The following is a 72,089-nucleotide window of genomic DNA, read 5'->3' on the forward strand; positions in this document are numbered from 1 at the left end:
AAAAAACGCCCCACTACGGGGGGTCTAAGGCTAAAGGGTATGGTGATGGTCCTCCCTTGGAGGATGATCCGCCACGTAAGTGCTACATCATAGTTCTCTCAAGGATGGTCCATCTCACAAAACTAGAGGGTATGGGAGGATGATCCTACCCCACCACTTTTTTTATTTTATTTTTTTTAATTTCTACGCCCTATGTACAAGTATTGAAGCCTAATGTACAAATCAGAAACAAATGGGGCCCACCAGATTCGACCGTCTTGAACGTCCGCAGCTCGACGTCGAAGACGGTGATGGGAGGGGGCGGGATGCCTTGCTGCCGGCGACGATCCAAGACGGGTATGGGGACGGACCCCATACCCACTAGCCTAATAACTTATATTAGATGTTATTTACCATTGGTAGTCTTATCTTTTTTTTTTATTCCTCCTGACAGTTTTACCTTTCAATTATTTTTCTTCCACCGGTCATCAGTTAAAAAAACTTAACGCAGTTAAGTTTTTTTTTTCCGAATTACAAAGTAACGTTTTAGGGCTTTTGATCAGAACGAGGATACGAGTCGAATGATGTAAAACTTACCTTCAAATTGTGCTCTAAACGACGAAAACGGTGCTTCATTTCGGGTGTTTAAACTTCCATTTAACAAAAATCAAGCCGTTTGGAGCACCGTTTCGAGATAAGCTTTTACATCAATAGACTCGTATCCTTATTATGATTAAAAGCCCTAGAACGTCAGTTTGTAATTCGGAAAAAAAAAACTTAACGGAGTTAAGTTTTTTAACTGAGGACCGGTGAAGGAAAAATAGTTGAAAGGTGAGACTGTCAGGGGGAATAAAAAAAATATGGGAATGCCAATGGCCAATGACGTCTAATAAGAATTATTAGAGGCCAATATCCCTTTTATTTTTGGTATTTGATACATAATAGTATTCTTCTTTAATTGTATAGCTATTATATAATAAAGGAAAATTGGTATTTAATAAACCAACTTTTGCCCAGTTGGTAAATAATAATCCAACCTACAGAATTGGTATATAATAATCCTACCTATCAACATATTGGTACTCAATGAACTTCCGTTAGTTTTTTTTAACTGAAGTTAGTTTTTAAGTTTTATTTATTACACAAACAGTCCCTGTAGTTGTAATTTACTAGTTTTAACTATGAGTTAATAGCCAAAATGGTCCCTGAGGTTAATAGCCACAGCACCACCACCACCACCACCACCGAGCTCACTTCGGTCACCGGAGATATTCTCCGGCCGGTGTTTCCGGCGAACCAACCACCCTACCCCGACTCTCCGTCTCCCACCTTCACACTCATAACACCTCCACACTCCTCGTCGTTAAAACTAGTAAATTATAGTTAAAACTCAGGGACCATTTTGGCTATTAACTCATAGTTAAAATTAGTAAATTACAACTACAGGGACTGTTTGTGTAATAAATAAAACTTAAAAACTAACTTCAGTTAAAAAAAACTAACGGAAGTTCATTGAGTACCAACATGTTGATAGGTAGGATTATTATATACCAATTCTGTAGGTTGGATTATTACTTACCAACTGGGCAAAGGTTGGTTTATTAAATACCAATTTTCCTATAATAAAATTCTTTTTATTTATTTTTTGTTTAGGCTTATGAATATAGTTAAGCTCGACATATGAAGCTCAGGTTCAAATTCGTTCATTAGTTGAGCTACTGTAACACTCTAATCCGATTTCTACAATGTTTTAATAAATGCGGATGATTGATCCCGGATCTTTTTTTTTAAACATAGAACTTATACGTTTGGGTTAACTGATAACTCAGACGACCTGACATAACGGACTGTTACACTTAATCACATCTTAAAAGCATTAAAGTTTTAAACTCGAAAACTTTGTTGTGCATGATCATGTATTTAGTAGAATTGGTTTTTCTATTCAAAAGGGGGTGGCGGCGCAACTTGTTGCCCGACTACCTGCCATTGCTTTGTAATTGCCCTTTTTCGTATGGAATGATATTTAATTAAAAAAAGTAATCCTCTCCAAAGAGTTAGCAGTTTAATAGTGTTCGATTCTTCGCGTGCTTGGTCATCCGTCCGGTTCCTGCCTTTGCAAAAGCCTATCATAAACACTAAAAACAATTAGTGTTTAAGTTAAAAAAAACGCCACTTTCCACGCCCAGTCCCACACCCCTCGTTTTTGCACCGAGCCACTTTTCTCACGCGTCCTAACATATCATTCACATGTCGTATAACACCCCATTTCCATATCCCTCCACATGCTAATAACTAGAACCAATATTTACTGATCATCCAACGCACAATACACACAACTAGAACCAATATTTACTGATCATCCAACGCACAATACACACGGAATCCAAATAAAAACTATTAAATAATTATAAATCAAGAATCCAAATAAAAACTATTAAATAATTATAAATCAAATGAATCAACTTTTATTAATTTGAACGTATTTTAATCTAAGCTTTCTATATGTCTTTTCTACTTCTTAATCGTGAACGTTACCTATTTTGTCTGATTCAAAATTAAAAGCTAAAATATATTTTCTACATATTTTAAATGTTTAGTAGTGTGTGTATATATACACACACATAAAGTTGTTCCCACTTTCAGTAATTTGGTTTGAATAGATGGGTTGTGGCTTGTGTATGATTAGGGTAGAAAACCAAAACAAAAGTATCATGCTTCTTGGTTATCTTTTGTGCTTTTTTAATTTCCCTTTTCCACAAAGCTTATTGCTACAAACTTTTCTTTCAAGTGACATAATTTATTTGACTTTGATAATGAACATTTGCTTTTCTTGATATTGAAAAGCTTCTATCTACTTTTTTGTTCTTTACTAACACCAATAGCAATGCAAAATTTGGCCCATAACCTTTTTATCCTTCTTTTTGTATAAAAAGATATATCAATGATTATAATTATATATATATATATATATATATATATATATATAAAAGATGAATCATGAGAAAACTAGTTTAAATGAGAAAACCAAAAAAACTAACTAAAAAGCCTAAAAAACCTAAAAAACATACCAATTTTTTTTTACAATTTTTTATAGAAAAATCGCTACTTTTTATGTATGGAAAAAAATTTTCAAAAAAAAAAAAAATTATTTTTTTGGTTGTACTGCACATGTGCACTAATACGGAAAGCCTAAACCACTTAACCCAACCCCCACCGACACCCCCCAAAAACCTAAACCCCCCACCCCCAAGAAACCTAAATTCACTCTCCCACCAAAAGCCTAACCCCCCCCCCATCCCCCCACCCCCACCCTCCTGAAAACCTAAAACTAAACCCTAAACATAAACTCGAAAAAAACCTACCCCCCCCCCACCCCCACCCCCCAAAAACCTAAACCCCCCTCCCCCCCACACCAAAACCTCCAAAAAAACTAACCCTAAAAGCTAAACTAGACTCAAAAAGCTAATTTTAAGCATGTAATGCACTACTGTAATAATAGGATTGAAAACAAGACGACACCATAAATCTGTTTTTATGTCATAAAAAATATGCTCGAATATACTTGAATGAAAGATAAGAAAATTTGTGATCTTATGGTGCCATTTTTGTTTTAAAATGATAACGTATGGAGAAATGGGAAATGTTTGAAAAGTTATATATTTTTTGTTCCAATTTTACCCCTCCTTCATTAAAAGTCTTCCCCCCTCCTTTTTAGTGGCTTTTAGTTAGTTTTATAGTTTTCTCATATATATGTAGTTTTCTCATGATCCTCTCCCTAGGGGATGAATCATGAGAAAACTAGTTTAAATGAGAAAACCAAAAAACTAACTAAAAAAGCCTAAAAAAACCTAAAAAACATACCAAATTTTTTGTTTTACAATTTTTTATAGAAAAATCGCTACTTTTTATGTATGGAAAAAAAATTTCAAAAAAAAACTTATTTTTTTGGTTGTACTGCACATGTGCACTAATACGAAAAGCCTAAACCACTTAACCCACCCCCCACCGACACCCCCATTAAACTTAAACCCCCCACCCCCACCCTCCCGAAAACCTAAAACTAAACCCTAAACATAAACCCCAAAAAAACCTAAACCCCCCCTCCCACCCCCACCCCCCAAAAACCTAAACCCCCCTCCCCCCACACCCAAAAACCTAATCCTAATCCTAATCCTAAACCTCCAAAAAAACTAACCCTAAAAGCTAAACTAGACTCAAAAGCTAATTTTAAGCATGTAATGCACATTGTAGTACATGTTATATTGCACATGTGCACTACTGTAATAATAGTATTGAAAACAAGACGACACCATAAATCTTTTTTTATGTCATAAAAAATATGCTCGAATATACTTGAATGAGAGATAGGAAAATTTGTGATCTTATGTGCCATTTTTGTTTTAAAATGATAACGTATGGAGAAATGGGAAATGTTTGAAAAGTTATATATTTTTTGTTCCAATTTTACCCCTCCTTCATTAAAACTCCTCCCTCCTTCATTAAAAGTCTCCCCCCTCCTTTTTAGTGGCTTTTAGTTAGTTTTCTAGTTTTCTCATATATATGTAGTTTTCTCATGATCCTCTCCCTATATATATATATAATGCTTTAGTAAATCCTCATTGCTATTTAAAGATAGTGAAGTCAACAAGAATTCTCATTCTTGGTTAAATTCTTGTAGAACAAAGTTTATTAAATATTTATCTTTTTTTAACGGCAAAGAATCTCACATGTAAAGCCATCTTACTCAGGACTATGTCCAACGTCAACTTCTCGACCGCCATCAAACCGTGCCCCTTTATGTGTGGAAACCGATGGAATCCGTAAACCCTTTTCCTCGTTAGGTTCGAACCCAAGAATAAAGCCTCGATTCGTCGCTTCACCCAGATGTCCCTCGAAATGGCCCAAACGGGAATCAAACATGCGTCTCCACTAAAGAGGGCATACCTTTTGCCACTGGACCAACATCTCAGGACAAAATAATTTATTAGTCAAATAATTAATGAATTCCATTTAGCTAGTATACATAAAAACATTTATGAAGTACAATTGTTGCAAAAGAACCGAACGAACACGAACAAAACCTTGTTCGTGTTCGTTTGTTAAGAAATATATGTGTTCGTGAACAGTTTACGAACACTTATCGAACGAGATTTTATGTTCGTGTTCGTTTGTTAAGGAAATGAACTTGTTCATGTTCGTTTGTGTTTGTTTGTTAATTTTAGGCAACAAACAAAAACGAACGTTGATAGCACAAATGAGCACAAGCTAATGTTCATGAACACAAATGGAAACAAACGAACACAAACAATCGTTCATGAACAAAATATATAATACACTGACACTTATATGATATTTAATTTGTCGGAATTTTGAAGTATGTAAATAAATATAAAAACTAAAAACACTAATGAACTATCGAACATAAACGAATACGTTACCGAACGTCCACGAACATAAACGAACGAACACGACCTCTGTTCATGTTTGTTCATTTAACTAAACGAACGAAATTTTGTGTTCGTGTTCGTTTGTTTAATAAACGAACGAACACAAACGAACTTCCCGCTGGCGTTTCACGAACTGTTCACCGAACGTTTAGTTTGTTTGCAGCCCTAAGTACAAATATAACATAGAATTGTACACAAACAAATAACTCAATATTTATTTATACATAAAACAAGACAACTAATATAAGAGTTAATTACGTTTTTCATCCGTATGGTTTGTTAAAAAATAACCATTACAGTCCATTAGTTTAAAAATTACCAAAACAGTCTTTGTGCTTTCCTTTTAGTATAATTGCAGTCCACCTCCGTTAACCCCATCCAACCCACCGTTAAATTTTTATGAAAAGACTAATATACCACTCAATCTCTTCTACACTTCTTACTCTCTGTTGTATTTCAATTTCACAATTCTTTTTTTTTTCTTTATTCAAACACTATTAGATGGAGGCACAACAATTCAGGGTTCCTTGTTTTGGTCTAAAATCATTGGGTGTCAGCCAAGTGGCCACCGACCTCCACCTTAAACCGGCCCAAGGACACTCGAGGTCACGGGTTCGAAACATGTTTCAGCCCCTCGGGTTGGCAGGGGTTTCACCGCCAGGCAGCGTTGTCGGGTCGCTAGCTTGGGAAGGAGGATCCCTTCCGCGGTCAAGGGTACTGTGCATCTACCCTTTTGTTTTGGTCTAAGATTTCAAAAGCCAGGAGAACATATATGCATGCATGTAGCCATAAGATACACAATTTCAACCAAAATTTCAATAAACCAGTAAACGATATACAAGGGATTATCAAATTAAACCCCAACTCACCAAAATTGAGTTCATCGGGAAGGTCCGGATCAAAATGACCCGGTGGTTGAAGTTGTTGGAGATTCTTCAAAAGTTACGAAGTGAAATCACAGAGATTGATTTAGTAATTTTTAAACTAATCGACTGAAATAGTGATTTTTGACAAACCACAAGAACGAAAAACGTAATTAACTCCTAATATAAAATATGACTTTTTCGCATTAAGAAATATTTTTTTGTAAGTATTCAAGCTTCTTATTAACTTATTTTTAAAATACCCTCACTTTTATATAGAAGCTATGTGATTTAATAATTTGTTATTATAAATAATAATAATAATGGCCTTTCTTTTTTTCCAATTATTGTATGTTGACTGGGTCCTCATGGACATGTACTAATCACTGGTGTAGACCACAAGAATGCAAATGGCATGGCCCATGAGCCATGGCCCGTGTATGAAAAACCTGTTAACTTTCGGCAACTCGATTGTGATGTAGTGGCCCATTTAATGGTCCATAAACACATGGACCACTCTCGATCATCTAGGGACCAGATCATGACATTTTGTATTTTCCTAAATAGCAAAAAGCTAGACAAGTAATAATAATAATTAGGTAAAACAAATATTTCGAATCCCTTTGTTTTGAAAACCTTTTTTGTTGTCCTATTATGAACCAGAGTAAAATGCCAAAATGGTCCCTAAGATTAGGCTGCTTTTGTTATTTCGGTTTAAAAATGAAACTTCTTATATCTGTGTTTATGAGGTTTCATTTTTGTTGTAATTTTCATCCAATTATAAAATATTATATGTTTAGCTTTTAAGTTTTTACATTTATTATAAAATTAATTCTATTTTCTTATTACTATTGTAGCGGTTGAATTACAAAATATATTTTCTTTATACTTTCATTTTGCGTTTTGTAGTTCTCCTAAATACTTATCATTTATTCAGCTTTATATACTTTTGGTAAAACAAGTAATAGTATAAAAATAGTTTCTTCAGGAAACCAAACCAATTTATATTTATATATATTAACAATTCAATTAGTCTCTTAGGAAAAGTGAAAACTTTTTATTTATTTATTTATTTTTTTTGTTTTGTATTGAAATTTTTTTCTTCATTTTTATTCTCTCGGTTTTGTATGTTTTACGTTTGCCTCTTCATGTTTTGCCCTTTTATGGTCTTTAGGTTAAAGCTTTCTTGGTATAACTTCGAGTTTGTTTACGTTTTAGGCCAGGTTACGGTATATTTGCATTTGTCTTTGCCTAAGTTTTATACACGTGGCGGTACAAATTTGCGTTTTTATTGCACAGTTTTTCCCAGTTTTGGTCGTCGTTTGCTTACTACTTTGCATCATTTTACGACCTAGCGCCCGCAACGCGGGGTTAACACTAGTTTACTATAATTCGAATTGTTCAATTTAGGCACTCCATTATAAAAGGAGTGGAGTCGAGTTGACTCGTTTGACAATCTACAATCTAAGTTAGAAGCCCAGCTCGTAGATTTCTTTTTTAAAGCGTTAACAAGTTAGGCAAAAGGCTATACAGACAGTGAAAAATTTGAACAAATTAAAACTACATCAACCGGACCACTTTATGGACGAGAATGAAGCTTGTTAAAATATATTGTTATTACGAGCTCTTCACATGAACCATATAGTGGCTTGTAGATGGCTTGATTTTTTCTACATTTTTTATTATTTTGTATGCATAATTTTATAAAAGGCTAGATAACAATTTAGCAATAGTATTAAATTATACAAATCTCAAATAACACACAATGTTAACGAAGAACAACGATGAAAAATCTTATTTGACTGAGGGGTTATTTGTTTCAGCCCTTAATGGACTCTTACCCTTAATGTACTTTTAATGGTTCAGATTTCTTACTGATTCAGCACTTAATGATTTAAGCTGTTTGTTTTGCGAGTAGATGTCTGAATGGTTCTGACATTTGCCTCTGAATGGCTAAGCATTATACTGAGTCTGAATGGTTAAGACCTCTTATCTAAATTGATCAGATATTTGCATATGAATGGTTAAAGCATTATACCAGCTCTTAATGGTTTAGACCTCTTACTAGTTCAGCACTTAATAATTCAAACCTTTTACTGGTTCAGTACTTACCCATTCAGAAGTTGCCAAACAACCTCTGTGACGAACGTTAATTGAAGTGGGCTTAACGTTAATATGTGGCCTCTTTTAAATTTGATTCCGAATCAGTGTTTTTGCATAGAGGTGCACATTTATCGTATTAGTAATAACCGGTTCCGGGAACGAAACCATTTTGGATTTTTTTTTTTATGGTATGGAACAGGGTATTGCCATAACCGGTTCGGTTCTAAATACGGTTTTTGGATAATAAAACCATACCCTATATACCCAGGTTCGGTAGGGTATTGAACCGGTTCTATTAATTTGCATATCAATTTCAATATTAAATGAGGTTTTCATATACAGTTGAACTGAACCGTCGTGGCTTTCGTAAACTTTTGAAGCCAAACAAACCATTCAAACTGAAGCTGGTTAACCGTTGAGATCCAAATCGGTTTGGTTCACAATTCAGTTTTGACGATTTTTATCAGTTCGGTTCGTTTTAAACTTAGAACCAATGTATTATAACCAATTTTATCATTTTAAAAATCCTAATGCAAACTAATATTTTGAGAAAAAAAAGAGTAATTACAAAAATCGTCTATATATGTCACTTATTGCAAACTGTTTGCTTTGTCTTCAATAATTACAGAAAACGTATTTGATGTTTGCAAACCCTTGCAAGTTATGTCCTTTCGCCCTAACTCAGTTATTTTTGTGGTTAAATCTGACCAAATGGACCCCACATAAGGGTATTTTGTGGTTAAATCTAACCAAATGGACCACACATGAGAGTAAAATGGCCAAAATACCCTCATGAGGGGTCCATTTTGTCAGATTTAACCACAAAAAATTAACTGAATTAGGACTAAAAGACATAGCTTGCAAGGGTTTGCAAACATCGAGTACGTTTTTTTGTAATTATTGAAGATAAATGGCACAATTTGCAATAAGTGACATACATAAATGACGATTTTTGTATTTCACTCAAAAAGAAAAGATCGAAACTAGGTTCGAACAGCTAATCCACCAAAAACAAATGTTAAACCGCCGAAGCCCAACCACCCAATTTTCGTCAAAACCGGCCAAACCGGACTCTGAAGATTTCCAAGAAAACACAATACTGACAATCACTCAACATGAAATCATATTAGAAAGAGTACCAGTTTTCTGCTATGACATATTATGCTTTACAGTCAACCAAAAAAAAAGAAACTATCCAAATCTGAGATACAAATGCACTTTAGTCAAAGATTATACCGCAAATAACCCCTGCAAACCACCATTTATTTTAATCAGGAAATTATATGCATGTTGACCAAAGTCAAAGTCAACCTTTATATAATAAATGAAGTTAAAGGTCAAGCACATACCAGTTTATCGATCATTCACACGCAATTTTGGTGTCAAAGCTGCTAAGACAGATAGCAAACGCCTGAAAAGCCGATAACGGGTACTGATAATCCATGGTGAATGCGTCTTTTCCGACTTTTCCAAACTGTATAATCACATTTTCATGTTCTCCGTTTTCCATAGCAGCAACCAACTGAAAGTTTTTCACGGAGGCAACAGTCACCCGTCCGTTGAAATTAAGGCACCAGCATTGCAGCTGTTCGTGCCACCTAGGCGCCTTGTTCTTCAACACCAGCATCGGGTCGTTTTGACCGGTCAACAATGTTCCAGACTGGGAATTATCGATACGTGCGGATTTTGATCTGAAAAAAGCTAGAGATGAAAATGAATCCACATTGCTGACGAGAAATTCAGTCTGAGTTGGAGCCGATCCCCCAGGGTCCATTGCACTTGCGGGAATCGAGTTCATCGCACACTGCATCCTTCTTGGACCCCTGTTAGATTCAATGCATGTTACAGACTGTAAAAATGAAGATATTATATTTAGGGCTGCAAATGAACTGAACGTTCAGCGAACAGTTCGTGAATCGTTCAGCGGGAAGTTCGTTTGTGTTCGTTCGTATAATAAATGAACGAACACAAACAAGAAATTTCGTTCATTTAGTTAAATGAATGATCATGACCAGAGGTCGCGTTCCTTCGTTTGTGTTCGTGAACGTTCGGTAACGTGTTCATGAATCTTTCAGCGGGAAGTTCGTTTGTGTTCGTTCGTATAACAAATGAACGAACACAAACAAGAAATTTCGTTCATTTAGTTAAATGAATGAACATGAACAGAGGTTGCTTTACTTCGTTTATGTTCGTGAATGTTCGGTAATGTGTTTGTTTGGGTTCGATAGTTCATTAGGGTTTTAATTTTTTATATTTTATATTTAAATACTTCAAATTCCCACTAAAAAAATATTTAATAAATATTAGTGTATTATATTTTATTTAAATTATTTAATAAATACGTTAATATTTGTGATGAAAGATACCGATTTTATTGAAAATTCAATACCTGTTCCTTTTTGTTGTGTTCATTTGTGTTTTATGAACGTTTGTTTGTGCTTATTTATGCTCATGAACGTTCGTTTGCGTTCATTACTTAAACTTAACGAACGAACACAAACGAACACGTTCATTTCCTTAATGAACGAACACAAACCGAAAATCTTGTTCAGTAAGTGTTCATGAACACGTAATTTCCTTAACGAACGAACAAGGTCTTGTTCGTGTTCATTCGGTTCGTTTAAAACCCTAATTATATTTAACAAATTAACTTGTTTTGAGTGTGATTATTGATCAAACATTATATTTATACCTGGACCCCAAGACATTAACTTCGTAAGAAATGTTGGAAACCGGGTAGTTTCCAGCGGGAACCCTAGGTGATACTCGTTTCATACTCCCGGGCCTCGAGGAATGGCATTTTGTAGTCAAAGCTCCACCGTTTGGAGGTTGGGCATCGTATACGGTGAATTTCGTTCCAAGGAAGTTTGATCTGTTACAACAGTTCAGTAATAATACAGGTAAGGGTGTAAACGAGCCGAGCTCGACTTGTTTCGAGCTTTATATCCAAAGCTCATGCTCGGGTTGTGAGATACTTTTCAAGCTCCGCATATTTTTCAAACTCGCGCTTGGCTCGTTTCTTATTTATTGAAAATTTTATTCATAAAAATATACAATTATTAATATATGTACAACTATATATTATTATTACTATTTTAGGCTCGTGTACATATATATTTATTAGTTTGTTCTTTTACCTAGAGCAAAATGCCATTTTCGTCCCTGAGGTTTGGCCAGTTTTGCGACTTTCGTCCAAAGGTTTGTTTTTCCGCATCTGGATCCAAAAGGTTTGAAATCTCGCCATTTTCATCCGGCTCGTTAACTCCATTTTTCTCCGTTAAGTTAGGGGTATTTCCGTCTTTTTTGTTAACTTAAAAGGGCAATTCAATCTTTTTCAGGGTATGCGGTCTTTTTACATAAAGTGAAAAAGACCGAATTGCCCTTTAAGTTAACAAAAAAATAGAAATACCATCGACTTAACGGAAAAAAATGGATGGAGTTAATGAGCCGGATGAAAATGGCAAGATTTTAAACCTTTTGGATCCAGATGAGGAAAAACAAACTTTTGGACGAAAGTGGCAAAATGCTCAAACGTCGGGGACGAAAATGGCATTTTACTCTTTTATATAAGAAAATATTATTATATTTATACAAATAACTCATTTAGGCTTGCGAGCTTAGCCAAGCTCGGTATATACAGCTCTGGCTCATGCTCGTTTAAACTCGGTTCGATTCGAGCTTTTAACAAGCCGAACTCAAGCAGCTCAAGAGCGGCTCGGCTCGTTTACGCCCATGAATATAAATAAAAAAGTAAAAAAAACAAAAGCCCATTTATTTGCTAATGGTGAGCTTTACCTTAACTTTCCTATATACGTGCTGCTGCCTTTTGAAACATCTTCTGCATTTAAAGAAATTACATAATCTGTACACGTAGCACGTCTACATTTTTTTGCAGCAAGAAGAAACTTCCCATCATCGTTTGCTGCTGCCAATGAGTCATATTAAAAGATGTTAATTAGATAACTATCAACTAATAAAACGTAATATTATGATTTGAGCACAAATATACAATTATCATGAATATAAGCTACCTTGATTTAAACTGAGGTAGAGATGATATGTTTGAGTGCTTCGGTTCCGCTTTATAAAGCACTGTATTAGAGAGCCCCTTGGACCAGGCTGGAAAGAAGAAAAAACAAATTTTCAGTAAAAGACTCTGTAATGCGTAAGCATGTTTCCTTCGTTCGTTTTTTACCATACAAAAAAATACAAGACTTGCTAGTACTTTCTTTTACAAAACTCTGTAATGCGTAAGTATCTCTTTCTCTCTCCCGCTGTTTAAACAACACCAGTTTTACCAGTTTGGCGGTTTAACAGTTCAGTTTTGGCGGTTTGAACTAATCTTTTTTTTTTCAAAATCATCATATTGTATCAGAACTTTTAATATAATAAACAGAAAAAATTAAAAAAAAAAAACCCGTTCCAGGTTCTAAATTGGATTGAACCATGAACTGAATCATTTGGAACTCAAACCGGACAAGCCAAACCGACTGACCAACTGACCTGCTTTGGATCGGTCAATTTCAACGGTTAATGAACACCCCTAATACACACACACTTTTTTGCAATAAACAAGCAAAAGATGAAATAACTGAATAAATGCAGCTAGTATTTAATGTTTATATTCAACCTCAATCAAATCAAAGGATCAAACATAACAAACCTGCTTCAACGAAATGGGGAAAGTCAAATTGCCAGAAAACTCAGGATTTTTAACAATATCTTTCATGATTTCTCTCCAATTCCTGCAAACACCGGCACAAGAAACCACATTCTTCCGAGGAGGCCAGGTACACTCTGACTCCTCAATCCTCATCAAAACATCGCGCAATAACTCCGGCGGCATGTTCGCCCAACAACTCTGCTTCAACGCATCAACAACGACCGTTGATCTATCCTCCACCACTCTCTGTGACCTAGACCGCAAACCGAATCCTTTTCTAGAAATGCTCCCAAAATCTCCCTTCATATCCTGAAGTATACTCTTAAACGACATCTTCAAGTTTCAACCACTCGATTTTAACACAGAATCACTCACTTACCGCTTATGAAACACGTTTGTTAACTAAATCACCATTATAATACTCTTAAACAGCATCTTCAAGTTTCAACCACTCAATTTTGCACAAAACCACTCAATAACCGCTTTAACTAAATCACCATTATACTCTTACTCAACATCTTCAGGTTTCAACTACTCGATTTCACACAAAATCACTCAATAACCGCTTACGAAACACATTCGTTAACTAATTCACCGTCATACTCCTAAAACACCTATCACTTGATAACCGCTTACGCAACACTATTGTTAACTAAACCACCAATATACTCTTAAAAAACATCTTCAGCCACTCAATTTCACACAAAACCACTCAATAACCGCTGACGAAACACAATCGTTAACTAAACCACCAATATACTCTTAAAAAACATCTTCAACCACATGACTTTACACAAAAATCACTAAATAACCGCTTACGAAACACATTCATTAACTAAATCACCATTATACTCACTCAATTTTACACAAATCACTCAACAACCGCTACGAACACACATTCGTTAACTAAATCACCATTACACTCTTAAACGACATCATCAACATTCAACTACTCGATTTTACACAAATTCACTCAATAACCGGTTACGAAACACATTTGTTTAAGTAAATCAGCAACTCAATTAACCTTACAAAGCATGTCATTATGATCTAATCGAATTATCGAAACCCTAGGTATCAGCAGCACCGCTAAAAGGTGAATCGGAATAACTTACATGAAATTCGGTATCGATTTGAATGGAATTGAATTGGATTGGATTGAATTGGAGGATTGGAATGAAGATACAGAGCGATTGAGAAGATAAGATTAGGGTTTGGATTGAAGAGATAAAAGGTGAGTTTATGTTGGGTTTAGTGTAGTTTGTTAAGTGATGGATCTGAGAGTGGTGGTTTTTGGCCTGCAAACAAAATATGTTTCAAACCCGACCCGTGAGGATTTTGGACCATCCGTTTATACACCATATCCATATCCATGTAGGCATGTAGCACCACCGAACCGGTTTTTCTTTTTACCGGACCGGTTTTCTCATAAGTTTTTTTTGAACGGCTAACAAACTCAATTCCAAGCACTCCCGGGCACCCACTGGACAAATGGAGTACTCCGAGAGTAACCCGAGTCCACCACCAATTCCGAGGAAAACCCGGTAACCCACCCGCCCGTAGGCACGACAGTGAAATTACCAGTAAAACTCGTTTGGCTCAAGGATCCAACCTAGGTTTCCCTGGGTCTTCTATCATTGCCCACCAGTGCCTCACTCTGCACCAAGTGGGAGTCGAACCTGCATCTCTCAAGAGAAATGCAAGCCCCCCACCACTTGATTTAGAGATCATTGGCTTTTCTCATAAGTTTTTAAAACCGGTTTTTTAATTGGTTTTATACAATGGGAACCTAAACTGGCACTAATTGGTTTGGTTCAGGTTAGAACCGGTTTTAAAAACAACCGGGTTTCTTTTCAGGTTTCGATCCTAAAACCGGTTTTTTTGCACGTCTACCTTTGTGTATATTAATTTCAAAATTATACAAATTTACAATTACAATATAATATTATTTAATATATAGTTTTACATCAATCGACCCGTATCCTCGTTCTGATCAAAAGTCCTAAAACATCGGTTTGTAATTCGGAAAAAAACTCAACTCCGTTAAGCTATTTTAACGACGACTATTTTACAAAAAAAAAATCAACCATTTCGAATTATTATCGACTAATAACTGACTTGGAATTATTATCGGTCAAATTAAGAAAGTTGGGATTATTTATTTCTAATTTGCCTTGTATAAACTCTTGATCTTTTAACATTTTTCATGTTTGAAAAGAAATATAAGATTCACAAGAGAGGAAGTGTTAATTGAATATTAAATGTGATAATGGGGTGTAAATCATGTTTGTGAGTTAAATGATCTTACGTTGATGGTTCATATAGGAGAATTTGGACACGATATATATGTATTATCCTTATATTAGTTTTTAAAGTGAATGAACAGTTATTGAGGATGTTTTAGGGATTTTACACTTTGACCCTTTGCCCGTACTTGGCCACCTCGCCCTCCACCACTCCCACTTTAAAAAAAGTCCAGATTAGAGAGATGGATAGAGAGAGAGAGAGCAGCTATAGCACGAGAGAGAGAGAGGAGCGGCGGAGATGGAGGAGCCGGCCATCGTCTCCCGTCGGCCACCCTCTTGGCCTTCGGTCAGACCGGTGGTGGGTTTTAATTGAATATTAAATGTGATAATGGGGTGTAAATCATGTTTGGTGAGTTAAATGATCTTACGTTGATGGTTCATATAGGAGAATTTGGACACGATATATATGTATTTGTGTTAAATCATCAATCTTAACCGTGACATATCTAAAATTGTGTCCTTTTTTTGTTATCAAAGGTGGTCGAGATTATATTATACATTCTCTTCTCCCTTTCATTCTTAAAAAATGTTAGGATCAAGAAAGTTAGCACTTGTGATAGATTTTGGTTGGTTAATCAAAAGTATAGAATCAATAAGAAATAGATAAATATATTTCATATAAAAGGATTGCAAATTATTTGGTCCGGTTAAGGTTTTGAACAAATTAATTATCTTTTGGGGTAACATGACATTTTCCAGTAAACTTTATAAGTTGACATAAATCAAAAGAGGTGAAAGAATTTATGAACTAACTTAAATGTCTTTTAGCTTCTACGATAATTTTCACTAATTTGTAGTGTTCACAGTTGTTTTTCAAATCATTGTGTGCCTAGAAGATGATAGAATATGATGATGCTTTAGACCATGGGGTATGGTGGGGTTTGGGTTGGGGTATTTATTGACACGTGGAATAGGAGCCCCACACCATTCAAACCCACGCCCATAGGGTATGGTGGGGCTTGGGTTGAGGGCTTGGGTTGAGGGCATGAGTTTGGTTTGCCCATTGAGAGCCTGCCATGTCACTTACTAGCCCGCCACACGCCCGGCTTCAAACCCACGCCAATAAGGCCACGCCCCAAACCCACGCCCCAACTCAAACCCCATACCACATGGCCTTACATTGGTAAGGTATAAAAGACGAACTAGTACAAGACTCAATAATACTGCAAGATAATAAAGGTTTATACATCTAAAAATCTCAATAAAAACACCGCCATCTAAGCAAATTTCCTCCAATACCAAAATAGAGCAAGAAAAATATTGGGTCTAAGTTGGTCGGGTCTGGATTTGGATTTTTGTCTAAACCATAAACCAAACTGAAAAATACACTTTGAACATTTATAAGTCAGTTGACCGAAAATTTTACAAGATTTGACCACAATACCAAACAAATTAATTGTTTTGGATGATTTCATTGGTTAATACCAAACCATGACCTTGTCGCTGCTATAAACAACATAGAAACAAATTTTACATTTTCTAATAATAACTAATAAAGAATTATAAGAAAAATAAGTGTGTTACAACACTCTGGTCGTGACCCAAATGGTGCTTGGCGGTGACATCCGACATAGATTTTGTCTTTATTGCTCTTAATTTGGTGCTTAATGTTTGTATGAATTTCGTTAGTGTTTGTTGTTGGTCGTTTTCATCTTTGTTAATAAATAAAACATAGTCTGGTATAGGGCTGGCATAACGGGTTAATCCGATCTATTTAGACACGAACCCGAAACACCTAAACACGAACACGACACGAAATCTTATTGTGTCAGATTTTTGAAAGACGAACACGAACCTATTAATAAACATGTTACACGAAACGACCTGTTAAGACACGAAAAAATTACCAACGTATCATACGACCTGTTAGAGACACGAACACGACCTGTTAAGACAGGAACACAACCTGTTTAAGACACGAACACGACTGAATTGGGGAAGCTGTGAACCGGATAGGGAATGATGGTGTTTGTGAGAGAGATTAATTAGGGATTAGATTGTGGAAAAAGAACCGCGTGTGTTTGTGTATAATTCATCTCAGACAGGGGCACCACGATTGATGACCCTATGTCCACACCCACATATAATATTTTATAATTTTTAATTATTAACATGTACTTAACGGGTCTTAACAGGTTAACGAGTTTTAATCTGTTTAGACACGAAACCTGTTAAGGTCTTATCGTGTCGACCTGTTTAGACACGAAAACAGTTAAGGTCAAACACGAAACATGATAACTTCATGTAAGGAAATGACACTTTTTTTTGAACGGCAAATTTGGATCACTGACGGACTATTGGAGTATCATCGTGCCACCAGCGGAACCACCCGATCATATCCATCTCCACTAGGCATGATGCCTATATACCAATTCAGGAGTATACCCAATAAATGTGGGAAAACCCCTCTTGTGGGAATCTAACCCAGGACCTATTGGTCCTAAAGCCTTATCCCACCCCCAAGATGCCACTAGGCTACAAAACCATGGGCAACATATACTCGGTCAAATAACGAGTAAGAAGTCGATTGATCTATTCAAAGTCTTCATACCCAAACCATATTATTGTTCAGGGTCGTCTTCGAAAATTACAAAAACAAATTTAGCCTTGTACAAGATAAAAAAAATTGAGACCTATGTTACTTTTAGCTAAATTTAGGAATAATGTATTAGTTAAAGAGAAAGATGCAATTGACAAAGTTAAACATTAAATGCCACTAACAAAAAAAAAAATAAAAAAAAAATAAACCAAAAGATTAGAACCCGCGTGCCCTTGTTGTTTAAGAAAGGCCGTGACCACTAGTACAAGGGCCCATTTATATCATCTCTCGAGTCAGTGCATATATATTCTATCTTATACAACGTAAATTCTATATAAAATTAAAATGATTTAGGCCTTCGGAGGATTTGGGCCTAGAGATGGGCATAATCGGGTATTTTTAATACCCGTACTCAGGTACTACCCGTACCCGGGTACTTATACTAGTGAGCGGAACCGGGTACACTGAAGAACCGAGTCCGGGTTGAACCTGGGTAGAAGTCAAAAAAAGTATAACCGATGTAATCGGTTTCGGGTATTGTGGAACCGGGTTCGGGTACTGTTTGGAACCCGTTATGTCGGGTATTTCAAATGAAAAAACTGCAAAATACTGTTTGGAATCGGTTCCAACAGATATAAGACCGTTGGAAACCGATTAAATATTAAAAAAATCGTTTTTTTTTTTTTTTTGTATAAAAACCCCAACTTCTACCCTTCACTTCCATTACTACCCAAATTCTCCATTCCCTTCCATTACTATCACAAAAATTCACCAAACGAAGAGACAATGGCATGCAATGATGAGGTTGTGATGGTTTTGGAAACCAAACGAAACCCATTAATTTGGAAGCATTTCGATCCTAATAGTTCTAGCGGTAATATTTGGCATTTAATGCGTTTTGCAACCCCCACAATCGATCCTAACGGCTAGTAACCGGTTCTAATGGTAACTTATTACCGGGTACAATGAGACTGGGTACTGAAGGAAATTCTAACTTTCCCTAGCTAGTCTAGTGGATCACCATTAGTTTTCTTTTTTTTCCTTTGAACGGCAGGAACACCGTCAGTTGATACTTATAAATGTGATTTCCATTATTCACCGACTTCCCATTATATGAACATGATGTTGAAAATTGGAATCTTTTAGTTGCTATTTTATTAATACAATTTATTTTAATGGTGGAACCTTTTACCATCATTAATTAAATATTAAATATTGATCAAGTGATCAACGTCACTTTGTCGTGTGATATCCACTAGTATTTGGTTTTCATTAGTTAATCTTATACCAATGCGTACGTTAGATGACATTTTCAATATCAAAAAACTTATTTACTGGGTGAATTTTGTTACGGTTATAGTAATTTGAGTGTGCGTGATTTAAAAAATTGATTGTTAATATACCAGAACCATTTAAAAGGTGTAATGTGGTATCCAACTAATTATAGAGAAACGGTAAAATAATAACCGAAATAATATTATTTAAATCTCTATAATTATGCTAACGAGCAATCAGTTTTTTATTTGAATCATTCTTTTGTTTTTAATGTGCTCATATAATTCTAAACAAAGAAAAGTGTTGATATCATTCACATATGTGCTAACATCAATTATCTTGGTTAATATACATGTGCGAATATAATTCAAAAGTGTTATTTTATGTATGTGTTGTTTTGGTATGTGTAGTGTAACTTTTTTAAGTGCTAGGATTTGTTCTCACGATTTTTAGGATAAATGTGGTTTGTACCGTAACCATATCTGTCATCGTATCTTTATTAACACTATAATTATGGCTTTATAATTAATTAACTTGTTAAATTTAGGTTTACAATTTTTTTTTGAGCGACCAACGAATAGTATACAAGCCCAGTCACCCAGGCAAACTCATTAGTGAAAGTTTACCCACACCCAACGAACACAGATAATGTTGGTGACCAGGTCCGCCCACCATTCAAGGGGAACCCACCGCCCGAAGGTCCACTGTGGTAAACCCCTGACCTACCTTGAAAATATTGCAGAAAGTGGGACTCCAACCCACGACTCCGCTAGGGCTGCAAACGAACCGAAAAAAACACAAACAAAGCCTTGTTCGTGTTCGTTTGCTAAGGAAATACATGTGTTCACGAACAGTTCATGAAACGTGATTTTATAGTTCAAGTTCGTTTATTAAGGAAATGGACGTGTTCGTGTTCGCTTGTGTTTGTTTGTTAATTTAGGTACCGAACACAAACGAACGTTCTTGAACGCATACAAATACAAATGAATGTTAATGAACACAATCAAACATTCATGAATTAAAACGAACACAAATGAGCGTTCATAAACACAAACAAACGTTCATGAACTGAAACAAACACAGATGAACATATATTAAATTTCGAATAATAAGGCATCTTTCAACATAAACACTAAGAATATCCATCCAAAATATACTAGTGAACATAGGAATACTCGAATAGGTTTATTTATCTCAGTTACCTCAAATAAAAAAAGTATATAAAAAATAAATATAAAAACTAAAAACCCTAATTAACAAACAGACACAAATGAACATAAACGGGCAAGTTACCGAACGTTCATGAACATAAATGAACTAACACGACATCTGTTCATTTTTGTTCATTTAACTAAACAAACAATTCTTTTTATGTTGGTGTTTGTTCATTTAATAAACGAACGAACACAAATGAACTTCCTGCCGAACAGTTTATGAACTGTTCGTTGAAAGTTCAGTTCATTTGTAGCCCTAATCTCCGCATTGAAAGGCCATGGAATACCTCCTCTCAAACCAATTGATCTAGGACACATTAAATATACAATGTAAAATCCTATATTAACTAGTAGGGTGCCCGCGCGATGCGGCGGGAATATTTTGCATTGTGGTACTTGTCTTTTTCTTATTCGGATAATATTTATTGTAGCATCAACCGGTGGATCTACGTCATAAACATAGCCATTGATTAGCCCATTTCATTATGGTGTGCGTGGTTTAGTTATTATCCTCAACTGGAGCCGAAACCGAAGTCACTGGTTAGTATATTTTATTAACCAATTGGTTTTCAGTTAGTCAGGTTGGCTTGTTCGGTTAGATTGATAGTTTTTTGTTTGGTTCGTTTAATCGCTTAGATTGATGGTTTTTGTTAGTGGAAATTACCCGTGTGTTGGGTGAGGCATTTCGGTTGGTTTACAATACCGTTAATATAAACTTTTAACTTATATAAGTTTTTAATTATTTATACAAAGTAAATTCGAAGTACACATGTAGAAGGGATCTAGAGTAGGGTTGTTCAAAAATCTCACAACCCACTCAAATCTCCGTTGAAAATAGCTCGTCACTTGCTAAGCTCGTTCGAAATCGGCTCGGTGGCTCGCTTGTTTATATCTCTATTTTATATTTCTTATATGATAAATCCAAAAGATCATTGGATTTTACTTCAATCTACAATCAAATCAAATCATATCTTGAATTTAGTTGATCATTGAATGCAATGTTATAGCTTGTTGCAAACCTTTTGAAAGTTTTGTTGGAAATGATCATGCTTCAGAATGCCAAGTCAAAAGGTAATAATATAAAGTTTATATATAGTAGTTGTATTTCAACTGGTTGTTCATTTGTAAAAATATCTCTCAAGAAAACCAAAGTTTACACTGTCCCACATCGATGCCCTTTGCGATATATTTGGCGGTTTAGATATAAATATAAACCCCCTCAAACCAATTAAACTATCTCGTAACCTCCATCCGAAATTCAGAAACACAAAACCACATGTTTTTTACAAAAAAGGACCAGCCTCGACCTCCATTCCACATTTATACCAACTTTTGAGCAACCTGCTTGCACCCCAGATTAGCGATATCTAAATAGCTAGTTGATCATGAAACATCCCTCATCAAACATATGTCCAGATTCGATACTCTCACTTTTAGCCCTCTAGATCCACCATGTTTTAGCACCATGTTTTAGTGCTTTATGGAACTCACTAACGTCCGCAAAACTGATCTAAACACACCTATAGCTTTAAGTAACTGTCACATATTAAAAATATACAATTCTTAACAAAAAGAATGAAAGATTAAAGTCAAAAACACGTTCACATCTTCTTTAAACATGACCTAACATTTCACTATGCTTCGTATTAATTAGGCGCGTTTGAGAAAACACTCATAATGATTCACACATGACATCGAGATATCAAGTACTATTTCGCTTTAAAATTTGAGAAAAACAAGAAGTCATACATCAAATCAAACGATAAACAAATATATAACATAGAACGGAATTTTACATGCACTTACGATTACACATATATACTAAATCAAAATATCTCAATAGGATAAACCAGTACCCTCACCGCTCTTGCAGTTCTTGAATAGCTTTAGTGAAAGGCGCCCATTCTGTTTCTTTTTAAGCTAAAAATTTTACTCAAACTATTTGACCCATATGAGATTGAACACATCCAAATATAGTAATATACCAACTCATAAGTTGCAAGTACAAAAAAATTACCAATGGCATGAGATCTAGAGAAACCAAGTGTTTATCACTCCCTCCAGAGACCAATGTGTACCTTAGCTACAACAAGATTGAGCATGCTTCAAGCAAGTTGCAAGTCCACCAATTGTATGGTTATGTGGACCACCCTATTAAGGTAATTTTTTAAAATAGCATACAAAAGATTAAGGTTAGAAAAAGATCACCTTGTCCCTAGCCATGATCACAAAAGAGTAATTTAGAACTAACCTACAAAAGACCAGCCGACTTTAGCCACCGGTTGTTAGACGACGAAGATGTACTGAATCTTTGACCATGTCTTCCTACTGTATTCCATCACCAATTTTAAAAGGTTCTCCTCCGTATTTTTCTACAACAGAAAATATAATGAGATCATATTAGGATACTCATTAGCAAAGTAAACTTTATGACGTATACTAATCTTCTCAGGTACTTGATACTCCTTTTAACTGCAACTCTCTTATTGAGCCAAGCTCTTGCAATTCTGTTTCAAGCCCATTTTTTTTTTCATTTAAAGCTATAAAATATTGCCAAGTGTAAATGGTACTACAAAAGTAATTAAAAATGTTAATCTAAATTAATCCAAAAACCTTTTATTTTGTTATCATCCCATTTATGTGACCTTGACTCCACTCCACCACATGTACCACCCGTCATGGTGCCAGCCTTAGTCAATAAAATTCCATCAACCGCACAACTACGACAAAGGTTGGAAATCAGATGTGAAGACGAATTTGTTACAAAAGCCGGACCAAGCTTTTTAAGGGACCAAAGCGGACAATAAATTTGGGGCTTTTTTAAAAAATAATTTCTTTTGTTGTCAATCTAATCTATTTATAAATTTTGTAACCAGGAAACAATACTTGTAACATGCTAACAACTTTGAACGGTTTTTACAACAGTTATATAAAGCTAAGATACTTGGAATTGTTGAATGGTTTCCTTAATTTAGTTACATAACATCTAGTAACCAAAATTAGATAAACTAGAATTACGACCCGCCGCAATGCGGCGGGGATTCTTTAGTTATAACTAAGTCGATTTAGGATGGGCACGTTATGTTGAACCTGTCAAACGGGAAAAAATAGACGATGTAAAAACGTTCACCCACACACGCACGTTGCGTCGTGTTAACTCGCGTTAGAACGAAACGTAAAAACGTTAAACCAAAGACGCACGTTGCGATGTGTTAAGTCACAAAATTTCGAATGAACCATAAAGCGAAAAAATTTGAAAAATCCCCAAAGCCAAGGTTACAACAACGGAACAACCATATGAATAACCATTTTTTCTTTGAAAACTCCCCAAAAGCCAAGATTATAACACATAAGTAAAAAAAATCAAAGTGGTTAAATCGCAAAAGATTGAAACTTTTGAATTAGTAGTGAAAAATCAAATTAATTAAAGGGGTTAAATTACCAAAGATTAAACTTTAAACTTAAATTGTCAAAGATTAAAACTCTAGGGTTAAAAAGGAAGCAAAGATTAAAACTTTAAGCTTAAATTGTCAAGGATTAAAACTTGAAGGTTAAAAAGGAAAATTCCATTTTTTTTTGAAAAACTCCCAAAGCTAAAGTTACAACAACCTTAAGCACAAGTTAGTTGCTTATTTATTATAGGTTAATATTAATATAAGAGTAAATTACGTTTTTGGCCCCTGTGGTTATATCACTTTTACTATATTAGCCCTAAGAATTTTTAACATATCTGCCCCCATAGTCTCTATAACTAACCATTTTGGCCCCTAAGTCTAGAGATCATGGGGGCCAAAATGGTTAGTTATAGAGACCATCGGGCCAAAATGGTAAGACTTAGGGGCCAAAATGGTTAGTTATAGAGACAATGGGGGCAGATATGTTAAAAATTCTTATTTTGGGCTAATATAGTAAAAGTGATATAACCACAGGGGCCAAAAACGTAATTTACTCTTAATATAAATAGTAAATTACGATTTTGGCCCCTGTGGTTATATCACTTTTACCCTTTTAGCCCAAAAAAGAATATTTTAACATCTGAGCCCCCAACGTCTTTTTTTTTTCTAACCCTTTTGGCCCCTAAAAGTAAATGGATGGGGTTAGTGTTAGGTGCCAAAAGGGTTAGAAAAAAAGAAGTTGGGGGCTCAAATGTTAAAAGATTCCATTTTGGGCTAAAAGGGTAAAAGTAATATAATCACAGGGGCCAAAATCATAATTTACTCTAATATAAATAAATATGATTACCAGCTGTAGCTGTAAGAGCATATCATCAGAGTAACCACCAATACAAAGTTGTGTCACAACACCATGTTTGTCATGAAAGCATCTTCAAATAAGAAGCAAAGTTCCTATAAATGATAAATAATTAGAGCTTGAAATACAAGTCAATCTGAGATAAATGTTTCTTGTCATCATGCAGCCTCCCCAAAGGAAAAACGTCATTCCACGAGTTACAAACCCCATTAAACATGGCTGCAAAACCCGTATATCAGTAAAGCGAGAGATGTGCATCAGCATGATTATGTGGCATGTGTTAAAACAATCTTGCGCGTCTATTACAGATCATGTTCTGTTAAGCGTGTTAACAAATGCATTAGTTCCTCATAGAATTGAAGTTGAGCGATGATTATTAGTCAATCGCACAAAACAACGAATTTATTATTACATACCCTGTATTGCAGATGTTGTAGTTCCCTCTCAAAGGCGGCCACGCGTCTCTGGAACTGCTTTGACGCTTCTTCAGCCATGGTAACACTAACATCAGATCTTTTTACTCATCCATAAAAAATAACAGTAAAGCGCAAATGAGGAAACTTGATTACTATCAGATGAGATCATCCGTTAAATTATTATTAAGGAACATATGGGGGCTTAACCTTCCATTGAGACGGTGCCAAGAGGACTCTAGGTCACCTAGACCGCACATACTCCAATGCAGCAATAGGGGTCATGTATCTGTATTCAACCTACAAAATTTTGGAACTCACTCATTTATACATATTCAATATTTCATTTAACAATAATTAATCCAACATAACATATAAAGCTACCAAATAACATAGCATGATTGTTGTACTCCTTTCTTTCCCAGCTTTGCAGTGCATGTATGTGGCTCTACAGCGGGTTGCATTCTCTGTAAACGCATGGGACTATATATATATATATATAGAGAGAGAGAGAGAGAGAAAGTATAATGTACTTCAAGGCTTAACCTACATTAACATACATGACAAAAAATATAACGTGCGTTATTATCATAGAACGTGCGTGATTATAGTCCCATGCGTGATTATGTGGTCCCATGCGTGATTATGTGGTCCCATGCGTGATTTATTTGGTCCCATGCGTGATTATACCCCTGATCCAACGGTTACCATTGTCTCCTACGTGATGTATGATAAGACTTTTTGTATGTTAACCTCACTCTATATATATATATATATATATATATATATATATATATATATATATATATATAATGTCAAGAACGATAAACACAGTTTTAAAGACAGGTCGCAAAGTAGGAATAACACTTCACTTAGGTAGTCTCGCGTAGGAATAACAGGATGGGCTATGTCTCGCGTAGGAATAACATGATGGTCTATGTCATGAGCTTGATAAAAGGAAGTGGGAACCAGAGTTTCATACGGCTCTTTAAGAGTGACGTCACCACCAACGTTAAGCTGCTTCAACCGATAAACGTCTTTTGGGAATGGTACAACACCCAACAGAAAAAAAAACTATTTAAAAAGAAAATTGAATATGACTACAATAATACCCATATCAATTACCCAAAAATAAATCTAACTTTAACATTAGTATAGATAAATTACTAACAAGATCAATGATGTTACAAACTATCAAAAGTCAAAACTATTTGCATTCCTAGTCAACACAGATGTTATTGATTCTTCCGATACGCACATATATACAACACAGATTTCTAAACCAATTAGACACTCAAACACTCTTTTGCTTAACCAATTCAAATTTCTAATTAACAAGTTTTTAAGCAATTAGGTGGTCATACAGTCTTTTTTCTAGAATAAAGCTCAGAATCAAACATACAACACCAAATATTTCTTAAAAATATTAAGATTGTTTGTTAATTCTCCAAATTTAAATTGCCAAAAGACATCAATTAGCATACATAAAAGAAGAAGAACATTAAATGTATATCATACATACCTACCTGATCAGCTTAGATGGCAATAAGAAAGTACCAACCTTCAATATCTTGAAAAGCCCTACCTAGAACATTTTATGAAACAAACGTTTAGAAATGAAGATCAACATCAACTAATTAGCAAAACTTTCATTTTATCAACATTTAATACCAGCAGTGCAAGATAATTACTTGTAAACGTGACCCTTTGAGTCCACAACAACTGAGCACAATCATCTTAGATACAGAAAAATCATAACATAGATAATTAAAAAAAATACAAACAAGTGCATGATCGGGAAACATACTAAAAAGGTCGGAACTTTCCATAACACCATCGATCTAGATGTAGTCATGTAGATGAAGACAGAACAAGTATGTGAAAATGCTTTGCCGAAATCTTCGTCGGAACCCTAGCTGCCATCGCCGAAGGCGGCGGCTAGGTCTTCAACACCCCATATTCACCGTCATTTTACCTACCTTACTCGTCCCCTTTCTGGTCCAACCTCCTTTAGTCGCCAGAAAGTCACTGCTGCCTTAAACCACCGTTGTCACCGTCGGAGGGTAGTTATCACCATATGATTGCTATAACCGGACGACTAAGATTCGCCCGATCGCCGACCCCCTACTTCTACGTTTCTCTCTCTCACTCGTTTAAAATTTGAAATGAGAGCTCAAATTAGTGTTTAAAATGAGAGCTCAAATTTGAAATGAGAGCTCAAATTAGTGTTTAAAATTCACCATGTAATTAGTGTTTAAAATTCAGGGGGTTAAAGTGTAATAAGTTTAGGGGCTAAAAAATAAATAATGTTTGAAAGACCAAATTGCCCTCATTTTAGGGGTCTATCTATAAATAAAGGGAGGGAAAAGTTCTTATTTTTTGGGTATCTTAAAATACCCCTCCCTCATGCATTATAATATAGTAAGTATAGATTAACACTTGTTCACACTTGAATTTACACATGGTTGCAATTACACATACTCTTATACAAAATTTTATCAAAATTATCGATGTAAATTTATATGTGAAGCAATACTAGTTCACATATAACCTAATGTTAATCCAAAGTATAAATACTTTAGTACTAATGTGATTTTATGTATTCAACATTATATTCCATAAAATAAATACTAACTGTTTAATCTATTACATCGAAATAGAATGCAAATAAGTAAAAAGTTGCACCGGTAGCCTTTTGAAATAGCAAAAGTAAGTCGTATAAAAATTGCAATAATAGATCGTAGGGTCATGACATTACTATCATTTGATTCGACTAAGTAGTTCCACTGTCTCAGGTGCAAAAAAACCAAAAATATCAAATGAAAATGGTATAAACGTGTGTTAATTGTCAAGACACGCTTTCTCATGTTTGACCACTTTGTATGAAACAACTTTTAAAGTAGCCCGACTTACCGTGAAAACACTGCTCCAAATCCCACACGTGCTTTTAACACAACGCTTTTCATCTTTTCCAATTTAACCCCAACACTTTTTTATTTTCAACTTTGGTCCCCATATTTTTCATCTTTTACAAGTTTTTCGTTTTACATTTTGTTCTAAATTTTACGTATTAACACGCTGTAACGTATGTGTGAGGCTTAGTGTTTTTCGTCTATTTTTTTCGTGTTTGAAAGGTCCGTCACAACGCGTCTTTTTTTCCCAATTTACACGTTCGTCGCAACGCGCAGGTCCTAGATCAACTTAGTTTTTATTTTCTATGTTGTATGTTTCAGTATAATTTCCTTCGCATTAACACGCCGCAATGGACGTGCGTGGTTCAACGATTTTACTCCTACTTTTCGTTCGGTGTTATTTTTTCTTTTTTTATCTATTTATTTTTACGAGCTTTTCCGGTGTTGGTGGTCGCTGACATTAGTGTGGCGACTTAATACGAGTTATTATCTATTTAGCTAGATTAAAATAGATCATCATCATCATCATCATACTCATACTCAGTGAATCCCACCAATAGCAAAGCTAAGGTAGGGTCTCAAGAGGGTAGATGTAGACAACCTTACCTCTACCTCGTCGGAATAGAGAAACTGCTTCCAGTGAGACCCCCAGCTCGATTGTAGTTTTGTATCAAGCCTTGGACCTAAGACACATAACACTAAAACAATCCGAACATAGACTGATTGGTGCATGTACCCCCGTGTCTTTCAGCTAGCAATGTTATCACATGATGCATGATTAACCGTCCGCCGCTTTTAACGCCATTTTCACGAAATTAGTAAAATAACGTTAAAGTTAGTACCATTTCACTTTTGGCCACCAAACGCCCACAAACATACACATTATATGTGCACACCGCAAGCGGGACGTTAGCTAGATTAAAATAGATAAGTATGTAAAATTCTTATTTTATTTTATTTGAGTTAACCTACCCCCATAGGCCATAACCGCTGGATGAGAACCTTGATGTCCAACAAGAAATATGAAAACGTCAAAGTCGTTATTTTCCCGGTCTTTTCCAAACTTGATTTCTCCGCTTACTTATTTGTTTTCTTCCAAGTCAATAAACCCTAATTCTATTCTCCCAAATGCTACCCATTTCCTGAACCAAATTCCTTACAATTTTCGATCCGTAACGAATTTCGTTAACCCGCAGCTGCAGCTCGATCATTTCTCACCATCAGCAACCGATTGTTTTCGCGGTAAGAACTCTCTGTTTCGTCTCATTTAATATCATTTTTTTCACAATCAGCAACCGATCATCGTTTTGTGTCTCCATATTTGTAATTAATCAGGCAATCACACCACAAAAACGATGAAAATTCGCTTAAAAATAAGTTTGTTTGATTAAAAAGGCAAGTTAATGTTGGTAAATTAGGTTTTTAGCGTCTATGAACCGTAGGTTTCGTTTCCTAAAATTTAGAATTGTAGAATGTATAATTAGTTAATAGTTATCTGTCCCCAAGGGGACATCTGGTGCAGGGCCGGTCCTGAGAATCCGTGTACACTGTTCGAGCTCGAAAAAACGTGCCCTTAGACCTTAACAAAATTGGGTATTGAGCTCACTAAAAGTCTAAACCTAATGCCAATGGGCTAATAACTAATCCAAACTATAAGAAATAATTTTGTAAGTGGGCCTATGTTGGTGTTTGTACGGGTATACCCTATTAAAAAATATTTTACGTATATATATAGGTTTTTTTTTTTTTCATAAAATAAGGTGCCCTTCGAAATATCGGGCCCTGGCCGGTGGTCCTCCCCGCCCACCCCCAGGGCCGGCCATGATCTGGTGGTTAAGTGGTGTACGATGTAACCAAAAAGTTGAGAGTTCAAATCGTGCAACAGCGTGCAGGTTGTGGTGTATTTATCCTGGCAAGTCTATAAATTGTCGCTAAAAAGAGTTAATAGTTATCGAATTATCTCTATACCTTTTATTGTTTATTGTTACTTGTTTGATGTAATCTGAATTGAGGATGTAACAATTTGATAGAAATGGTAATTACTAGGATTGAATTTTGGTGTTTGACTTAAAGTTGACTTGCTGTATGACCCTTGGAACATTGTTACAGGAACTGATTTCAATTACACATTATTGAGCAACAAGGGTATCAATATGAGCCTTATAGAAGCAAATTATGGTCTAATGAAAGCAGAATCATCGACAGAATTTGTTCACCACATAGCCCTATTTGCAGCACTTCTGTGTGCATGCATTGTAATCGGTCATCTTCTTGAAGAAAGTCGATGGATGAATGAATCTATCACCGCTCTTGCAATTGTGAGTTACTGGCTTTGTATATGACATCTTGTTATAATAAAAGTTTTTCCTTTGAGGCATCTTGGCAATGTCTCTCTCTCTCTCTCTTTTTTTTTTGAGTTAATTACTATTTTCGTCCCTGTGGTTTGTCAAAAATCACTATTTCAGTCCATTAGTTTAAAAATTGCGAACTTCAGTCCCTGTGGTTTCACTTTCGTAACCATTTCAGTCCACCTCGTAACCATTTCAGTCCCTGTACTAACAGAATAAATGGATTGAAATGGTTACGAAAGTGAAACCACAGGGACCGAAATCGCAATTTTTAAACTAATTGACTGAAATAGTGATTTTTGACAAACCACAGGGACGAAAACAGTAATTAACTCTTTTTTTATTTTTTTTAGAGTTAATTACTGTTTTCGTCCCTGTGGTTTGTCAAAAATCACTATTTCAGTCCATTAGTTTAAAAATTTCGATTTCAGTCCCTATGGTTTCACTTTCGTAACCATTTCAGTCCACCTCGTAACCATTTCAGTCCCTGTACTAACAGAATAAATGGATTGAAATGGTTACGAAAGTGAAACAACAGGGACTAAAATGGTTACGAAAGTGAAACCATAGGGACTGAAATCGCAATTTTTAAACTAATGGACTGAAATTGTGATTTTTGACAAACCACAGGGACGAAAACAGTAATTAACTCTTTTTTTATTTTTTTTATTTGAGTTAATTACTGTTTTCGTCCCTGTGGTTTGTCAAAAATCAATATTTCAATCCATTAGTTTAAAAATTGTTAATTTCAGTCCCTGTGGTTTCACTTTCGTAACCATTTCAGTCCCTGTACATACAGAATAAATGGATTGAAATGGTTACGAAAGTGAAATCACAGGGACTGAAATGGTTACAAAAGTGAAACCACAGGGACTGAAATCGCAATTTTTAAACTAATGGACTGAAATAGTGATTTTTGACAAACCACAGGGACGAAAACAGTAATTAACTCTTTTTATTTTTTTTTATGGTATGGTGTTCTGCTGACAGGGTTTAGGCACAGGATGTGTTATTTTACTAACGTCTGGTGGTACGAGCTCGCACATATTGGAATTCAAGCAGGAGTTTTTCTTTATATATCTTCTTCCGCCAATTATATTCAATGCCGGGTTCGTATCTTTTAACGATTTGAATACTGTTATGACTTGGTAACATACCAATATACCTGTATTATAAATGTATATGCTATATAAAGTGGACGTTTGGCTATTAGTCTACTGTCTATATCTGTTTGACAAAGTCTTATACAACATATTTGCTACTTATGTCTCCTTAACATTTGTGTTTCGATCAATCAAAAACGCTTTTCTGACCTGGGTTATGTTTCTACCAGGTTCCAGGTTAAAAAGAAACAGTTTTTCCAAAACTTCACGACTATTACCTTGTTTGGAGCCATCGGCACATTGATATCCTTTGCCATTATATCATTCGGTATGTTAATATGCATAATAATTCTTGTCTAGAATAACTCTCTTTTCATTTACCTAGTGCTATCCAATTTTGATTGCAGTTACTTTATAGTTTATATGACTTACGTAGGCGCAGAATTTTTTATTTTTTTATTTTTGAGTTAAATGCCATTTTAGTCCCTGTGGTTTAGGCCATTTTGCCAGTTTAGTCCAAAGGTTTCATTTTTAACCTGTGAGTCCAAAAAGGTTTCACAGTTGCCATTTTAGTCCACTTGGTTAACTTCATCCATTTTTTCTGTTAACAAGAAGGCCAATTTGGTCATTTTGTATGTAATTCTATTAATTAAAAGGGCAATTCAGCCATATAAAATGACCGAATTAGCCTTCTCGTTAACAGAAAAAATGGATGAAGTTAACCCAGTGGACTAAAATGGCAACTGTGAAACCTTTTTGGACCCACAGGTTAAAAATGAAACCTTTGGACTAAACTGGCAAAATGGCCCAAACCACAGGGACTACAATGGCATTTAACTCTTTATTTTTTTTGTCGCAGTCAAATGCAGTTAATAGCTTTGGAAAATATAGTAGTGATATTTGCTTAGATTATGATATTGTTAGTTTTTCATGATCTAATATCGCGAGCGTTCATGACATTTCCATTTGGTTATATCATCTGCTAGATTGTAACTTAAATTTTAATCCAGGCGCAACACGTTTGTTTCCTAAACTGGGCATCGGTTATCTTCACATGAAGGATTATCTTGGTATGTTCTCTTTTTCTTTTTTATATTTTCATATACGTAAATGAATAGATTTACCCAAAATATATTACTATATACAAGTATAATTAACTTACTGTTAATCTAGATCATGTTTTGTTAACCTAATTCAGTTAAGTTGTTGTCCTTCGGTCTAATTATCGCAAGCACTTGGAGCCATCTTTTCTGCAACCGATTCTGTTTGCACCTTGCAGGTAAATACGTCTTGTCGAAATAGTGATCGTTAATGAGCTGGATAATATGGACATACATCTTTATTTTGGTTAGTTTGGTATTTAAACAGGTTCTTAATCAAGAAGAAACACCGTTATTATACAGTCTAGTGTTTGGCGAGGGCGTTGTTAATGATGCCACATCGGTTGTACTTTTCAATGCAATTACAAAATTTGATATATCGGACATGAACACTTTCACGGCCCTTAAATTTGCCGGAAATTTCTTGTCGTTATTCGTATTAAGTACTTTTCTGGGAGTTTTGGTAAGCACTCCCTTCCTCTCTATATGTGTGTATATACATATATATGCGCGCGTGTGTGAGCAAATGACACTCTGTTGCATTCATAGGTTGGGTTGCTTTGTTCATTCATTATTAGAACACTGTATTTTGGAAGGTATGCCGTTATTTGCTCTCAACCTCTCACTTTATTTTCGCAAGAGTAAAATGCCATTTTCGTCCCTGAGGTTTGGTCAGTTTTGCAACTTTCGTCCAAAGGTTTGTTTTTTCGCGTCTTGATCCAAAAGGTTTGAAATCTTGCCATTTTCATCCGACTCGTTAACTCCATCCAATTTTCTCCGTTAAGTCAGGGGTATTTTCGTCTTTTTTTGTAAACTTAAAGGGCAATTCGGTCTTTTGAACACTTGTACATTATGCTAAATGCTTATACATAAAGTGAAAAAGACCGAATTGCCCTTTAAGTTAACAAAAAAGACGGAAACACCCCTGACTTAACGAAGAAAAATGGATGGAGTTAACGAGCTGGATGAAAATGACAAGATTTCAAAGCTTTTGGAACCGGATGCGAAAAAACAAACCTTTAGACGAAAGTCGCAAAATTGGCCAAACCTCAGGGACGAAAATGGCATTTTACTCTTTTCGCAAATATTAGCTTATTTAAGTATGTATGGGTATTTCAAACAACCAGCTCAAATCACATGATGTGAATATTCAGGAATTCAACGGATCGTGAAGTCTCTCTTATGATACTCATGGCATACCTTTCATATGTATTAGCTGAAGTAAGTGTTCTACATCACTTACGGCGCCTAATGTTTACACTTAATTTGTTGAGTTAATTACTGTTTTCGTCCCTGTGGTTTGTCAAAAATCACTATTTCATTCCATTAGTTTAAAAATTGCGATTTCAGTCCCTGTGGTTTCAATTTCGTAACCATTTCAGTCCACCTCGTAACCATTTCAGTCCCTGTACTAACAGAATAAATGGATTGAAATGGTTACGAAAGTGAAACCACAGGGACTGAAATGGTTACAAAAGTGAAACCACAGGGACTGAAATCGCAATTTTTAAACTAATAGACTGAAATAGTGATTTTTGACAAACCACAGGGACGAAAATAGTAATTAACTCTAATTTGTTTTTACGAGTTGGTCACAATAATAATATTGTTTTCCTCCAGGTTTTTGGATTAAGCGGAATCCTTACTGTATTCTTTTGCGGTATCGTAATGTCACACTATGCTTGGCATAATGTCACCATCAATTCACAAGTAACTACGAAGTGTGTTACCTTTCGCCATTTAATTTCAACCGATATTTTTCCAACAAAAAAAGACATATTTGATATTTCCTAGGTTACTACTAAATTGTTAATATGATCTTGTTGGATTGCAGACATGCTTTTGCAACAATGTCATTTATTTCCGAAATCTTCATCTTCATGTACGTTGGTATGGATGCACTTGATGTCGAAAAATGGAAATTTGTCAAGGACAGGTAACCTTTTTCATATAATAGGTGGTAAAAAAACGAAAGAGTAAAGTACACGGATGGTCCCTGAGGTTTACCAAGATTTAGGATTTGGTCCCTAGCTTTTCAAAAGTACACAGATGGTCCCTTTGGCTTGCACTTTGTAACAAATTTAGTCCCCTGCAAACACATACAAAGGTTTCAGCAGGTCCAAGATAGAGGCTAAATGCGTTACAAAGTGCAAACCACAGGGACCTTCCATGCACTTTCGGAAAAAAACCAGGGACTAAATGCGTTACAGAGTGCAAACCACAGGGACCATCCGTGTACTTTTGAAAAGCTAGGGATCAAATCCAAAATTTTGGTAAACCACAGGGACTATCCGTGTACTTTACTCGAAACTAAAAAATATGACACAGGTCAACCTAACCTGGACCGACCCATAATAAAAACGATTTTTAGTTTTGAGTAAAGTACACGGATGGTCCCTGTGGTTTACCAAAATTTTGGATTTGGTCCCTAGCTTTTCAAAAGTACACAGATGGTCCCTTTGGTTTGCACTTTGTAACAAATTTAGTCCTCTGCAAACACACACAAAGGTTTCAGCAGGTCCAAGATAGAGGCTAAATGCGTTACAAAGTGTAAACCATAGGGACCTTCCACGCACTTTCGGAAAAAAACTAGGGACTAAATGCGTTACAAAGTGCAAACCACAGGGACCATCCGTGTACTTTTGAAAAGCTAGGGACCAAATCCAAAATTTTGGTAAACCACAGGGACCATCCGTGTACCTTACTCAAAACTAAAAGATATGACCCATAATAAATATGAATTTTTGACCCGAACTGTTTTGACCCGTTACCCAACCTGCCAGTCCGCTTATCTTGAGGCAATTACTATTTCTAATTGATAATCTAATTCTGCAGTCCGAGAAATTCTTTTGGGGCAAGTGCTGTACTGTTTGGACTAATTATGGTTGGGAGAGCATGTTTTGTCTTCCCTATTTCAATAATATCCAACTTAACAACAAAGCCTACCGATAACAAAATCGAGTTTAAACAACAGGTAACCAGCTTTAACTACCTTTTGAAATTTCTTGGCCCATTAATAATTCTCCATATGCATATTTTATTAATTCGTTTACTTTATTAATCTCTCGCAGATCACGGTTTGGTGGGCTGGTCTAATGCGAGGCGCTGTCTCTGTTGCACTTGCTTATAAAAAGGTAAAAACTAATATTCAATTTAAATTAGCGTGTCAATCGTGTCGAGTTCGTAAGTTGAAAAGATACATGACCCATATATTAATTTGTGTTAAAGACATCCACCCTATCCCGCACACGCTTCAACGTGTAACCTGAACATGACCTGTGTAACCCATTTATCTAAACGAGTCAAACATGTTTCCCTTTAAAATATATAATTTTTTTATCCGAATTTTAAACGGGCCCCGATTATTTTCGTGTTGTTTTTCAGGCTGTATGAGGAATTATTGCCCCTAGTTTATATATGATTTATTTATGTTAATATTTAAAAATATGCAGTTTACTGGGTCTGATGAACAACATATGGAGCCAGCAAATGCACTTTTGATAACCAGCACCATTATTATAGTTTTATTCAGTACTGTGGTAAGTATCTTAATTTTTAATTAATTTTATAGATTATATTATAACTAGTCTTAAGTCCCTCGCGTTGCGGGCTGGGGGCGTAAAACTGTGTTGCCAGCGTTGTCGGGCTGGAGGCGTAAACCGTGCTAAGTAACAACTGAACTACGATCAAAAAGGGGAAAACATAATACAAAAACACGAATTTTTAACAGCAAGTGACATACGTGACGTAAAAACTACCAAACATCGTGCTAAATAGCAACCGAGACCTAAGGAACCAAATATGACCACCAAACACTGTGCTAAGTAGCAATCGAATGACGACCAGTCCTGGAAAAAACGTACAACAAAAACTAATAAAAAACTAAGCTTGTTTAACTTTGACAAAATTATATATATATATAAAAAAAACAAACTTGTAAAACAAAAATCAATAAAAAAATCCCCAAAGTTAAAAAAAAAAAAACCAAAACCATAAAAGACAAAACTATGCACTATTCATCAAAATCTTATGAATTAATACATATATATGAATTATAATGAACTATTTTTTTTTTGTTTTATTATCTGTAGGTGTTTGGACTGTTGACTAAGCCTTTTATAAACTTGTTGACCAAATCATCTAACGTTGACCAAACACAACCATCAAGTCCAAAGTCAATCATGATGCCACTTCTAGGACAAAGACTTGATGTAGAAGTTGAAACAGGAGAGGTTGAAACTAGTTTAGAGACTACAACCAAGTTAAAAGTGATGTTTAGTAATCCTACTAATACCATTCATTATTATTGGAGGAAGTTTGATGATGCTTTTATGCGCCCGGTTTTTGGTGGAAGAGGGTTCATTTCTTATGTTACGGGTACCCGTGACATTGCGTTAACGTGATGACGTGGCGTTGAGATGATGAGTTGGATTGTGTTATTGTACATAGAAATGATTTTGTAGGGGATTTTGTGCATTGAGATTAAATATTTGTCTTCTTATAAATTAAAATGTAGAGATAATACACAAAGAAAATAAGATACTATTGACTTATCTGGTTTTTTTTTATAAAAAATTCTAAATGTGACATATTATCAAAATTTTTGAAATTGACAACTAATAAATAATTAAAGTATTGAAATTAAAGATGTAAATAAATGTGTAAACTAAGGCGATTAGTGATTTATGCGTTTTGCACTAAAAGAAAAGATTTAAAAATGGCTAAAATTAGGGGAAAATCTCTAGTGACGAATAACTGATTGATTTCAGATCCAATAGTTGGGCAAAACTGCCTATAGTTGTTTGCCATATGATGTGGGTCATTGAGACCTTCCTGGCCACTTCTTATAGGCCCCGTAACTCCATGTGTAACTACAAATTTGCTCTTTATATGTTAGAGCACCAACAATAGGTGTTTTTGAGGATGTTATCTTTTAGGAGAGAGAGAGTGTCTGTGATGTGTTTGAGAGAAGGTGTGATGTGGAGGAGAGAGATAGGGTTTTGTTAAAAAACACATAAAAACAAGTATGTGAGTGTGACTAGGAAAAAGAAGAGAGAAATGTTGTTTTTAAAGAGTTGTGAGTGGGGAAAGCGAGAAAAAAATCTAACCGTTGGGCAGATGTGGTACTCTCAAAAGCGCACACAAAAAAATCTGTTGTGGATGTTCTTAGAACATCCCCAATAATGTTTTTGGGGGATGTTTTTGTGCCACATGACCATTTTTAGCACTCTTCATTTTCGTGGGTGACGTTTATGGAGCCCATTTTGGGTATTTGTTTTTGCAGAAAAAAAATCTCAAAGAATAAAGAAGAAAAATTAATAAATAAAGAAAAAGTGGTGGGTCCATGGTAGGTGAGCTCATTGATAACTTTTTTAATGTAGTAATGATAAGGCAATATATTTAGGTTTTTTTATTGGGTGGATTTTGAGTGTTTTTGAAGAAAGAGTATTTATAACTTGTGATAGCTGACTAGATACGTTTTTAAATGTTTTTGATGTAGCTTAATGTGGATGGTTTTAGACCATCACCAATAAGGTGTTTTTGGGTGTGCCACATGACACCTGTCTAACCAATAGAATGTCTTTTCTCTCCCAACCTACTCACACAACACAAAAACACTCATTCTATTTCCTCTCTCTTCCATCTCGCTCATACACCCTTTCCACATCTTTTTTTACACAAAAACTTTACCCCACCTCCTCTCCTATACCTCACACACTCTCTTATCTACATCACTTTCTCTCTCTTTATAAACACAAAAAATGAGCTTATTGTGGATGCTTTTAAGCTTTTTCTACCTTGTTTACCTCTGTCTAGCTGTTCCAAGTAAGAGCCTGCTAATTCTTGGATCAACTCTGTATTAGTTAACCCATACTTGAAAACTTGACCTTGAGTTCTCGGGGTAAGCAATAATATTATGCTTAAACTCAACTTTACATGTATTTCAACCCAAAAAGCATTTATAAACGAGTATATAACTCTCAATTTCTAAACCTCTTATGCTAAAATTGTCAGCTTGAACTTGTAACTAACTCAACAAACCCGTGGCTGGCCCAAAACAATGCACTAACCTCGACATGTGTCCTTAACCTGCACCCTAGACCCTCATTTACCAACTCACTAATGAGTTGCCGCCGCTTCTATTGTTGTTGAACTCGTTTTTCTTCTGCCAACAATGATGGAATGGATGTGTGGCCTGCAGACTACTAGATTCGCAATACAAGGGAATGGAGGGATCTATATATATATATAGGAGGCGATTCCTATTTAATGAGTTTGTTAGACTCCCAATTCTTATCTTTTAAGCTCCTTCTATGTTATAGGTCTTGTATTTAACATAGTATCCTAATTATACACAAACTTTAACCGAGCTCCATTGGTCAAATCTATGCGTTAGTCCAATTTACGAGTTAAAGCCCTCGTTAACTTCAAAAACTTCCAAATCTACCATGTACTTCCATTAGTTCTAAAATCATCTCTATAGTATATTACTTTTATACAAACAAAAAAATGTGGTTGTTAAGAAGGTAGTGATCCCATCTCACGTCTCACTAATTTTGGTAGGATCATAATTTTAACGTCTTATTGAGAAGGTAGTAATCACTATTAAGTCTCTTTAATAAGATAGAGATCACCCATGCTTCTCCCTTACAGGAAGGGATCATCAATTAGCGTCTCACAAATCTAGGTAGTTATCACCTCTTAATCTTCTCATTAATCTATCTCGGTATTTATCACCACTATATTCTCGCTAATAAGGTAGTGATCACCTTTACAATCCTTACTATTTGGGCAATGATTAACCTCTCACGTTGTTACATATGTGAAGTTGCTAATTTACAATGAATAATCAAACCAACTCATCTTAGTTAACCTCTTTCTCTTGATTGTCATTTTCTTCTTCTCTTAACCTACTACATAATTTGTTTGCGAATAGAAAGCATGTCGTATGATTCATTCACAGACATCCCAAGGCATAGTTAAATAAGTGTACATATATATTTGATAATGTACACATATTTACAAATTAAAAAAAAGATTAAATAGAGAGAGGCCGTTTAGTAAAACAAATTGCCTAGAGAAGATGAGCTTTACATATTGGTTCTCACGATTCTCAAATTCCATGTTATTATATATAAGGTAAAGTTATTGTACAAATGAGTCTTTACGTGCTAAACGTGAGAAGTAAACTGAGATTTTTTTTTTCTGATTTTTTTTCTATCTAGTCAAGCATATATTTTAATCCTAAAATCAAAAAAATATATTTTAAAATATAATTTTTTTAATATATTTAATCTAGTAGAATAATAATAATTACTCTAGAGTAATTATCGGATCACTCTACTAAAGTAGTTATACAAAAAATATTATTTATTTATTATTATTTTTTTCAACTAAAAATAGTGCTTAATTAAATGAAAAAATTAAAAAAAAATGTTCATTCATTTCTCACATATGTTAACACCATTTATATCAATTTGTATTTGATATTTTCCTACAAATAATTACAACATTATATTAAAATCTATCACATTATATTACATCACATTACATTATATATTATATTATATTATATTATATTATATTATATTATATTATATTATATTATATTATATTATATTATATTATATTATATTATATTATATTATATTATATTATATTATATTATATTATATTATATTATATTATATTATATTATATTATATTATATTATATTATATTATATTATATTATATTATAGTATAGTATAGTATATTATATTATATTATATTATATAGGGTGGTAGTTGGCTACAAAGTCCATTTTTCCTACAAAGTGTACAAAGTCTTAAAACACCATAATGTCAACCATAAAACACACTCAAAACCCACAAATAACATAGCGGAGATTATTAAAACACCATTTAAGGAATGTTAGGGTTTGGATATTGTGTTTTAGTGATATTCACTATGTTATTTGTGGGGTTTAAGCGTGTTTATGGCCGAAATGGTGATGTTTTAAGACTTTGTACACTTTGTAGGAAAAATAGACTTTGTAGCAGAACCCCACCCTATATTATATTATATTATATTATATTATATTATATTATATTTTATTATATTATATTATATTACTTTTCCCTAATTCCATACTATTAATTTGTAAAATTTCTCCCCCTTATATAAATACTATTCAACTTTTCTTTGTTTAGGTTGTTAGTATAGAGGTGATTGGTCCAATTTTGTTTTATTCTTTTCTTTCTTGGGTATATACTCACAAGCTCAAGTTGCAAGTTTTTAATGTATTTTATATATTTTAGTTTTCTTCTCTTATAGTATTAGTAAAAGTATAAAATGACACTTATGGTTTACTTTTAAGGGTGGGGTTCTAGAGTGGACACTAGTGTATTTGTGAACCGATTGAACAAATCTTGGTCATTGTTTTACATCATCAAATCGTAAAACACACTTGTGTATTTTCATCATCAAATCCTGACCTTTGATTTACACTTATGTATTGATAATCAAGGGCTAGGATTAGTTCACTAGTGTTCATAATTAAGTAGATTGTTTACAAATGAACCTAACCCTTACTTTTAATTTTTATTAAACTCTATACTTTATAAATTTATTTAACTATAATAATTATTATATGTATTAAGTAAAACACGATTTAATAAGGAAACTAACCATATATATATATATATATATATATATATATATATATATATATATACGCGCACACACGCGTGTATTACGCACATACTTTCAGTTAATTACAAAGTTTAAATGAACAATATGAAGAATCACATTAGCCTTCTGTTTCTGTATAGTGATAACATAGATTAAAAAAAGGATTGTGTAATTATGTAAGAGTGTATAAATCATAACTAAAGCTATACACACACTCAAGTATCATTAGATAGCTATATATTTACCTTTTATGAAATACATAACATCTATTTTAATAAAAAAGGAATGCGCGACTCATTTTTTGAACTTTCCGGTGTAGATTTCTTTGAAAACAAAGTTGTATTCAAAATCGTATATTTCTGTTGGTATTCTAGGCTATAGCGAGTCACGTTACCTTTACGATACTCTGACGAACTCAACCACTTATGTGCGAACAACATCGGTACCAGTGCGGAATCACTGGCCGCTTTTATATTTTTGACAAGCCAAACCGATAACGACCGCAAGGAAAAACAACCACACTCCCACTACGAAGCGCATAGGAAACAAAACTAGTTTTTTTCTATTACAGACTTAAATATGCATATATCTATAGCAATAAATAATAATTATCAAACTATTTTTAAATTAAACAAAGGTAAAAAGAGAGATTTTGAGGAAAAAAGCATTTAATATTCATTTGATAGTCAACTCAACCATATAAACCTTTATATGTCTCACTTTCTCTTTCAACTTTCCTCAACCTCTATTTTGCAAGCGGTGAAGAACATTGTCACCCTACTATATCAACTTCATTTCCGTTCAAAAGGTGATTTTATAGCTTCAATCTTCCATCAATCACCAATTCACCATTTAGTTTGCAATCTACAATTTTTGTTATTATAATGTTACTTTTTTAATGCCTAAGTGACAGTTCTTCAAAAAATCATAAAAGGGTTGAATTTAATATAAAAAAAAAAATCAAAACCCATTTGTTTAGTTTTTAATTTTGCATCTTCAAGTTACAATCAAGATGTGTATATAAAACAATTCTTCAATTCAAAACATCATAAAAGGGTTTAAATTTGATATAAAAAAAGATCAAAACCCCTAGGTTTATTTTTTAATTTTGCATCTTCAAGTTACAATCAAGATTAAGTTTAGCAAGCTTTCTTCTTCAGTTTTGTTCTGTGTAAAAATCAATGTATTGAATTCTTGAAAATTGTGTGATTAGTGAGTTATGTAACATATGTTGTGTGTTCATTAAAAAATGGTTTTCACTTTTGTAGATTAAATTAGTGTAGATTCTTAAAATGCATTAACAGTTATAATAAATGTTAATTTTTTTTTTTCAATTTGGGATCTTATGGATCTGAGAAGTATACATTTGGTCATGATTTATAAGTACAAGAACGGATCTGAGTTTAGTTTTTTGTGAGTGTTGATAATCTTATTTGGTTTAATTGTTTGTAATAATTTCTTACACTAGAACTATATTATTAAATCTTATATAAATAAACACCTAGGTAAATAACACTTCCCTTTATATTAGGACAGAAGTTCTTTGTCATGTGTGTAATTTTATTAAAACTTGAATTGGACAATCTCTCATTGGTTTTTATTTTTATTGGTTTAGTACATAGCTTGTTCATCTACTTTCATAACCATGTATATATGATTTGACTGCTTTGAAATTGCAAGAATATATGGTCTACTAACGATACAGTAACTATATATAACGCAAGAACGAATTGGCTGATCAAGGATAAAGAAACAATAAATCATCAAGCTAGATGTTTGCACCTTGGTTACACAAGTTGTGGTACTGAAATTTAAAAATATTAAAAAAAGTACTCCTGCTCTCTTTTATATATGAATCAATATGGTGCAAGTTACCTTTCTGTAAAGTGCATATGCAGCATGAAGTATTTATGATCAGGGAGTTCTTAATTATGCATACATAATCTAGAAAATGATGTTACTTTAGGTAGTTTTGTTGTTAAAAGATCTAGAAAATGAAGTATTTATAATCCCGGGGGTACTTAAATGTAGCGTCTCGCGACTTGGTCGACCAGACTTAACTTGTCTACACATTTAAGATGGCGTATTTTATTTGATTGACGTTGAGAGCTCATAGATCCTTTCTATTTTCTTTTTGTGTATTAGATAGGTAACAGAATGAAAGCAGGTGATAGTTGTTCAGTGTGGCTTAGACATGAACAATCCTCTGGTGACATTTTCGGAGAACCAAAAAAGAGAACTCGTATCGGAGAGAAGCATCAAGCAAGCGTTCCGGAAATAGTTACGAAAGAAACGATAAAAAATGAGGAGAACAATTTCATAGGTACTGAAGAAAACGAGGTCCGGCTTCCTGCAGCCCCTATACTTGACACTGATGTATTTATACTTGGTTTATATATATTTGGCAAGAACTTTCATCTTGTGAAGAAATTTATGGGTAGCAAGGCAATGCAAGATGTGTTATTCTATTACTATGGACCATTTTACGGAACCAAGGAACACATAGATTGGTCAGGCTCTTGGAAAAACAGAAAGCAGAAGAAGATACCTGGAACGGAGATTTTCACTGGTTGGAGGGCACAGGAGCTTTTCGCTCGCATATTTCTCCATGTCAACGATGATTGCAAAACTCGTCTGACACGGGTAACTTTTCTACAATATTTGTATAACTCCCACCCTTAAGCACAATTACACAATATATGAAAAGAAAAGTTGCATCTTAATCAACACTTGTTTATCATACACCAATGTAGCATGTTCCGTCACTCGGTCACTTTATTGAAGTTCTAATTCACTATTGCTGTTAAAAATAATAACCCTAGAATTTAGTATATTCAAGGAATAATAGTTAAACTTGTTAGGGACTGAATATATATTAGTTGCTAAGTCTTTATCACTTGCTTTAGTATCAACTTAATATGTACAACATGCATTTATATACATTTAAAAAAGCTCTGATCTTCTATTGATGTGTTATTATCTAGACTTTAATACTAACTATTTTAGTTATGGTAGAACTAGTTAAAGTTAACCAGACATGTATGTCTATTATCAAACATTGCCTCCAAGGGTTATAATGGTAAGGCATCAATGTATTAACTAAATTTAGTATGATTTCTAAATAAAAGAAATCTCTGTGCATACTCTCTTATGCAATTAAACAATCATTTAAAAAAAATTCATCTGATCCGGCTATTGATGTGTTGTATCTTCCAGGCTACCCGAATGTTCCACACTAAAGAAATTACATTTGAAACATATGTATTCAACGTAGTGGATATGGTGGGCATCAACTTGCTTGTACAAGCCATTGCCATTGGAAAAGGAAAGGATGACCTTACTACCAAGGCCAAGAATCCAGTGAAAAACAAGCAGCCTGAACCGCCATTCTCTTGGCTTAAAACAAAACAAGTTATCCATCTTTTGAAATATGGTATTGGACTTAGTAAAGAGAAATTATAAGTGACCTATTTGAGGAAGCTGTCTGGCCTCGTCTTTTAGCACGAGGATGGAAATCTGAGAAGCGAAGAAACTTTGATTACAACAACTCGAAGAATTCTTTGGTGTTTCTTGCACCTGGAACCGGAAAGTTTAGTCCCAGGAGCCAGACAAAAGGAACTCATTATTTTGAGACTTTGGTTGATGTTTTGAATAAGGTGGCTTTCGAGCCACAACTTATTGAGCATGATCCGAACAAGGACATGTTGGTGAAACCAGGTGCAAAAGATTCGGTTCAGTTTATGATTGTGGATTCAAGTTTAGAGTTTCTGGAGAATCAAGTTTTTAAAATGAGAAGTCTGCCAGACTCTAAATTTGCTGATGAAGAAGGTTCATCTTGTGAAATTCAAAATCCGAACGCAATTCAAACCAGTTTAGCCGCTGAAGACAGCGGCAAATCCAGAATTTTAAACCAAGGTAAGTACTATCATATCCAAAAGGAAATTATGACATGCATCAGAAAACAAGTTTCTAGATTTTTACATTAAAAAACAAAACATTGTTACCTTTTTATATAACTTATATAAAAACTATGCTAATATATAAGTTACAACCCAAGTATTAAGCTCACCAGTTTTGAACTGATTTTCTTACTGAACTATCAGATGGTGGTGCTTATACAGATCAACAGTTTGGTTTGGATAGTGAAAGTCTAAGTGCCCGAAACTGCACATTGACTGAAAAAATGTTGGAAGGACTTGCTAGTGGATCCAACTACCAAAACAAGAGGAAAAGAGGTGGGAAAGAAGGGGACTCTTCGGATATTCTTGCTGAATCCAAAGAGCAGAGACGGGGCCACATATAGCTCCCGCCTTAAGGGCTTCCGTTCAACCCACCAAGAAACGCTTATTTTTAGTTTTATTTGTAGGTATGACCCTTCCTTAAACAAGGTGACTGAACACATCACCATTTGATATGTTGTTTTCAACTTTTTTAGCTTTGTTCTTTTTCATATGTTGTGACTTTATGTTTATACACAATGATTTGTATATAATTATAAGCTTTGTTCTATTTAGGTTTGTGATTTTGTAGCACTTTCCTTTTAAGTCATGCTGTAGTGGTAATTCATGAATGTGCATGGGTACAGTCTTCAAGTGTTTGATTGTTTTATTTATGTTCAAAGTTGTTAAATTGCTCCAGGAAAGATGATATTTATAACTTGAAAGAAACGCGTTCTCATTATGGCCGGATCAGACCTCTCAATCACAGGATTTATCTTTCAAGATTTATATAACTTTGATTAATTATGAATCTAGATTATATAAGTATTTGATTTTTGCTTAACATCAAGAATGTTTGCCCTTTCTAAGTCGACTAGTTCACATTATGCCGTATATCCTCGTGTTGTGTTTTCCAAACACTTCCATCCACCTTATCATTCCTCATACACTCAGATACTTGCAAGATATAAAATCCACAGCTTATTCAAAGCCTCATGAGTACTAATCGAATGGTTCCACTACTAGAGCAACCTAAAGTAGACGACCAGGAAATGTTGAGGAGTGTTTGAGTATGTACTCAAACAGGAAAGATCTTTCTAAGTTGGGCATGAGCGTTATGGACATTTAAGCAAGGCAAGAATGGAGATACTAGTCGAAGCATAAACTTAATTATATTTACTTGTTATTATTGTAATTAAGATCGTATGATAATTGTAATTATTAGGTAGTTAGGATATGATCGTTAAGGTTAATGACATTAAGATAGTTAATCCTAACCACTTAACGGTTGATTAACTGCCATCTTATGTAGTATACATCTTATGTAGGCTAGTATCAAACCAACTCATCTTAGCTAACCTCTTGCTCTTGATTGTCCTTTTCTTCTTCTCTTAACCTACTACATAATTTGTCTGCGAATAGAAAGCAAGTCGTATGATTCATTCGTAGACAAACCAAGGCATAGTTAAATAAGTATACATACATATTTATAAATTAAGAAAAAAAGATTAAATAGAGAGAGGTCGCTTAGTAAAACAAATTGCTTAGAGAAGATCGGCGTCACATATTGGTTCTCACGATTCTCAAATTTCACCTTATTATATATATAAGGTAAAGTTATTGTACAAACGAGTCTTTACGTGCTAAACATGAAAAGTAAACTGAGATTTTTTTTTTCTGAAATTTAAGCATGTATTTTAATCCTAAAATAAAAAAAATATATTTTAAAATATAGAATTTTTATATATCTACTCTAATAGAGTGATAATAATTACTCTAGAGTAATTATCCGATCACTCTACTAGAGTAGTTATACAAAAAAATATTATTTATTTATTATTATTATTTTCAACTAAAAATAGTGCTTAATTAAATGAAAAAAATAAAAAAAATGTTCATTCATTTCTCACATTAAGCATGTTAACACCCATTTATATCAATTGATACTAGCCTGCAAATAATTACAACGTTATATTAAAATCCATCACATTATATTACATCACATTACATTATATATTATATCATATTATATTATATTACTTTTTCCTATTCCATACCATTAATTTGTAACTATTCAACTTTTCTTTATTTCAATTGGTTGTTAGTATATAGGTGATTGGTCCAATTTTATTTTATTCTTTTCTTTCTTAGGTATATGCTCACAAGCTCAAGTTACAAGTTTTTATTGTATTTTATATATTTTAATTTAATTTTCTTCTCTTATAGTATTAGTAAAAGTATAAAATGACACTTATGGTTTACTTTTAAGGGTGGGGTTATAGAGTGAATACTAGTGTATTTGTGAACTAAGTGAACAAGTTCTGGCCATTGATATCAAATCGTAAACACACTAGCGTATTTTCATCATCAAATCCTGACCATTGATTGTATATAGATAATCAAGCGCTATGATTAGTTCACTAGTGTTCATAATCAAAGAGGTTGTTCACAAATGAATCTAACCCTTACTTTTAATTTTTATCAAACCCTATACTTTATAAATTTATTTAACAATAATAATTATTATATGTATTTAGTAAAACACGATTTAATAATGAACCTAACCCTATATATATATATATATATATATAGGGTGAGGTTCCTCTACAAAGTGTGTTTTTTCTACAAAGTGTAGGAAGTATTTTGTGCCACTAGATGTGTTTGATCAATGGTTGAGATTAGTTGGGTGGCATTTTTGTAATATTTTTGTTTTAGTTATTGATTCATTTAATACGCAAGGGGTATTGTAGTCATTAATCATGTTTTAAATAAAGAAACTACCATCACTTCCTTTATTCTAGCCATTTCTTCGTTAATTAACCATAAATCTCTAAAATCATGGATCTAAACATCAACATGATTCAAGAACATTCAAACAATGGAGAACAATAACACTATAATCTATTCCAAAAAAATGTTCATACGTGTTTTTTCTTTTCTTTTCTTTTCTTTTTTTTTTTTTGCGATCTAATCTGTTTATACTAGTGTGTTATACAGAGTGCAAGCTTTTATAATGGTGTGTTATACATAATCTAAGTTGTTTATACTGGTGTGTTATACTGGAGATCGAAGCTGTTTATACTGGTGTGTTATACGAAATCTAAGTGGTTTATACTAGTGTGTTATACTGGCGATCAAAGTTGTTTATACTTGTGTGTTATACAAAATCTATGTTGTTTATACTACTGTGTTATACTGGCGATCGAAGGTGTTTATACTGGTGTGTTATACGAAATCTAAGTTGTTTATACTGGTGTGTTATATGGAATGTAAGTTGTTTATACTGGTGTGTTATGCGGAATGTAAGTTAGTTATATTAGTGTATTATACAGAATCTAAACTATTTATACCAGTGTGTTATACGGAAATGTAAGTTGTTTACACTTGTAACTGAAATAAACACAACGTGAATAAACCAATAACTTCTAAAACACAACGTCAAGAATTTGTTCATGAGTGATCGCATGTCATATTAATTTGTTCTATATACGTTCTTTGTATTATAAGTAACTGACAATTTTGAATTCTTAAAAGATATGTTGTTTCCTTAAAAATCTCCTTATTTTGTTTAAGAAATAAATCTTCCATAAATAAGTTAATTATTCAATTACCTTTATGCCCTTTAATATAAAATCTCTAAATGTCACATGTCACCCTTAGAACACTTCCTACACTTTGTAGGAAAAATTGACTTTGTAGCCAACTCCCACCCTATATATATATACATACATATAGGAACAGGATCAGAAGAGAACGCCTCAAAGTGTGAGAACGATTCTCAGCCACAAGATCTTAGTGGTTTGTGGCTGAGATTGATGCGGTCGCATTTTTGTAAATAATAGTAGTCTTGGAACTACCAGGAGGCGTAAAATAGGAAGATTCAAACAAAGGTGCACATGCTAATCACATGCCATTTCCCCATCATATTTAAACGACAATAATTTTTTTTATATGTGATTATTTTTCGAAAAAAATTACACCATAAAACTCAACATTTTTTTATCTTTCCAACGAGTATACTATTGATATACTTTTCGAAAAAAATTAACTGGGATTTATGGCGTTTTTCTGAACTGGGTATTTTATGGCGTTTTAGACTAGGTATTTTTATGGCGTTAGGTGTTTTTATGGCGTTTTACCTAGGTATTTTCATGGCGTTTTTCTGAACTGAGTGTTTTATAGCGTTCTCAACTTTTGGGTGTTTTATGGCGTTTTTAACTAAGTATTTTCATGGTGTTGTTCTTCTGAATTGGGTGTTTTTATGGCGTTTTATTTGAACACCCAGTTCAGTTCATGTGAGTGGTTTTTTTTGACAATATTACCCCTTAGTGTAATTTAGCATCAATGCCACATATCATCACCAAAATCGTTCTCACCGTTCTCACACTTTTCACCGTTCTCTGTAAATCCTGACCCTATATATATATATATACACACACGTGCGCGCACGCGTGCGGTACGCACATACTTTCAGTTAATTACAAAGTTTAAATGAAGAATATGAAGAATCACATTAGCCTTCTATTTCTGTATAGTGATAACATAGAGAAAAAAAGGATTGTGTAATTATGTAAGAGTGTATAAATCATAACTAAAGCTATACACACACTCAAGTATCATTAGATAGCTATATATTTACTTTTATTAAATACATAACATCTATTTTAATTAAAAAAAAGGGAATGCGCGACTCATTTTTTTTAAGTTTGGGTGTAGATTTCTTTGAAAACAAAGTCGTATTCAAAATCGTGTATATCTTTTGGTATTCTAGGCTATAGCGAGTGAAGCTACCTTTACGGTACTCTGATGAACTCAATCACTTATGTGCGAACAACATAGGTACCAGTGCGGAATCACGGAATCACTAGCCGCTTTTATAATTTTGACAAGCCAAACCGATAACGACCGCGAGGAAAAAACGACCGCACTCCCACTACGAAGCGCATAGGAAAAAAACTAGTTTTTTTTTAACTACAGACTTAAATATGCATGTATCTATAGCAATAAATAATAATTATCAAACTATTTTTAAATTAAACAAAAGTAAAAAAGGCAGATTTTGAGGGAAAAAGCATTTAATATTCATTTAATAGTCAACTCAACCATATAAACCTTTATATGTCTCACTTTCTCTTTCAACTTTCCTCAACCTCTATTTTGCAAGCGGTGAAGAACATTGTCACCCTAGTATATCAACTTCACTTCCGTTCAAAAGGTGATTTTATAGCTTCAATCTTCGATCAATCACCAATTCACCATTTAGTTTGTAATCTACAATTTTGGTTATTATAATGTTACTTTTTAATGCCTATGTGTATATAAAACAATTCTTCAAAAAATCACAAAAGGGTTTGAATTTAATTTAAAAAAAATAAAAACCCATATGTTTATTTTTTTTTTAATTTTGCATCTTCAAGTTACAATCAAGATGTGTATATAAAACAATTCTTCAATTCAAAACATCATAAAAGGGTTTAAATTTGATATAAAAAAAGATCAAAACCCCTAGGTTTATTTTTTAATTTTGCATCTTCAAGTTACAATCAAGATTAAGTTAGCAAGCTTTCTTCTTCAGTTTTGTTCTATGTAAAAACCAGTGTATTGAATTCTAGAAAATTGTGTGATTAGTGAGTTATGTAAGATATGTTGTGTGTTCATTAAAAAAATGGTTTTCCCTTTTGTAGATTAAATTAGTGTAGATTCTTAAAATGCATTAACACTTACAATAAATGTTAATTTTTCTTCAATTTGGGATCTTATGGATCTGAGAAGTAAACATTTGGTTATGATTTATGAGTGTACAAGAATGGATCTGAGTTTAGTTTTTTGTGAGTGTTGATAATCTTATTTAGTTTAATTGTTTGTAACAATTTCTTACACTAGAACTGTAATATTAAATCTTATGTAATTAAACACCTAGGTAAATGACACTTCCTTTATATTAGGACATAGGTGCTTTGTCATGTGTGTAATTTTATTAAAACTTGAACTGGACAATCTCTCATTGGTTTTTATTTTTATTGGTTTAGTACATAGTTTGTTCATCTACTTTCATAACCCTATATATGATTTGATTGCTTTGAAATTGCAAAAATATATGGTCTACTAACGATACAGTAACTATATATAACGCAAGAATGAATTGGCTGATCAAGGATTAAGTACTCCAGCTCTTCTTTTATATATGAATCAATATTGTGCAAGTTACCTTTCTGTAAAAGTGCCTATATATGCAACATGAAGTATGTATGATCAGGGAGTTCCTAATTATGCATACATAATCTAGAAAATGATGTTACTTTAGGTAGTTTTGTTGTTAACTGATCTAGAAAATGAAGTACTTATAATCCCGGGGGTACTTAAATGTAGCGTCTCGCGACTTGGTCGATCAGACTTAACTTGTTTACGCATTTAAGACGGCGTATTTTATTTGATTGACATTGAGAGCTCATAAATTCTTTCTATTTTCTTTTTGTGTGGGTAACAGAATGAAAGCAGGTGATCGTTGTTCAGCGTGGCTTAGATATGAGCAATCTTCTGGTGACATTTTCGGAGAACCAAAAAAGAGAGCTCAAATCGGAGAGAAGCACCAAGCAAACGTTCCGGACATAGCTACGAAAGGAACAATAAAAAATGAAGAGAACAAATTCATAGGCATAGAAGAAAAAGACGTCCGGCTTCCTGCAGCCCCTATACTTTATAATGATGCATTTATTCTTGGTTTATATATATTTGGCAAGAACTTTCATCTTGTGAAGAAATTTATGGGTAGCAAGGCAATGCAAGATGTGTTATTCTATTACTATGGACCATTTTACGGAACCAAGGAACACATAGATTGGTCAGGCTCTTGGAAAAACAGAAAGCAGAAGAAGATACCTGGAACGGAGATTTTCACTGGTTGGAGGGCACAGGAGCTTTTCGCTCGCATATTTCTCCATGTCAACGATGATTGCAAAACTCGTCTGACACGGGTAACTTTTCTGCAATATCTGTATAACTCCCACCCTTGAGCACAATTACACAATATATGAAAAAAAAAGTTGCATCTTAATCAACACTTGTTTATCATACACCAATGTAGCATGTTCCGTCACTCGGTCACTTTATTGAAGTTCTAATTCACTATTGCTGTTAAGAAAAATAACCCTAGAATTTAGTATATTCAATTGAAGTTCTAATTCACTATTGCTGTTAAGAAAAATAACCCTAGAATTTAGTATATTCAAGGAATAATAGTTAAACTTTTTAGGGACTGAATATATTAGTTGTTAAGGGGCTGTTTGGCAACTTCTGAATGGTTAAGTGCTGAATCAGTAAAAGGTCTGAATCATTAAGTGCTGAACCAGTAAGAGGTCTGAACAATTAAGAGCAAGTATAATGTTTAACCATTCAGAGGCAAATGTTTGACCAATTCAGATTAGATGTCTTAACCAATCGGACTCTAGATAATTATTAACCATCCAGAGGCAAATGTCTGAACCATTCAGACATTTGCTCGCGAAACAAACAGTCTGAACCATTAAATGTTGAACCAGTAAAAGGAAGGTCTGAACCATTAAGAACCTCATTAAAAGGTAAACAAACAACCCCTAAGTCTTTACCACTTGCTTTTGTATCAACTTAATATGTACATCATGCATTTTTTTTTCATTTAGAAAAGCTCTGATCTTCTATTGATGTGTTATTATCTAGACTTTAATACTAACTATTTTAGTTATGGTAGTTATAGTTAACCAGACATGTATGTCTGTTATCAACCATTGCCTCCAAGGGTTATAATGGTAAGGCATCAATGTATTAATTGTTAGCGTTTCTAGGGTTTATGGGATTTTGAGAGAATGAAGATTATGTTCATACGGTTATGAATTGATAAAATGAAAAATATACAGGATGTTTATTACATATACTTGCAGCCGGGTATTAAAACCGCTGCATACTTAGTCTATATTAATACTAATAACATTTGTCACACTATCTAGGTTAATAATCATATATAAGTGTATTTATCTAATACCCTCCCGTAAGCTAGATAGTTTCCATATTGAGACGAGCCTTCAGTCTGGAGAAATCTTTATTTTGCAGTGCTTTAGTCATGATATCTGCAGTTTGATCTTTCGTAGCACAGAACAACACTTCTACTTCTTCTTTCTTGATTAAGTCTCGAATAAAATGATACTTAACTCTAATGTGTTTGCTCTTGCCATGGTAAACTGGATCTTTTGCAAGACATATTGTGGACTTGTTGTCACAATAAATAGGTATTGGATATTCTGTTTTTCCTTGAATTTCATCAAGAATACCTTTTATCCAGATTGCTTGACATCCGGCTAAAGACAAAGCCATATATTCTGCTTCTGTTGATGATAACGCCACAACTTTCTGTTTCTTAGATTGCCAGGAAATCGGACTTGACCCTAGAAGAAATACATGACCTGAGGTGCTTTTACTGTCATCTACATTTCCTGCATAATCACTGTCACTAAAACCCATTAATTTTCCTTGTCCACCCTTCGAATAGGTGACTCCTTGATTTATTGTTCCTTTAATGTACTTGAGTATTCGCTTTCCTGCTTCCCAGTGGCTTTTCTTTGGATGTTCCATGAACCTACTGATTTTTGTTACCGCGTATGTTATATCTGGTCTGGTGTTGGTGAGATACATGAGACTTCCAACAAGACTTCGATATGTTCCTTCATCAGTAAATACTTCCGAATCATCTTTCGACAATTTTATTCCATATTCCATGGGAGTGGAGACTGAATTACAATTTGTCATTCTATACTTATCTAATAAGTTTCGCATGTATTTTCTTTGGGAAAGAATTATGTTTCCATTTTCATAAGTAACTTCCATACCAAGAAAATAATGTAGTTTTCCCATATCAGTCATCTCAAATTCTTTCTTCATCATACTTTTGAAGGAGTTAATTAGGTTCATAGAGTTGCTGGCTATGATTAAATCATCCACATATAAACATATTACCAATTTTCCTTCATTGGTGTCCTTTAAGTATAAGGTATGTTCGTATGTACATCTTTTGAATCCGTGTAACTTAAAGTAGTTGTCGATTCGACTGTACCACGCTCTAGGAGCTTGTTTTAGTCCATACAGTGCACGTTTGAGAAGACATACCTTTTCTTCTTCTCCTTTCATGACATATCCCTTGGGTTGTTCTACATATACTTGTTCACTTAAGTTTCCGTTAAGAAAGGCCGTTTTTACATCCATTTGGTGTAGATACCAGTCATTCCTTGCAGCTAGAGCTAGAACTAGTCTGACCATTTCAAACCGAATCACAGGAGCGAAGACTTCCTGATAGTCTATTCCATATTTTTGGTTATACCCTTTTACTACTAATCTTGCTTTGTATTTGTCTACGTTTCCATGCTCATCAAACTTAGTCTTATAAATCCATTTTACACCTATCGGTTTTTGATTCATCGGAGGATTTACTAATTCCCACGTTTGATTTTTGTATATGGATTCCATTTCTTTGTCCATTACTTCTTGCCATTTAACCTCTTTACTTGCTTCTTCATATGATAGTGGGTCTGTGTTAGTATACAGAACGAAATTGACCGTTTGATTTCTAGCATACTTTTGTGACACCTCTTCTTCAGTAAGTTCTCGTGAGTTTCTGTAGATGCTTCCTATACTTCGAGTATTGATCACTTCGTTTTCTGAATCGGTAGATGATTCATCATTATGTTGAATTTCATGGGCTGAACTTGACGCTTGTCCTTCCGTAGAGTTTTCACCTATTACTTCTATTTCATAATTTCCGACAGTGTCATTGTGTCTATCAGAATTTCCGACAGTGTCATTGTGTCTATCAGAACTTACCTGCATAGGTTCTGGAGTTAACGGAGACGTTGTAGTTGAATTTTCACCATTGTCCATCAAAAACGGAGTTGATGTTGGTTCGGATTCAGATGTCCAGGCTTTATTTTCGTCAAAAATTACATCTCGGCTAATTATAATCTTATTAGTTGAAGGATTATATAACTTATACCCTTTTGTATTTGTGCTATAACCTACAAATACAGTTCTTTCGGTCTTGATATCTAGCTTGCTTCGAAGTTGTTTCGGTACATGAACATACGCCAAGCATCCAAACACTCTGAAGTGTTCCACATTCGGTTTCCGTCCATTCCAGGCTTCGTATGGAGTCACACTAGGTCGAGTTTTCGTTACTGTTCTGTTCAAAATATAAGTGGAACAAGCTACAGCTTCTGCCCAATACTTATTTTGTAAACCCTTCATATTTATCATACTTCGACTAAGTTCCATCAAAGTTCTATTCTTCCGTTCTGCTACCCCGTTTTGTTGAGGGGTATAGCTATTCGTTAGTTGGTGATGTATTCCATTCGTCTTTAAATAATCTTGGAATGCTATACTACAGTATTCACCTCCCCGATCAGATCTTAGAGTTTTTATGTTAAGATCCGATTGCTTTTCCACTAGTGCTCTAAATTGTTTGAAGTAACTTAGAGCTTCTGATTTTAACTTGAGGAAGTAAACCCATGTTTTCCGTGTGAAATCATCAATAAATGTAATAAAGTACTTACATCCACCAATAGACTCCGTTTTCATAGGGCCACATATATCGGTATGAATTATCTGCAAAGGTTTATCTGTTTGCCAAGTTGACTTCTTTGGAAATGGCTTTCTAGCCTGTTTGCCCGAAACACACCCTTCACAAATAGTTGAGCCTTTTGTGATTCTTGGTATGCCTCGTACTAGTCCTTTATTTCCCATTTCAACCAAGGTGTCATAGTTTACATGTCCAAATCGTTCATGCCACAGAGTAGAGTAATCAGTTGTAGTCATCGATAGTGCTAGTGATATATCATTTTCAGGGTTCAAAGGAAACATTTTATTGTTTGTCATTTTAATGATTCCTATTGCACGATCATTCGTATCCTTGATGGTACACCTTTCCTTCATAAACTCTACTTTGTAACCTTTTTGTAGCAATTGACCCACACTTAATAAGTTGTGTTTTAGTCCCTTCACATAGAATACATTTTGAACCTTCTTTTTCTGGCCTTTTATAGATATCATTACTTCTCCGATTCCTTGAACTTCTAATCGTTTATCGTCCCCCGTTCTCACTTCCTTTTGAAGTGATTCGTCTAATTTTACAAACAGGCCTTTGTTACCTGTCATATGATTGCTGCACCCGCTGTCTAAGTACCAGCAATCTTCCTTAATAGTCTCTTCCATGTTTAAGATCATAAACATGGTGTCATCTTGTTGCTCGTCTAATTCATCTTCCTTATGAATTAGAGCATTGTCAGATCTTTCGTTTACATCCTTTTTCGGACAAAACTTGGCCGTATGACCAAGTTTCTGACAATTAAAACATCTTATAGAGCCCCAAGATCTACTTTTATTCTTGCCGCGTCCCTTCACATTCTGTCCGGATCTGTCTGTGTTTAAGTTTTGCATCTGAAATGCATGTTCCATGGGAACATCTTCATACAGTTTCATCCGTAGTTCGTGAGATTGGAGTATGCCCATGAGTTCTTCGGTGGACATACTCTCCAAATCTTTTGTTTCTTCCACGGTAATGACCACAGATTCGAAATTCCGAGTCAGACTACGTAGTATCTTTTCTACTACACGCTGTTCACTTATTTGTTCTTCATTCATTCTTAATTGATTTACAATTAAGGTTGTTCTATTAAAATAGTCTTCTACGGTTTCACCCTCTTTCATTTTTAACGTATCAAAACTACATCTTAAAGTTTGTAATTTTACCGTTTTGACGCGATTTTCACCCCTGTAAGATTTGTGCAGCGTGATCCATGCGTCTTTTGATGTTTTTGCCATGGCGATACGTTCAAACACCATTTCATTTACCGACTGGAATATAATATGTAGAGCCCTTCTGTCTTTCTTTGTTGATTCCCGATGTGCAGCGATCGCTTCTTCTGACGGATTCGTTGCTAATGCTTGAAACCCGTCTTCTACTATGTTCCATAAGTCTTGAGATTCCAGTAAAACCCTCATCTGGATATGCCAGTGATAGTAATTCTGCCCAGAAAGTTTTGGAATTTGCGATTGAATACCGGTTGCAGGATTCATTGTCGGAATATAGTCAGAAACAGAGATCTGTATTCGAAAGTGTATGATTGATCGATTCGTGTGGCTCTGATACCACTTTGTTAGCGTTTCTAGGGTTTATGGGATTTTGAGAGAATGAAGATTATGTTCATACGGTTATGAATTGATAAAATGAAAAATATACAGGATGTTTATTACATATACTTGCAGCCGGGTATTAAAACTGCTGCATACTTAGTCTATATTAATACTAATAACATTTGTCACACTATCTAGGTTAATAATCATATATAAGTGTATTTATCTAATATTAATTAATTTAGTATGATTTCTGAATAAAAGAAATCTCTGTGCATACTCTCTTATGCAATTAATACATTAATTCCTGAAAACAATCATTTAAAAAAATTTCATCTGATCCGGCTATTGATGCGTTGTATCTTCCAGGCTACCCGAATGTTCCACACTAAAGAAATTACATTTGAAACACATGTATTCAATGTAGTGGATATGGTGGGCATCAACTTGCTTGTACAAGCCATTGCCATTGGAAAAGGAAAGGATGACCTTACTACCAAGGCCAAGAAGCCAGTGGAAAACAAGCAGCCTGAACCGCCATTCTCTTGGCTTAAAACAAAACAAGTTATCCATCTTTTGAAATATGGTATTGGACTTAGTAAAGAGAAACTAAGTGAGCTATTTGAGGAAGCTGTCTGGCCTCGTCTTTTAGCACGAGGATGGTGTAGGTCCAGGTTTCGGGACCGAAACCGTGATTTTATGATTATGTTCAAAGATGGAAGAGATAAGAGAGGATAAACATAACAAACTTTGTATTAATCCGGTAATAAACATTACAAGTCGGCCCGGTTACATGACAACCGAACTAATACCAAAGAAGTATACATCCGGGGAGAAACCAAGTGGTGATTTCTCCCGGTGAGGTCCCAGACCTCCTCACACTCTCTAGCACACACTTGTGCTCTCACTCTTGTGTTGCAAATGACAAAGTGTTGGTACTTATACCCAAACACAGGCTGCAGGTCGAAGGATCAGACTGACTGGTCGAAACATCATCCTTCGATCAGACAGTCTTCGAAAGATACACACATACCTCGAATGATATCCTTCGAGGTCCATCCTTCGATGGGTATCTTTCGAGCTCATCGAAGGATATTCATAATCCTTCGATGCCTTATCCTTCGACACCAATAACAACACAGCAACTTTGTCTAGCAACACACACACACAGTCAAACCAACAACCCTCTCGTTTGACCACTTCAAACGAGCGGGTCTATACACGTTCGTTTGACCGTTTCACTAACTATTACAAATTCAGCATAAAATAAAACTAATCTATTCGACAAGCATCGGACACAAAATCTGCATCAACAAATTCCCCCTTGTCCGTTGCTGTCGAATGCTGAAAATGCAATTGCAATCATCGATCTTCAGTCAAGTAATCATCTTCTGTGTAAACAAATTCCCCCTTGACCGATGATCCAGGTAAGTAGTATCCTGATGCTCATTGTATAAGATTTCCCCCTCAAAGTACGCGTATCCGTGTTGAGTGTTGTGCAATTTCCTCAAAAGGATCAATTGACCGATCTTCCGCTGATCTTCCAATACTCCAACCGGCATATGATAAAGGTTCCATTCTTAAACAACTGCATCAAGTCTTGATCTTCAAGTGTCTGTGCAAAACATTCCACGCTGAACCGTTTGAATCACCAGAAGATCATAAACTCTACCACCTGAGATTGCATTTAGAAATTTACCGAAGAAATTCAACATTTGAAAATTTTTATCCCCCCATTTCTTTGGTAAGATCTCTAAACCTTAACAGATTCTTTCCACTTCAAAGAAACTGTCGTCCAATGTTCACCAATTCCCTCCACTGAGCGAAACTGTCATCAATCTTTATTGAATGTTCTCGGTTCCGAAAATTCACGAACATGACTTTCTTCTTTGCATAAACTAGTTGAATAAGAACGTCCCCTGGTACCCCGTAGGATCTGACTTGTATCCCCCCAAAGACCAAAGTCTTTGTGAACTCGTTAGGACCGGTATAGACGTTCCAGGTTCATACGTACGTCTTCAAATGCGAGAATATGACAATAAACAAAATCCTTTCGAACATTTCCGAATAACCGGTAACAATCATAAATACTGATGCGCGGAAGCGAACATATCGTGTTGTTTTTGGCCCATAATAGTCGCGTCACCATTTTTGCCATTGCATCGGTAACCGTGACTACCCCACATTTTCAACAATCAAGTCTTCATCATTTCTTGTTTTCATCATGCCGCATCATCCTGCACTCCCAAATCAAGGATATATTACAAGACCTTTGAAAGATCTAATCAACCGAAGGATGATTGTGCCACAACCGAAGGATGATCCATCGAAAGACTCCACACTGTTTCCCACAATCGAAAGATATGATCAATCGAAAGATGATCCTTCGAAAATTCGTGCCAGGAACGAAGGATATGGCATATCTTTCGAACATATCTGTCGATTCTTATGTTTCGAAAACATATATCTTTCGAAGTTGTTGAAGGTTCCCACAAATATCTTGATCTTTCGATACCCAACAGCTGGATCTTTCGTAACAATTGGTATCTTTCGATCCAGATCTGGATCCTTCAACCCAAAGACTCATCTTTCGAGCACCCTTTTCATCTTTCGAAATATCTTTCAAAAATTTGTATCCTTCGAAATATGAAGATCTGTCACGAACTTCAAGAACATCAAGAACACAGGGACTGTTCATCTGCAGATCCGACGAAAATGCTTTGTATACAGTTTTTGATGATGGAAACTTGAAGATTTAGGAGAAAAACATAAAACCCAACACCCGGTTTAGCACAGATCTGGATATCCGGGTCCAGATCTGGGTTTTTCTCATTTTCACCTTTTTTTTACATCTTGAACAAAAACCCACAAAAATCACAGATCTAGAGCACATGTGACTTAGTAAACGGTTAGTTTTACTAAATCGGGCACCATGGCTCTGATACCAATTGTAGGTCCAGGTTTCGGGACCGAAACCGTGATTTTATGATTATGTTCAAAGATGGAAGAGATAAGAGAGGATAAACATAACAAACTTTGTATTAATCCGGTAATAAACATTACAAGTCGGCCCGGTTACATGACAACCGAACTAATACCAAAGAAGTATACATCCGGGGAGAAACCAAGTGGTGATTTCTCCCGGTGAGGTCCCAGACCTCCTCACACTCTCTAGCACACACTTGTGCTCTCACTCTTGTGTTGCAAATGACAAAGTGTTGGTACTTATACCCAAACACAGGCTGCAGGTCGAAGGATCAGACTGACTGGTCGAAACATCATCCTTCGATCAGACAGTCTTCGAAAGATACACACATACCTCGAATGATATCCTTCGAGGTCCATCCTTCGATGGGTATCTTTCGAGCTCATCGAAGGATATTCATAATCCTTCGATGCCTTATCCTTCGACACCAATAACAACACAGCAACTTGAAGATTTTTCTCTGATATCTGGGTATCTTTCGAGCTCATCGAAGGATATTCATAATCCTTCGAGCTCATCGAAGGCTCATCTTTCGAACATGTTGTGATCGATAGATGATCCTTCGGACCATCTATCGGATCCTTCGAGCAGACCTGCTGGGTATGGGTATATATACCCATGCAGTGTGTTGTGTGAGTTAGTTCTGCCATTTGCACATCCGAGAGATAGAGAGCATTGAGAGCATTCTGTCCAGAACTCACACACACACACTTAGAGAGTTTATAGAACATTTCTGTAAACATTGAGCTTGTAACCGAACCCTCATTGCATTAATACAAGTTGTGTTAATCGGTGAACTTGTGTGTTTGTTTCTCTACTTGCTACTAACTCGGTTTGCTTGCTAGCTTGGATTCCGCACTCGCTAGTAGGTTTGTATAACAAGGTTTAGGTTCGTAATCCTCCGCGAAAAGGGACCTACAAGTGGTATCAGAGCTAGTAGGTTCGTAATCCTTCGATGCCTTATGTTTTTCTCGCTAGTAGGTTTGTATAACAAGGTTTAGGTTCGTAATCCTCCGCTAAACCGGGTGTTGGGTTTTACATCAACATGCGAGGCTGAATACATTGCTGCCTCAAGTTGTTGCTCCCAAGTTCTTTGGATCCAACAACAGATGCGGGACTACGGTTTTGAATTCCTAACTACTCCTATTTACGTTGATAATTCTGCTGCTTTAGATATCACTAAAAATCCTGTGCAGCATTCAAAGACCAAACACATCGAAATCAAATATCACTTCATACGTGATTGCTTTGAGAAAAGGCTAATCGATGTTGTTAAGGTCCACACCGATGACCAACGTGCCGACTTATTTACCAAAGCTTTTGACAAATCTAGATTTGACTTCTTATTATTGGTAAATGGCATTAAGGTCAAGCAAGAGTAAACCAACATCGGAAAATCATTTTTGTAAATACCTTTGTGTGTTTTTAAATTTGTCTTAGTTTATTGATTTTAGGGGGAGTAAATCCAAAAATCGAAAAATCCAAAAACATCGAAAAATTTCAAAAACACAAAAACAATAGAAAAACAAAAATGAGTTTCCTGGCGAGCAAAAGAGAAAATGATAGTACATCAGTGGTCTATACAAACCTCTTTAAACCTTAAATGAAAAACGATAAGCAGCTCTATATAAGATGTATCGGTAGGCTCACAATCATTTTAAAGTGTGCAGGGTGATATAAATCTTAATCGACTGAAGATCAGGTGGGAACCATTCATTGGCATATGGTCTTAGTACCGAAATTTCGTTTGATAGATTGCCGAGGTTCTGAGATATTCGGTCTTTATGCTGCTTATCATCTGGGTATCATGGTTGTATCTTTTACCGAAAAATAACGGGGACGCAAGTCTAGATCTTCCATGATACTATACATACGTGTACATATTGCATACTGCATTCGACCTCAATAAGTGATAAACAATCACATGTCCATATCAAATAAGTGATAAAATATCACATTTATCCGGGTGTCAAGTTCGTCTCTCTGCTGTACGGAAGTACTGACCTGTTCACGGACTTGCACCTGTGCCCTCATGCATATGAAAATCAAGTTCCTCATCAATAAGTGATTATATCACAAAGGGCTTGCTTTCAAATCAAAATAAGTGAGTATCTCACATTTTATACGGTCAAACAGATGATAATCGGTATACTCACCGGTAAGATGAACTCTCGTGCATACCTTGATACGGGAATGTGTCGTGATGTGGATGAACACCGGTCGGTAAGTATAAATCATACATTAACGTATCCTCTAAACATGATTACATCTGATAAGTTGAGCTTAAGTGGACAACAATACCGATAATTGTTATAGGATGCTTATCTAAATGTTAACTAACTGAACAACAAGAGTGTTTTGGCATGACCGTACACTGATATGATTCTCTTACCCTCGAAACTCGCAAAAAGAATGTCTGTATATATTTATTTACTGCTTAACTTTTATTGTTTTTCTTTTAAACAGTTTCGTCGTTTGGTGCATATCAGCACGACATTAGCGGTGATGTCGTTTGATAACACTCAAAGGATTTTAAATTGTTGTCTTTTAATTTCAAAAATACCAAAAAGATTTTAGGTGTGTTTTAATATAAATTTTATAAAAGCCAAAAAGATTTTATTTCTGCTTTATTTTCGATCGTACGATGTTGGAGCTCAAGTCTTCGTTACCTGAAACCTGACTGAAAACCGAATTGACTAAATCTTCATAAACGGTCAAAAATTTGCAGATTTTGAAAGTTAGAATTTAAAATTGATAAATTTATTAAACTTTCAAACTGTCGGACGGTGTTTGATTATGACATGGTCATTCGTGTGTCATTTGTTTATACTATATTCCAAGCAGTTGTTCTCATTACGCGTTTAGATTTCTTGCATGTGCAGATTCTAAAGGCTGGGAGAACATAGTCGATGACAAGCTCTGGAATGAAGACACGACGAGAAGGCGCTCAAGTGATGAAAATGATCGAGTTGCCGTTGGCCATCATCAACACCACAAGGATCTCACTTCATAAAGATAAAGTCTTTTCACGAGCATAACTCAAGGGGGAGCTTATGTTAAGGGGGAGTTTGTCAACACACTTCCTACATGATACGGGTAGTTTGTTGATACACTCTCTGCTTGCAAGACGTGAAGACTTTGAAGATCCTCCGACATTGAAGACTTGAAAGGACATCAGAGTTTTGATAACTCGAAGACCAAAGACCGTCGAAGTTCAAGACGAGTCTACAACCATAGAAGATAAAGACAAAGCTACAGCCAAGGGGGAGTTTGTTGGTGCACTTGTGTCTGTACTTTGTCTGTATTCGGTCTGTATGTAAACGATGTCCTTGGTAGTCTGTAAGTTGACCAAGTCAACCATCCTCCGGATTGACTTGGCCAACAGTTAACATATGTTTGATATGCTTGTTCTGTGTCGAAGGATAAGAGGTCGAAGGATAATGTGGATCCTTCGACCTCATCGAAAGATATGCTTCGAATATTAGACCTCGAAGGATCATCCTTCGAGGTCAAGGCTCATCTTTCGAACATGTTGTGATCGATAGATGATCCTTCGGACCATCTATCGGATCCTTCGAGCAGACCTGCTGTGTATGGGTATATATACCCATGCAGTGTGTTGTGTGAGTTAGTTCTGCCATTTGCACATCCGAGAGATAGAGAGCATTGAGAGCATTCTGTCCAGAACTCACACACACACACTTAGAGAGTTTATAGAACATTTCTGTAAACATTGAGCTTGTAACCGAACCCTCATTGCATTAATACAAGTTGTGTTAATCGGTGAACTTGTGTGTTTGTTTCTCTACTTGCTACTAACTCGGTTTGCTTGCTAGCTTGGATTCCGCACTCGCTAGTAGGTTTGTATAACAAGGTTTAGGTTCGTAATCCTCCGCGAAAAGGGACCTACAGATGGAAATCTGAGAAGCAAAGAAACTTTGATTACAACAACTCGAAGAATTCTTTGGTGTTTCTTGCACCTGGAACCAGAAAGTTTTGTCCCAGGAGCCAGACAAAAGGAACTCATTATTTTGAGACTTTGGTTGATGTTTTGAATAAGGTGGCTTTCGAGCCACAACTTATTGAGCATGATCCGAACAAGGACATGTTGGTGAAACCAGGTGAAAAAGATTCGGTTCAGTTTATGATTGTGGATTCAAGTTTAGAGTTTCTGGAGAATCAAGTTTTTAAAATGAGAAGTCTGCCAGACTCTAAATTTGCTGATGAAGAAGGTTCATCTTGTGAAATTCAAAATCCGAACGCAATTCAAACCAGTTTAGCCGCTGAAGACAGCGGCAAATCCAGAATTTTCAACCAAGGTAAGTACTATCGTTTCCAAAAGAAAATTATGGCATGCATCAGAAAACAAGTTTCTAGATTTTTACATTGAAAAAAAAACATTGCTACCTTTTTATAACTTATATAAAAACTATGCTAATATATATAAGTTACAACCCAAGTAAAGCTCACCTGTTTTGAATTGATTTTCTTACTGAACTATCTGATGGTGGTGCTTATACAGATCAACAGTTTGGTTTGGATAGTGAAAGTCTGAGTGTCCGAAACTGCACATCGACTGAAAAAATGTTGGAAGGTCTTGCTAGTGGATCCAACTACCAGAACAAGAGGAAAAGAGGTGGGAAAGAAGGGGACTCTTCGGGTATTCTTGCTGAATCCAAAGAGCAGAGACGGAGCCACATATAGCTCCTGCCTTAAGGGCTTCCGTTCAACCCACCAAGAAATGCTTATTTTTAGTTTTATTTGTAGGTATGACCCTTCCTTAAACAAAGGTGACTGAACACATCACCATTTGATATGTTGTTTTCAACTTTTTTGGCTTTGTTCTTTTTCATCTGTTGTGACTTTATGTTTATCCACAATGATTTGTATATAATTATAAGCTTTGTTCTATTTAGGTTTGTGATTTTGTAGCACTTTCCTTTAAGTCATGCAGTGTAGTGGTAATTCATGAATGTGTATGGGTACAGTCTTCAAGTGTTTGAGTGTTTTATTTATGTTCGAAGTTGTTAAATTGCTCCAGGAATGATGATATTTAGAATTTGAAAGAAACGCGTTCTCATTATTAGTGAATATAAACTTAATTTATGTTATGTATGTAATTAATATTCGAATACTATAACTATATGTATATGTAACGGTGTATTTTATCAACAGTTAGGTTGTTTTCGGTTAGCACCGTTCCAAACGGTTGTTACTCCCTCAAAATCCGACCGATAACAACCGCCAATATATATATGGATTGCCGGGAAAGATAACCGGTACCATGACATTTCACAACCGAAATTGTCCTTTCAATACTTGTCTGCAAATCCTTGTTCACTGCATATTCTCATCACAAACATCATGAATCCTCATATTCAAACAACTTCCGCTGCACATGTATTCAATATCCAACAATGTGGTATCAGAGCCACTACCGAAAGTGATGAAGATCCTACAGCGACATCATCAACCCTTCCGTGTAAACATTGCTCCGACGAGAAGAAGGAAAGAAGATGGTTGCAGAAGAAATGTTATTACTGCAACAAACTGGGGCATCAGATTGCATCATGCAAGGCGAAAGAAAATGATGAGGCTACACAACTCATTCGTCTAGCAATTAACACAGGGACTCAACAACAGAAAGAAGCAGATGATGGTAACCAAAATGATCAGAGAATGGAGTACGTAGTGACCGGCACTGACGGCGGTTTCTGGTCCGAAATATGGTATGTTAGTAAATCTTTTAAAAGGCACTACTCCGGAAATTTAGACATGTTCAAACGAATCAAAAGTATGTTTGATGTGGAAACACAAACCGGTGAAAATAACTTCTATTTCATAAAAGGAATAGGGGTTGTTGAATTAATGACAGGATCTGAAAGAATTCGAATACAAAGCATTTTCTTTACTCCTAACATTGATAGAAACATACTTAGTTTGGATCAATTGATCACTCAAGGGTACACGGTTAAGTTTAGAGGGGATTCATGCAAGATCTTCCCTGCGTTTAGTGTCCCTGTCATGAATAAGAAGAATGCTATATCTGGTTTCACTAGAGAAGATGAAATTGGTATAAGAGAGAAGGAATTAATGTTGAAGTCCGAACCGGATTATGAAACTTTCAAAAACCTGAATATATCATCGAATGAACCTGATTGGAATGTCTTGATAATTCAAGCAATGTCATTCAATGTAGGTCCCGAAATCGGAGGATCGATTTTCACTACCAAAGCCTTGTTTATAGCAAACAAAGTTAAGTGTGCGGAATCCACTTAACTAAGCAAATCAAACATAGAACAAAGTATCACACAATGGTTAACCAAAGAAACACACTCGTTTGATTAACTTGATGAGAACAAACTGATACAAACACAGTTTACAGACTTGCAGGGTATTCTCTCATCTCTAACCTTGAAACTGTGACAATCTGTGCCTTATATAGCAGATGGGCTTTAAACATTGACGAAACAAGAGTTGGGCCGACGAAACTGAAGTAAGCCCAAAACTAAGCCCAACAAACGACGAATCACATGTGATTCGTCGTTGACTTTGACGAAACAGAAACAAGTATGACCATGTCTGTTTCGTCGACAGGTATTCGACGAAACAAACCTGTTTCGCCAAAGGCTGCACAAAGTAATCTGTTTGCTGCAAACAGACAGCAAACAGAATGGCACAAACACACTTACATAATAGACAGATATACCCTTATCATGCAACATGCATAGTTTTACGATCATTACATAACAACGGAGACAAATAAGTCAGACACAAGCGGATAGGAGGATATCCGACTTGGACGACTGCGAATACAGACTCGATAACTGATAAAAGACCGTACAAAATACAGCATAACGTACAAGACTAGTAACAGACACAAAAATGCATCAACAAACTCCCCCTTGTCTGTTACTCGTCTTTGGTCTTCATATCTTTCTTCTTCAGTGACGTTCGGACCAGGAACTGCCCGAATGGATTCCCCTGTAGTAACAGTAGCAGGCGACGTGCTGAAACTTTAGTGCCTGGTGTGCGTCCTTGTCTTCATAAAAGATGTCATGCCGGTACAACTTGGTGATGTCGGATGCAGACATATTGACTAGCCACATTGGATCCAACATCCTGAAGTTCTCCTTATCACCGCTAAACACAATAACTGCCTCATGAGAGTCGGGATCATAGCACCATAAGCGCATATCACCAAGAAAATCTTGTTTCATCGGCATTAATGGAATTTTGTCTACCACTCTTGCCGGCTCGTACACAAGCTTGTATCTCCCGGTGTTGGTTTCCGGATCAAGAGTGAACTTTATCTGTTGATGCCTGGGGAACTGAGGCTTGTAAGACTTGTCTTTCCACCCCGATTTCTTGTTCATTCTAATCAATCGTTCAAATAACGTCTCACCATCATATTTTGAACGATTTATGAGATTTATCTTTGTCAAAGCGGCCACATCATAAAATGGCAAAGATAGGATGCTCAGTAAAGATCGAAAGTACTGGATCCCAAACTACCGCTTGATTGCAACACAATGTATTTCCTTCACAAACATCCAACACAAGATTCATCCACTAGGCTTAGCCTTTTCCAGCTGTAAGTAGTCAACTTGAGTAGCCTCTGGAACGGGCTTCGAAACCCTGGACAAGAACCGTTGGCGCCACGCAGCGAACGCATCCGTGGCATTCTCTGAAGTATCACGATTCTTCAGATGTTCATCAATATCCTCTACATTGTCTTTCAACCAATCTTCGTCAAACGGAGCAAACTCAGTACCATCTTGTCTAACATACGACGACTTCTTCACTTCACCCTCGAAGACAATCTCATCGATGTTCTCCACATTTGTAGATTCCGGCTCACTCGGCATCTTTTCAATTTCATCATCATTAACGTCTCGCATTGCTTTCAAGGTGATTAACTGTTGAGGCGTGAGATCTTCAACAATCTCACCCTCTTCAAGAGATTCTCCGGTAACCGGATGCACAACCTGTAATGCCAAGTCAGCTGAACTAGGGACAGAGGGTGTACCAGCTAAAGCTTCAAGCAATTGTTCTTCACCAACTGTTCCGCTGGATGTTCCTTGAGATGACCCTATCACTGATGGCTGATAAACGATTATAGCAGATGATGTACCAGCTGGGGGCTGTTGTGTTGTAGCAGCTGGATCAGGATTTCCTTGATCCTCAGGGTCTTCATCCCTCTTCTGCATGATCTCTTGTTGTTTACACCTATCTTCCCACAGAGTCGCAACTCGCTTTCGTAGGAAGTCATACCCACCAGTTATCTTTTTCACACCTTCAAGTATAGTTGTGTTTCGTGACTCATACCATTCCTTCATGTAGTCACATCGACCTTTCAGGTCTTCAGCCAACTTTTGGAGAACTGAACTCCTTCTATCCCTTTCAGCTTCGGAAGCTTTCAACTTTTCATTTTCAGCTTTAAGAAGATCGATCTCTGCTTGTTGGCGTTGTATAGTAGCTTGTTGTTCACCAACAGCAGATTTCAACCTATCAATCTCCACCTGATGACTGATTTGATCATTCTTCGTGATACGAATGAAATCAGTCTGTCTCTGAATGCGGTCTGCTGCAGCCTCAAATTGAGTGAACAAGAAATTATGTAAGGTCTAAAACTTAAAAAGACACTAACGAACTTGCATTTGACAAAATAGTAAACGGGTCGAATAATTCATAAGTAAATTTTTGCAATAACCAACTATATAGTTATGAACCAGTTTTGAACCCCAAACGTTTCACAAAATATAACCAAGTTCTTGACTACAAGTTCAACATCTAACTACTTCCGGGTTAACTGTTGGTGCACTTGTGTCTGTACTTTGTCTGTATTCGGTCTGTATGTGAACGATGTCCTAAGTTAGTCTGTAAGTTGACCAAGTCAACTATCCTCCTAGTTTGACTTAGCCAATAACTTGTAATATGCATGTCTGTATCGAAGGATAGCCTCGAAGGATACTGTTGATCCTTCGAGGTGCTCGAAAGGTATGCTTCGAATGGTAGACCTCGAAGGATCATCCTTCGAGGTCCCTGCTCATCCTTCGAATGGAATGTACTCGATAGATGATCCTTCGGACCATCTATCGGATCCTTCGACCAGACATCATGGGCTGGGTATATATATACCCATGCAGTGTAGTGTGAAAGATAGAAGATAGATGCACACAGACAGACAGAAAGAGAGTTGAGAGCATTCTGTCCGAAACACACACACACACACACTTTGAGAGTTTGCAAACTGATTGTAAACATTGTGCTTGTAATCGGAAACTTTCTACGCATTAATACAAGTGGTGTTAATCGTTGAGTCTTGTGTGTTCTTGTGTTTGTTCTTGCATCATCCCGGTTTGCTCGCTAGCTTGGATTCCGCACTCGCTAGTGAGTTTGTATAACAAGGTTTAGGTTTGTTCTCGATCCTCCGAGAAAAGGGACCTACAAGTGGTATCAGCTTGGCTCTCTACCTTGTTTAAAACCGGGTTGTTCGAGTTCTTGGTGTGTTTGGACACTTGGTTTAGCACCCGTTTTTGGTAGTTTTCTGCATAAAAACGGTTTCTAAACCTTCGGGAGTGTTCAAGGTTGGGTTGGGTAACTTGAAAACTTGTTTTTAAGTGTCTTGGAAAATTCCGGCCATATCTCCGGTCAGTATTCCGGTGAACAGGTTTTGGATAAGATTTCCATTTTTGGGTTATTTTATTTCAAAATCGCAGTTGGTAAGGAAGGTACAGTCTGACCATTCCTTTTTGCCGAAAGTTGGCTCACCAACCACATCAACTTTTCACCACCCTGTCGTACTTTTTGTCAGTGTGTCAGAGCATTCGAAAGATATCCTTCGACATCGAAAGATATCCTTCGACATCTTTCGATCAAAGGCAGCTCGAAAGATAAGCATCTTTCGATTAGTCTTTCGGAGTCTAAGCATTATCTTTCGTGTTTGGAATCTTCTCGAAAGATAAGGATCGTTCGTGTTGGTGAATATTTCGAGATTAGTGTTCGAAAGATAAGGATCTTTCATTGTGAATCTTTCGAGACCTGTGTTCGAAACATAAGGAGAATCTTTCGAAATCATCTTTCGAAAGATAAGGATCCTTCGTGTGATCAATCTTTCGAAGTCAATCCTTCGAAGTCTTTGTTCGAAACTCAACAAGGATCTTTCGAACCTTGTTGATCATTCGAACAAATATTGATCTTTCGAACAGGTTGTGTAGGACCGGTTTGGCGACCGTTCGATTGCGTATCGTACGTTTCACGTGCGGAATCCGTGAACGTACGTGACCGAACACACAATAACGTACTACTAACGTGACTTCATTGATAAATGTAACAATTCGATACAAGAAACCACATTTACACGACTTTCTCTCTCTACTTTCTCTCTCTAGAAAGTCTCCTCTCCTCCAAACTCTCTAAAAGTCTCCAAAAGTCTAACTCAAGATCTACCAAAGTCTCTTCAAAAAACTAACTAACTCATGACATAACACCCTATTTATATGGTCAAGGCAACTAAATGAACATTCACATTAATTACAAGTTTGCCACCTTGCCATTTCTAACTAGATATAACGTTATGCGCTTGATTACTTCCGGCTTTTCACTACGACACGGATTGACGAAGGCGATAGACATGAAATGCATCAACAATCTCCCCCTTGGATATTGCCGTAGACAATCCGTAGTGAAACTCATAACGACTTGACTTTCTATTTGAGAGAATCGAACGAAGATGTAGTCGACAGACAACTGCACTAACAAACTCCCCCTTGGATGTTGACGGAATCTTTAGTGAGAGTCTTCAAATACTCTTGTTCGAACAGAATCCCAGAGGATCTGTATTTTACTTCAGAATCTTCAGGCTCCCCCTTTCGTCAAGCTTCCGTGCTTTTGGGATCGACACCTGGCTTTCCAGATACAAGCTCCTTTAGCGTTGAGCTCGTCTTCAGACTCCCCCTTAGACTTGGCTGTCGGGATCGTAGTCTGACTTTTCGTATCAACAAATTCTGAAACCTACACATCTCAAACTCTCTATTACAAACCAATAAAGTTGTGATTCAACTTAATGAATCAACTAAACGTTTGAGAATTATTTTCATTTAAAACTTATCACAAATTTTACACATTCCAATTTCTGATTCAAATTAATGAATCATCTTAAACATTTCAAATCAGTTAACCAACCTGTCTGTTCGTCATGTTTAGCCTTTGAGATTTTGAATGTCAGCTTTTCATCATCAGTTGTCGAAAATCTTTTTGGACTTTTTTCAAAATAAGAAACATGAATGCAAAGACAAAAATTAAATGAAAAAATGAAATATGTACACACATATTTTTGTGAGTTTGTGCAAGAGGATCATATCAGTTTTTGAGACACATCACAAGCACCGTTAAGCTTTTAGACATTTTAAGTTCTAAACGATTCACGTTGATTGACGATATTGTTGTCCACTTAAGCTCAATCTAAAAACTTTCGAAATGCTTACCGATACGTTAAGGTATATTAATTATGCACTAAGTTCTTATGGACCCCACGATCTCAGCATATCCCCTCATCATGCAATACACTAACTCAAGTAATGCCTTTAAACTTTCATCAACTGTGATTTGTACGAAAACAAAGCAGAATGTTTAAACATTAACAATCAGGTCGATACTTCCGTATACGCAGAGAAAGTCCAATGTTTAAACAAAATAAGAAAATAAAACAAGTTGAAGTTGTTTAGGCTTTAACCACCAGGTCGATACTTCCGTATACGCAGAGGAGGTCCAAAGCTTAAACGAAACACCAAAGAAAATAAAGCAGAACGTTTAGGCAACAACA

At 35.4% G+C, this 72,089-nt stretch overlaps 3 protein-coding genes across 4 annotated transcripts; 2 read left to right on the plus strand and 1 right to left on the minus strand.

Annotated features, from left to right (window-relative positions):
* Positions 1-9,482: 9,482 nt before the first annotated feature.
* LOC110943031 (tubby-like F-box protein 3) lies at positions 9,483-14,341 on the minus strand. Of its 2 annotated transcripts, none has more exons than XM_022184796.2 (6): positions 13,056-14,341; positions 12,424-12,511; positions 12,188-12,314; positions 11,085-11,264; positions 9,742-10,215; positions 9,483-9,640 (listed from the first exon to the last, which is right to left on the minus strand). In XM_022184796.2, the coding sequence occupies exons 1-5, from the start codon at positions 13,386-13,388 to the stop codon at positions 9,753-9,755; spliced, it is 1,191 nt and encodes a 396-aa protein (XP_022040488.1). In that variant the 5' UTR covers positions 13,389-14,341; the 3' UTR covers positions 9,483-9,640; positions 9,742-9,752. The 2 variants fall into 2 exon arrangements, with proteins under 2 accessions (XP_022040488.1, XP_022040483.1); XM_022184791.2 differs by having other exon boundaries at positions 12,188-12,317.
* A 14,622-nt stretch (positions 14,342-28,963) lies between these two features.
* LOC110943045 (sodium/hydrogen exchanger 3) lies at positions 28,964-37,021 on the plus strand. Its single transcript, XM_022184806.2, has 15 exons — positions 28,964-29,207; positions 30,075-30,283; positions 31,304-31,422; positions 31,647-31,744; positions 32,427-32,486; positions 32,649-32,695; positions 32,785-32,979; positions 33,066-33,112; positions 33,671-33,737; positions 34,137-34,237; positions 34,351-34,452; positions 35,352-35,490; positions 35,588-35,650; positions 35,969-36,055; positions 36,608-37,021. Exons 1-15 carry the CDS (start codon positions 28,988-28,990, stop codon positions 36,917-36,919), a joined length of 1,866 nt encoding a protein of 621 aa, XP_022040498.1. The 5' UTR covers positions 28,964-28,987; the 3' UTR covers positions 36,920-37,021.
* Positions 37,022-43,345: 6,324 nt separating this feature from the next.
* On the plus strand, positions 43,346-45,491 carry LOC110884190. Its single transcript, XM_022132156.1, has 4 exons — positions 43,346-43,831; positions 44,405-44,621; positions 44,669-45,103; positions 45,292-45,491. Exons 1-4 carry the CDS (start codon positions 43,346-43,348, stop codon positions 45,489-45,491), a joined length of 1,338 nt encoding a protein of 445 aa, XP_021987848.1.
* The last annotated feature ends 26,598 nt before the right edge of the window (positions 45,492-72,089 follow it).

This window comes from Helianthus annuus, chromosome 1 (assembly GCF_002127325.2).
Source record: "Helianthus annuus cultivar XRQ/B chromosome 1, HanXRQr2.0-SUNRISE, whole genome shotgun sequence".
Classification (NCBI taxonomy): Eukaryota; Viridiplantae; Streptophyta; class Magnoliopsida; order Asterales; family Asteraceae; genus Helianthus; species Helianthus annuus.

Excerpts from the sequence above, each read along its gene's own strand:
- LOC110943031 (XM_022184791.2), bottom strand. The coding sequence starts at position 13,388 with ATGTCGTTTAAGAGTATACTTCAGGATATGAAGGGAGATTTTGGGAGC. Across the intron at positions 12,512-13,055 it reads TCCCCATTTCGTTGAAGCAG|CCTGGTCCAAGGGGCTCTCT; the intron begins GTTTGTTATGTT and ends TCTTCTTTCCAG. Across the intron at positions 10,216-11,084 it reads GTTAATGTCTTGGGGTCCAG|GGGTCCAAGAAGGATGCAGT; the intron begins GTATAAATATAA and ends TGAATCTAACAG.
- LOC110884190 (XM_022132156.1), top strand. The coding sequence starts at position 43,346 with ATGAAAGCAGGTGATAGTTGTTCAGTGTGGCTTAGACATGAACAATCC. Across the intron at positions 44,622-44,668 it reads TATCCATCTTTTGAAATATG|CTGTCTGGCCTCGTCTTTTA; the intron begins GTATTGGACTTA and ends TATTTGAGGAAG. Across the intron at positions 45,104-45,291 it reads ATCCAGAATTTTAAACCAAG|ATGGTGGTGCTTATACAGAT; the intron begins GTAAGTACTATC and ends CTGAACTATCAG.
- LOC110943045 (XM_022184806.2), top strand. The coding sequence starts at position 28,988 with ATGAAAACGTCAAAGTCGTTATTTTCCCGGTCTTTTCCAAACTTGATT. Across the intron at positions 32,487-32,648 it reads TCACATGAAGGATTATCTTG|CACTTGGAGCCATCTTTTCT; the intron begins GTATGTTCTCTT and ends AATTATCGCAAG. Across the intron at positions 33,113-33,670 it reads AGAACACTGTATTTTGGAAG|GAATTCAACGGATCGTGAAG; the intron begins GTATGCCGTTAT and ends GTGAATATTCAG.